This window comes from Myxocyprinus asiaticus, chromosome 10 (genome assembly GCF_019703515.2).
Source record: "Myxocyprinus asiaticus isolate MX2 ecotype Aquarium Trade chromosome 10, UBuf_Myxa_2, whole genome shotgun sequence".
Classification (NCBI taxonomy): domain Eukaryota; kingdom Metazoa; phylum Chordata; class Actinopteri; order Cypriniformes; family Catostomidae; genus Myxocyprinus; species Myxocyprinus asiaticus.
Window position 1 is genome coordinate 33,217,650 of NC_059353.1, and position 60,948 is coordinate 33,278,597.

At 38.4% G+C, this 60,948-nt stretch overlaps 2 protein-coding genes across 6 annotated transcripts; one reads left to right on the forward strand and one right to left on the reverse strand.

The window, feature by feature from the left end:
• Window positions 1–7,350: 7,350 nt before the first annotated feature.
• Window positions 7,351–38,776, reverse strand: hpxa (hemopexin a). The gene is made up of 16 exons (XM_051709385.1): window positions 38,662–38,776; window positions 37,567–37,602; window positions 35,946–36,031; window positions 35,255–35,368; window positions 24,069–24,141; window positions 20,685–20,836; window positions 10,789–10,887; window positions 10,166–10,194; window positions 9,907–10,032; window positions 9,563–9,720; window positions 9,239–9,392; window positions 8,850–9,062; window positions 8,626–8,727; window positions 8,323–8,447; window positions 8,039–8,186; window positions 7,351–7,949 (listed from the first exon to the last, which is right to left on the reverse strand). The coding sequence occupies exons 7-16, from the start codon at window positions 10,851–10,853 to the stop codon at window positions 7,720–7,722; spliced, it is 1,350 nt and encodes a 449-aa protein (XP_051565345.1). The 5' UTR covers window positions 10,854–10,887; window positions 20,685–20,836; window positions 24,069–24,141; window positions 35,255–35,368; window positions 35,946–36,031; window positions 37,567–37,602; window positions 38,662–38,776; the 3' UTR covers window positions 7,351–7,719.
• A 135-nt stretch (window positions 38,777–38,911) lies between these two features.
• On the forward strand, window positions 38,912–59,393 carry LOC127447474 (ankyrin repeat domain-containing protein 50-like). 5 transcript variants are annotated; one of them, XM_051709372.1, is made up of 8 exons: window positions 38,932–39,060; window positions 45,909–46,007; window positions 46,837–47,103; window positions 47,414–47,519; window positions 47,639–48,132; window positions 52,792–53,039; window positions 53,750–57,373; window positions 57,618–59,393. In XM_051709372.1, the coding sequence occupies exons 5-7, from the start codon at window positions 47,663–47,665 to the stop codon at window positions 57,370–57,372; spliced, it is 4,341 nt and encodes a 1,446-aa protein (XP_051565332.1). In that variant the 5' UTR covers window positions 38,932–39,060; window positions 45,909–46,007; window positions 46,837–47,103; window positions 47,414–47,519; window positions 47,639–47,662; the 3' UTR covers window position 57,373; window positions 57,618–59,393. The 5 variants fall into 5 exon arrangements, with proteins under 5 accessions (XP_051565334.1, XP_051565332.1, XP_051565331.1 ...); XM_051709371.1 differs by having other exon boundaries at window positions 47,414–48,132; XM_051709370.1 differs by lacking the exon at window positions 47,414–47,519 and having other exon boundaries at window positions 47,520–48,132.
• Window positions 59,394–60,948: the final 1,555 nt, after the last annotated feature.

The following is a 60,948-nucleotide window of genomic DNA, read 5'->3' on the forward strand; positions in this document are numbered from 1 at the left end:
AATCTCTATGGGAGAGTTATTTTGACTAATGCTGAGGGTATATCACGCTTAGTCTATCCTGCTCTCTTGCTGTATGTTGATAAAAAAAAAAGAAAACATGCAAGTCTATTGATAATTTGTTGATCCGTTTTATCTGGAGAAATAAGATGGAATTTGTTCAAAGCAAAACTTTGATTAGAAGTTATAAGGAGGGTGGTGTTAATGCGTTAGATTTTTCAAACAATCAACCAGATGTTCAAAAGTAATTGGATTAAGAAATGTATTTCTAGTAGTGATTTATCTTGGTTCTGGATTCCCAATCTGATTTTTTAATGATGTGGTGACCTTACGTTTTTATCGTCTTGTAATTTGAAATGCAGTAAACTACCCATCAAACTCTCAAATTTTAATAAACAAGCTTTTAATTCCTCAAAGATGAATTGATGAGCTTGTTACTTTAAAGGGTGCAACAGTTTCTTTAAAAGACTTCAAAATGTTTTTAAAAATTATTCTATCATCTTAAGATCATTAATTAGAGCACACTTCAGTTATGGGACTTTGTCTAACCACATTCCCACACCTTCAAATAATGGCATAACGGTAATATACACAGGGTTGGGAGGGTTACTTTTGAAGTGTATTCCACTACAGATTACAGAATACATGCTGTAAAATGTAATTTGTAACGTATTCTGTTAGATTACTCAAGGTCAGTAATGTATTCTAAATACTTTGGATTACTTCTTCAGCACTGGTAGATTTAGTCACTGGTAGATGTTTTGACTATAAAAACTATGCCAGTACAGTAAGACAAAATACACATGTTAAAAATACATTCTCTAAAAAAACCTAAATATCTTATGCAGTGTTGTTTCTAAAACAAGATAAATCTAACTGATCTTGTTTTAAGGATTTTTAGATATTTTTACAGGAAAACAATACAAAAATTATTATCAAGAATAAGATTTTTGCCCTAATATCAAAGGTCTTACTAGAAAAAAATTAATTATGATCCAACGTGAATTTTCTTGATAAAAAAAATATGATCGTGCCTGGTAACATGCATGTAAAATGGCTAGAAATAGCATCTTAGCTTAGCACAAAGCTGACAATTTACACAAGGTTTATTTCTATTTCTTCTGCTCCAAACTTACTTCAAACTTACTTCTCTGTCTGCTCGTATGAATGTAACACATCATAAGAAAGTGTTTCACCGCTGTTCAAATGCACTTTGGATCGCATCATTTATATGGATAAATGTTTTCCATCTGAAAGGACTAAATATTAAATGAAACAAATGACAATAAAATGCAAAGTAATCTCTTCAGTAATCAAAATACTTTTTGAATGTAACTGTATTCTAATTACCAATTATTTAAATTGTAACTGTAGTGGAATACAGTTACTAATATTTTATATTTTAAATATGTAATCCCGTTACATGTATTCCGTTACTCCCCAACCTTGAATATACATAAGAGGTTTAATAATTATTTTATTAGAAATTGTCTTCTCTCAGATCATACGAATATCTCTAGAGAGTTCTCTAAATGGAGTATTTTGTAAACAAACTCAAACATGAGCAATTTATGGATTTCTCCTCACAAACTACTTATCCTAAATCAAATCAGAGAACTTCACTTCAAAATTACTTACAATCACTACCCTTGTAACAAATTCTTTAATCTGAAGATGAAACTTGTTTTGCTGTATTATTGTTTTTATGTTTTAACAAATTGGTTCAGATTACGGAAACAATGATATTTCTTTCAGATATTCATTCAAACGATAATCATTTTGATTATATTTTAATATTACTTTATCTTCTGGGTAAATTTCATATTCACAAAGCCAGAATTATTCATACTAAAATGCCAAAGCATCCAAAGCATTTAATATTCTTAAGACTGTAATAAAGAAAATGTAATTCTTATTTTTTTGGATTTTCTCCCCAATTTGGCAAGCCCAATTCCTAATGTTCTCTAGGTCCTCGTGGTGGCGTAGTGACACCTCAATCCGGGTGGCGGAGGACGAATCTCTGTTGCCTATGCGTCTGAGACCGTCAATCCGTGCATCTTATTACGTGACTTGTTGAGTGCGTTATCGCAGAGACCTAGTGCATGTGGAGGCTTCACGCTATTCTCCACGGCATCCACGCACAACTCACCATGCACCACACTGAGAGCAAGAACCACATTATAGCGACCCCATGTGACTCTACCCTCCCTAGCAACTGGACCAATTGGTTGCTTAGGAAGCCTGACTGGAGTCACTCAACAGACTACCACACCTGCGACTCCAGTTGTGGTAGTCAGCGAATTCTTATTTTTAACGAAGTTGTAAAATTGGATATAACTTTACACAGAAAATGTTAGTAGTGATTTTATCACACTGAAATAATGTTAACACGTATATTGTTTACGTCTTGTGGCCATACCTTTGTAAAATCATATCATGTCATATCATCACGATGGCACCGCGGATGGCTGCCTCGGTGTGGAGCTCCTCAGTTCTTTTGTTGTTTTTTTTGTTTGTCCTGTGTTTAGTAATCTTTTTCCAGTCAGTTTTCACAGAGACGAACTGCTGAACATTCGACAGCATGTACCAGACAATCTTTTCCCGGTTTTTGAATATTCAGACGTTTTGCTAGACATTTTTGTTGGAGGCGCGGCTTTGTTGTTCAGGAGACGCGGGCGAGGAAGACGAGCCGGTGCGCTGGTCAAACTCCATCGGAGTGGATTTCGAACAGCACTGCCGAGTATTCACTTAGCACATATCCACTCTCTTCCTAACAAAACGGACGAACTACATCTCTTCACCCGCACAAACAAGGACTTTTCAACCTCTGCTGCCTTGTGCTTCACAGAAACCTGGCTGAAGCCATTCCAGACAGCGCGTTACATCTGCTGGGCTTCAGCGGATCAGCTGTTCAGAGCGGATCGCATCGCACTGCGGAGTTAACGGGGAAAATGAGAGTTGGTGGAACATGCTTTTACATCAATGAAAGTTGGTGTACAGATGTAACAACATTAAAGAGGATGTGCTGTCCTAATTTGGAAGCACTCTTTATTAACTGTAAGCCTTTCTACTCGCCGCAGGAGTTTTCCTCATTTATTCTGGTGAATGTGTATATCGCGCCAAATGCGTGTTTGAACACAGCGCTGCAACAGCTGGCAGATCAAATCACAGACACAGAACAACAATACCCAGACTCAGTTATTATTATTCTTGGGGATTTTAACATAGCAAATCTCACATGTGAACTGCCCAAATACAAACAGCACATCACATGCCCCACCAGAGACAGGAACATACTGGATCATTGCTACACAACAATAAAGGATGCATATCGCTCTGTCCCTAGAGCAGCTTTGGGACTCTCTGATCACTGTCTGGTTCATCTTCTTCCAACCTATAGGCAGAAATTAAAATCAACCAAGCCAGTAGTAAGGACTGTAAAGAGATGGACCAATGAAGCAGAGTGGGAACTACAAGCCTGCTTCGATTGCACAAATTGGACTGTTTTTGAGGCTGCAGCCACAGACCTGGACAAGCTCACAGATACTGTTACATCATATATCAGTTTCTGTGAGGATATGTGCATTCCTACAAGGACTTATTTACAGTTTACAGCAGCAGAGCTCAGGCAGCTTCGTCAAGCCAAAGTGGATGCTTACAGGGGTGGGGATAAAGTCTTGTACAATCAGGCCAGGAACACACTGAACAGGGAAATCAGAATGGCTAAAAGGAGATACTCTGAGAAGCTGAAAAACAAGTTTTCAGCTAACGACCCTGCATCAGTGTGGAGTGGCATGAAACAACTTACGAATTACAGGACTCCTGCCCCCAACCCTGTGGTGGACCAACAACTGGCTGACGACCTGAATGTGTTCTACTGTAGATTTGAAAGGCCCAATCTCACACCCAACACCCACTCTGACCTTCACTTCACACAAACACCAACACCTCCTGCAACCCCCTCCTCCCCCCTCCTGCTACTCAACCTGTACTTAAGATCTGTGAAGATGATGTGAGCCGTGTCTTTCGATAGCAAAGGATAAGGAAAGCACAGGGCCCAGATTGTGTTTCACCTGCATGTCTTAGATCCTGTGCTAACCAGCTGGCTCCCATCTTCACACAGATCTTCAATAGATCACTGGAGCTTTGTGAAGTCCCATGCTGCTTCAAACGTTCCACTAACATCCCCATCCCAAAGAAACCAAAAATCACAGGACTTAATGTCTACAGACCTGTCGCCCTGACGTCTGTGGTCATGAAATCATTTGAGAGACTGGTGTTGGCCCACCTGAAGAACATCACTGGACCCTTTCTAGATCCCCTTCAATTTGCTTATCGAGCAAACAGGTCTGTGGATGATGCAGTCAACATGGGATTGCATCTTATCCTGCAACATCTGGACAAACCAGGGACATATGCAAGGATCCTTTTTGTGGACTTCAGTTTGGCTTTCAACAGCATCATCCCAGCTATTCTCTGGACTAAATGACACCAACTCTCTCTTCCCTTGTCTATATGTCAGTGGATTACCAGCTTTCTGACAGACAGGCAGCAGCTTGTGAGACAGGGGAAACTCACTTCCAGCACCTGTACAATCAGCACTGGTGCCCCCCAGGGATGTGTGCTCTCCCCACTACTCTTCTCCCTCTACACCAATGACTGCATCGCCAAGGACCCCTCTGTCAAGCTCCTGAAGTTTGTAGATGACACCACTGTCATTGGCCTCATCCGAGATGACGACGAGTCTGCATACAGAAGGGAGGTTAAACAGCTGGCTGTCTGGTGCAGTCAAAACTACCTTGAGCTGAACACGCTCAAAACGGTGGAGATGATTGTGGACTTTAGGAGGAACACCCCAACACTGACCCCCCTCACCATTCTAAACAGTACTGTGGCAGCAGTCGAGTCATTCAGGTTCCTGGGCACTACCATCTCACCGGACCTGAAGTGGGAGACCCACATTAACTCCATTGTGAAAAAGGCCCAGCAGAGGTTGTACTTCCTTTGTCAGCTGAGGAAATTCAACATGCCACAGGCGCTGCTGATACAGTTCTTCTCAGCAGCCACTGAGTCTGTCCTCTGTACTTCAATAACTGCCTGGTTTGGTTCAGCTACAAAATCAGACTTCAGAAGACTACAAAGGACAGTTCGGACTGCTGAGAGGATTACTGGTTGCCCCCTGCCCCCCCTTCAAGAACTATACACTTCCAGAGTGAGGAAAAAAGGCTGGAAAAATCACTCTGGACCCCACTCACCCTGCCCACTACCTTTCTGAACTGTTGCCTTCTGGCCGACGCTTCAGAGCTCTGAGCACCAGAACCGTCAGGCACAGGAACAGTTTTTTCCCTCAGGCTATCCATCTCATGAACAGTTAAATTGGCCCATTGAGCAATAACTATGTGCAATACACAGTTTAGTCTTTCTTATATTTATCCAACACATCCAACCTCTTCTGCAATTTCATTCCTCTGGAAAAAAAAAAAAAAAAAAAAAAAACAAGTGTCTGTACGTATGTGTATAATTCGTTTTTATTTTTTTATTATTGTCTTGCTGCTGTTTTTGTATTGTTTTTGTATGGTTGTACACTGGAAGCTCCTGTCACCAAGACAAATTCCTTGTATGTGTAAGCATACTTGGCAATAAGGCTCATTCTGATTCTGATTCTGATGTCTTGCTGCTGTTTTTGTATTGTTTTTGTATTATTGTACACTGGAAGTTCCTGTCACCAATACAAATTCCTTGTATGTGTAAGCATACTTGGCAATAAAGCTGATTCTGATTCTGAAAAGTAAGTATTTTAATCTTTATGGTTTGGTCCCATTTATTTCCATTGTAAATGGCTTAGTAAAACCCACATTTTTGCTTATGTTAAAGAAAAGGAGGGACAAGTAGAAATGCATTTTTGTGGTAATGACAGCATTATGCCACAAATGCTGTCGACTGAGCTTAAAATGAAATGAAAATTCTCTCATCATTTACTCATTTACTTAGATGTGTATGACTTTCTTTGTTCAGCAGAACACACATGAAAATTTTTAGAGGAATATCTCAGATCTGTAGATGCCAACATTTTGAAGCTCCAAAAATCACATAGGTCCCCACAAAAGTAATCCATATGACTCCAGTGGTTAAATCCATGTCTTCAGAAGAAATTTGATAGATGTGGGTGAGAAACAGATCAATATTTGAGTCAATTTTTACTATAAATGATCCTCCCTGCTCAGTCAATCTCCACTTTAACTTTCATATTATTCTTGTGTTTTTTGTGATTCACATTCTTCATGCATACTGGGCACAGAGAAGAATTTCTAGCAAAAATGGACTTAAATATTGTTCTATTTCTCACCCACATATATCATATCACTTCTGAAGGTATGGATTTAACCACTGGAGTTTTGTGGATTACTTTTATGTTGCCTGTATGTGCTTTTTTTTTTTTCATTAAATGATGAGCTGTTTCCTCACAAAAGCAGTTTATTCAGTGTAATGAAGCATCTCCTCCATAGACATCCATAAAAAAAAAGACCTCTCGTCTCATCGCAAGTGTACCGCCCATAGAATGTCTATGGGACTGCAGCGTTATGCTATTTCAGAATCAGCTTTATTGTCAGAATCAGCTTTATTAAAATCAGCTTTATGTTAGTCTAAGCTTGTAGGCTCCCCTATATAGAAGTTTTCTGGCCGTAACTACACCATTCTGCAGGCAAAAAGCATCTTTTAATGTTGATGGCCATTCAAAAGTACTTGTGTATTCTGCCTTTTTTTTTTTTTTTTTCAAGCAAATATTGGCAAATAACAAATATTTCATTATATTACAGTGAATGTTTTACCAATGACGTGTGACAGTGGCTCTAAAAAGCATGACATTTGACATTTTACACAATGGACCATGCAAACAAGCCAAATGTTGACCCCCTGCATGCACTTCCAAAATAGTTGCAAGGGGGCTTAGTACTGTTCATATTCTTGTTGTGCCATCAGCCAATCAGCAGTGTCAGGACATCACTTTTCTGCAGTTCCAGAGTATTTAGTTACATGTTTACATAGTAGGCTATTTATGGCTTGGGTGAATGGCTTAAAGTAAATTGAGTCCAAAACTGAGTGCCTATAAAAAAAGATGACCGCAAGTCTCTTGAGTACTTCCTGGGGGTCATGCACCAGCTGAGCAACTGCCATTAAGATGAATGGGAATGCTTATGAATAGTTTTCTCTAGGTATAATAGACCTTGGCTGCATCTGCCCAGCTGCTGGGCAGCAGTCGGTAATCAGATCTATTATAAGCCAAACTCAAATGTGTACAGTACCTTATAGGAAAGTAATGAACAGACGCATTTTAATTATATGATTATTTATTAACCACAAAGTACGTAGACATAGGTGAAATCATCAAGACTTATGCTTCAATGGAACTCTAAATAAAACATAACAGGCTTGGTGGTAATAGACATACTGTACGTGAGACAGCACACAATCCAATGGCAGTAACAGCCAGGGTAGCTTGTATATGTTCACATTAAGGGCTTGCTACATTTTAGGAGAATCTTAGAGGTAGGAAAAACATTTTGATACCACAGTGTCAAAAAAAGTGGATCTGGTTCTGGTTGTAAAATTACTTGTTTAATTTGTGTGTCTATTTTAAGCTGCAGAGAGATTCCCATGCAGCATGCACATTCTAGGCTGTTGGCACAGAAGTTCCTTTTCTCTTTCTCTGTATGCCACCCTCTAGTGGTCACAGCCAAACAGCCCCTGGGACACCCTGTGCTGTTTAGGTAGGGCTCTGGCTGCAATAATCATCATGGGACTTTCAAAATTGTAGTAATGGTTACCGATAATAACCGTCACACCTTTGGGTCCGCACATTGCAGTATCAATCCTTTTGAATAGAGTTATGGTTCCTTCCTTCACAGGGACATGTGGGGTGGCTTTCAAGTCAACATCATAGATTGTTTGACCTTTAGAAGAAAGTGAGCTTTCTGTCACTGTTAAGAAGATTATAAACAATACTTTGAATGTCACAGAACAAGCATGCAAATGGGAATACCTTTGATGACGTGAACCATGTGTTTGTCTGCGCACACAAAGGCAGCATCTACGTGACCGTCAATTCCCAGCACTTCCTTTAGGGGTTTGGGGTAGCCCTCCAAGAGTGTGTGTGGCTCTCCAACTTTGTACACAAACACATTACCATCCTGCACATGATAAAGAATATATGAGAAGATAACTGATGCAAATGCAATGTCAATGTCTACAAAAGTTTAAGAGACACCTAATTTAACATGGCCTGGTAAAGACTGAGTAAAAAAATAAACTGCTGCTCAAATGAACCTTGATCATGTAGAGATGCCCTTCATAAGAAAAGACTGCATCCACTTCACTGTGCAATTCTTTAAAAGCACTCTCAATTGTGCCTGAATGAAACTTATCGCCAGTTATGCTGAGGAAGTGGTGCCCTGGGGAAGAGAAAGAAGGAATGTTTATAGATGGCTGTAATCTTTAATTCAAGGTTGTGTCTGTACCAAATATGTAAAACAACTCCCTCAAATCAGTTGAAATGAAATTCCATGAAGTGACTTCCATGCTTTTATTGGCATATACTGTAAATATACTAAGACAAAATAAAAAATTCACCTCTAAAGGCATATACATTGCCATCATCATCAGAAGTAATAGCATCCAAGTGCACACGGCTGCACTGTTCTCTTTCAGTGTGGTCATCAACATTCTTTTTTCCTAAGGGAAACACTAAAAGTCTTATATGGCTTATATTTTCTTTTCTTTTTTTCTTTGGATGCTACAGTTCATTCTTCAGCCTTGTAACTTCACAACACTTTCTTGTTTGTTAATACACTTACCAAAATGTGAGCATCTCATGAAGTAATCACGAGTCTCCTTGGGGTATTTTCCATGGACTTCTCCTGTCATGGGGTCAAACTTGGAGAACTGAAGTCCATGGAAGCAGTAATAATGTTCCATGTAACGGAAGGCTCCTGTGCAGTTGGGCATGCCTTTGAATTCCTTTTCATCAACCTTCTTGGTCTTCATATTGAAGTGGTAGATATCATTATCTTTGGGTGGTAAAGACAATTTTTGAGAAAGTAGAAAAGAATGCCAAGGTGAAGCATGGATTATAGAGGAATTTAAACACAATTCTCAACATCCTTAATACTTTCTTTGAAAACTATTCTAATATTTTAAAAACCTCTACAGACCTAATGCTCATATGTAATGACCTTTATAATACCTTTAAAAAAGATTATTGTGTCATCGGGACACTCTGGCTTGGGACACTCCACTGCAGCATCCAAGTGGTTAGGGATTCCAGGGAAAACTTCAGAGATATCTTTGGGATAGCCCTTCTCCAACTTGTGCTTGTAGTAGCTGAAGACCTTGTTGTCCTTTCATGGTGTTAAAGAAGAAAAAATTAATTGGTGGACTGTTTACATGTCTGTGTTAGACTCAATGATCAAGCTCATAGACTCAATGATAAAGCTCATCAATGTATATTTGGACTCTCGAATGTATCAAGACCTAAATTAAATTGCACTTAAGGGAAGGTTAAGTGTACCAAGAAGAAGAACTGGTGGTCGTGGTGGTCTGGACTATCCTCAGAGTGCATTCGGAATGCAGCGTCCACATGTCCCAAGTGATGGTGGTCATCCAGCTCAGGGAAGGTTGCATTAGACAGCTCAGCCTTGCCATGGAAACCCTTGAATAGGTGGTCACCTTTGGTCAACAGTCCAAGGAAAAGGTCAATCAGTTAAAGAACCACTAAATATGTGAAAAAGAACCACAACATCAAAATTAATCTAATTCACTCTGAAGTAAGTTCAGGGTTTTTTGTTTTTGTTTTTCTCGCTCTCTCAGACAAGATTTGGAAAGTATTTGATTTGTTTTTGCCAGCACTCTCACCCTTAAAGAAATAAGGAACTCCCTCCTCATTCACAGCGACTGCATCAAACTCCATTCCTTCACAGCGGTCAAGCTGAGCTCCATGATGCGATTCATGGCTATGTCCTTTATCATCATGAGGTTTTTCTGAAACAAGAAACAATTAGATGTCTCTTAGTAAAATCAGGATGTGCAAATGTATTGCTTTCATTTACTGCTCACATAGGGAAAATTTGAATTTTCCTCTAGTTAATCCCATCTACCCACTCACAAGACTCACCTTTTTGAGCATGGCCTTCCTGATGATGCCTGAGCACACAGAAAGCAAGAAGAGGACATTACAATTAAAGACTGTTTCACAATAAACATGTAATGTTCTTCATGTTCCAAATCTGAAAATACTGTGGAATACTGCATTATCACATTTCCGATATTAGACCATTAGAGATTAAGCATTTTGTGTAATTTATTGATCAGAAAATAAAATAATGTAGCATCACAAATCAAACAATTTAATAACTCATTTTTAGCTAAAATTAAATGTTAAAGAACGTCTGAGTCTGAGATGCAAATGTGTTATACTATTAAACTGTAGGTTGGTCCTCATTACTGCAGACACACTGAGTAAAGGTAACCTAAAACAGCCAAACCTGTTTGCATTAAGCAAAATAAAAGACCTGGGAGAGTTTCAGCCACTGGAAATTCTAACTGTGATCATTTAAAATAGCCCATGGAAAATATACCTGAAAATATTTGTAAATGTTTATTAACACATAGAGTAACTTCATGTTATAGTTTGTATGTTAAAGTGAGACACATGATTCTGTGCACAATATTGTATTTAGTATTTTGTTTATATAAATGTCGGACAGACAATGTGTTTACAGGTGTGTATATACTCACGTTGCAACAGCAAAGCTCAGTGAGAGAGCCAGGCACAGAGTGAGAGTTTGAACGAGCAGCCTCATGGTCAGCAGGGTCCTCTGGTGAGACAGAGCTCAGCTGGAGAAAGTGAAGCACAAGCTGATGTCCCCCACAATTTATACCCTCCACCGAGGAGAGGACTGTCTCGCAGGCACGCAGCAGTTGGCACAATCCAGTGTCACACGTACACCCACCGTTTGTATAGAGCGAAGTTAAACATACCTACCTTTACCAACACACGTACAAATGCACGTTTGCACCCCTCCCCTGGCTCCCCCATCCACAAGCTGATCAAAGTGCATATGTTTTATTCAAGGACTTTGTGATAGAGTATTGGGGGTACAATCAGTTGAGCGATGCAAAGATACATCCATGCATCACGAGGTAATAAGACGTGGCATGAATTAGCAGATTCTGAGAGACCCCCTTGCAGGTCAACAGTCATTGGTATGACAGGTCATACATTTATTAGTTCACACCTACGTAGTATATATGAATATACTTAATGTAAACACATTATATACTTTTCACATGCATTTAATTCCTTAAAACTCCTAAATTTGTTGAGAGATATCTCTTATTTGTAAATTATGTCATATGTGTTTGCATAATTGGCCAGGAAAAAAAAGCCAGTACATCAACCCATGCAACCATCAAGTTAACAATTCACTAAGCAGTGTATGTAGGGACCAGCACTGACAAGCATGCTTAAGTTGTTTCTCCTAGCCCATTTACTGATACTAAACATTCCTTGCAACTCAGATAAATGGATAGAGATGCTTTTGATTAATGAACAGAAATATGAAAATGGAGAAAGATTGTGCTGTCAATGCATGTTCTGTCATCGGTTTAAGCATGTACATATCAGAATAAAACATGCTTGAAAATCCAGTGAAAAGAGCTGCTTTACCTCTTTCCCTGTAACCAGGCAAATAACATAACAAATCAATACAGAGTGCTGACCTCTGCAGTTTAGTGTGATATGGTGATCACTGACAGAGACTGTTTTGCATTGTCTTTCTGTGTGAGTCACTAACCCTGTAATACTCATAAAAACACCTAACCTACAATATCCATGCAAGCCGATGCAGTAAGAAATAGGGTCGTGCTTAATTCTGATTAAAGCTGAGATTTTGAGTGGGTCTACCCAAGAGATATTTCAAACTGATTATCAAACTTATATATATGACTACTTTATATTTCAAATAAACTTCCAAATTCACTAGAAAACAGCTCATCACCTCGTCCATGAGTTGACGAAATGTTGTGGTCACATCAAATATTGATTTGAAGTAGCTTTGTAAAGATGATTTATCCCAAATATGTTCCAAGCCACAGTAACGGATTACACACAGAATTATAATTATATTTATTATATGCAGGCTTGGTGCAACATCCTGTCTTAATGGGGCAACACAGACACACTCCATTCTCACTACTGGATGCATACCAGAATCAATTAATTTAAAAGATTTTACACCTAAATCACCCTAATTATCAACCATCTATTAGAACCAATGCACTGTAATTACTTTGACAGGTTAATATGATTTTTTTCATATTTTACAACAGTTCTGGTCCTCAAATCTGATAGGACAAGAAGAGTTCCAAGAGTGCCATTGGTCAAGTCAAATCAAATTTTTATTGACTTATAAGACTGACACAGAAACCAGGGAAAACAAGGGCTTAAATACACAAGGGAAAACAAAGGAATGAGGAACACCTGGGGAAACAATCAGGGGAAAACCAGTCATAAAAGGAAACTACAAAGGACTACAAAACTAACAGGAAACAGGAATGGGGAACTAAGCAAGAATTTCAAAATAAAAGTCTAGACAAAAAACAGGGAATATGTGACAGAGCCCCCCTTTAAGCAGCAGATTCCAGACGCTCCACACAAAAAACTAATTGTCCATGGGGTGTGGGGGGAATGGGGAAACAGGCAGTTCATGGGGGCACAATGTGCAAGGGGAGCAGAGAAACAAGGCAAAGTCAGGGAGGGTTGAGACCAAGGTGGAGCCGGAGGGATGGAGAGCCAGAGCGATGCTGCAGGCTTGGAGGACCAAGCTGGAGCCAGAGGTTCAGAGGGCTGAGGTGGAGCTGGGGGTTCAGAAGACCGAGGCAGAGCCGGTGGGATTGAGGACCAAAGAGACCAGAGCAGATCAGGCAGACGGCCAGGAGACCAAGGAGACCAGAGCAGATCAGGCGGATGGCCAGGAGACCAAGGAGACCAGAGCAGATCAGGCGAATGGCCAGGAGACCAAGGAGACCAGAGCAGATCAGGCAGATGCCCAGGAGACCAAGGAGACTAGAGCAGATCAGGCAGATGCCCAGGAGACCAAGGAGACTAGAGCAGATCAGGCGGATGGCCAGGAGACCAAGGAGATGACCTCAAGGTGGGGACTGGTTCAGGAGTCCTGGTAGGTGGCCGCAGGTCCGAGACAGGGTCAGGAGGTCTGGGAGGCAGCCGCAGGGCCGAGACAGGGTCAGGAGGCCTGGGAGGCGGCTGCAGGGCCGAGACGGGGTCAGGAAGCCTGGGAGGCAGCCGCAGGGCCGACACAGGGTCAGGAGGCCTGGGAGGCGGCCACAGGACAGGGAATGGGTCAGGCGGTGAAGCCGCTGTAAGAGGAGTCTCTGGTTAGTCAGATGGAACTGCTGGAGGAAGTGTCTCTGGACGAGCGGGCAGAGCCGCTGGAGGAATAGTCTCCGGATAAGTGGGCAGAGCCACTGGAGGAATAGTCTCTGGATGAGTGGGCGGAGCTGCTGGAGGAATAGTCTCTGATAGATTAGATGCACAACATAAGTGAATGTTAAAATCACCCAACAGTAAAATGCTATCATACTTTGTCAGTTTTCCCCCAAAAACCAAGCAAATTCAATAATAATATCCTTGTTTGGTTGTGGAGGTTGTTAAACCAATATGAGCAGCACTGGATTAACAAGATATAGAGCAGAAGAACTTCAAAACTGTGATAAATAGCAGTAGGTAAGGAGTGGCAATGGAGCGTATTTTTAAAAACAGTCTCCAAGGGGAATTAAAGAACGAGCAGTCCTGAGGTATTAGCTCCGAAAAAGGACTTAGATCTCCCATTTTAATCCAGGTCTCCGTCACCAAGAGAAGATCCAGGCTATGTGAGGTAAAAAAGTAATTTAATATAAAAGTCTTGTTTACCAAAAGCCACGTGATGGTGAGTGCTATCCGGAGCGGCAATGGCTCGCTAGAGAGCGATGTTACTCGGCTTACCAGGTGAAGGTAGTGGTGGTTCATTCCTCCTCGCCGTGTCCGGGAATGCACCGAGGGGGCCCAACAGGCAAGTCGGGGGATATAGGTCGGATCCACTGATGAAGTATCTCCAGCGAATGCCACAAGATGCATCGTCGGCAATTCAGGTTGGGCGACTGGAGAGACAAGCCGGGCTGGAGAACGAGTCCCAAAGCCAGGCGAGACTTCCACTTGACAGCGGCACCTCCCTGCCTACCACATCTCCTGTGGCGCTTCCTTCGCAGAAGATCAAAGGCTCGCCAACACAGGTAATCTGGGATGTTTGTTGAGGGTGGTTGCGAACAAAAGCGAGGTCCACTCAGATTAAACATGGAAAGCTTAGCAACTGAGTTGCAGATATCGAGCAATTTTTGGCGGTCATTAACAAGTAATGAGTGACTATGCATGAATAAGTGAGACAAAAGTAACAAAGACAACGAGGAGAGCAGACGGCAAGCCACACGCACCGGTGCCATCTTTCCAGTCCTATAAATCCTATGCTCAGTGGCGGTTCTGGCTTACTTGGTGCCCTAAGTGAGATCGGACATGCAACCCCCCTCCCCCTTAACGCCCCTTATATATATATATATAAATAAATGGCACATTCTATTAAATGATATTATACAGTATATACAGTACATAATTTAAATTGCACAACTAAATCATAGAGTCAATAAATAAAGTATATGGCAGAGTTCTTACAAATTGCTGCTACTCTGTGCTATTACACCCAATCCCTAATTTAAAATTTAACCCTCCCCTCCTAGTTTTCATTAATGCAAAATCATCAATGACTTTGTGATATATGCCCAGCAATCACATGGTTGATACTAATTATTGCAAGACCACTAAGAAGACCTTGTGTCATGGTGTAGCCTACCTGTAGGCCTACTATTTATCATGGTAATCTTATGTTTGTTCATAATGTAAGAATACATTATGAACATCCATAATCCTAACCATATAGAGCCTTTAAGGCTGAGTAGCCTGTCGAGGCACCTTTCTCCCATCGTGATCTTGCAAGCTGTGTGAGGGCAGGGTGGCACAATTTGGGGCACCTTTCACTCATCGTGATCTTGCAAGCCAGGGGCAGGGCGGCACAATTCAGGGCACTTTTCTCCCATCGCGATTTTGCGAGTTCTGTGCAGGAGTGGCCTGGCAGGTACCCTGTTGTGCCATCCCAGAGAGCGTTGCCGCACAAGTTGCCTGCCTATGCCAGGATCCACTACTGCCTATGCTATTCTTCAGACACCACTCAGACATCCAGCCATTCAGTGACACTAATCTACTATAAACCTCGTCACCACAATGAGCAGGGAGGGGGCCAGAGCATGTTACAGTGTCTGACATAGCTCAGACCATCAGTCTGGGATGCTTTACTGTTTTAATCACTCTGCTTGTATCAGTGTCATTCCAAACTAACGTGTAAGAGCAGTGCAGGTGTGTAAAAGCAGCTAGATGTGTGAATTTTCATTCATCCCTGTGACATTAAAGATCTGAGCCAGCAGGTGGTGACAAAAGACCATCTTGTGTGTGCTTTGAGCAAGCTGAGCTGACGCTGACAAACTGCAGTCTGTCAGTGAATGAGATTCTTTGAGGTAATCCGGAACTGTCAAAATGGGAAGACAGTGCAAGCAATTAAGCACTTATTTTTTGCAAATATCGTTGCATGTGCAGTTGTTTTCATCATAAGCCATGAGACATGCACTAAATGGCTAAAATCCTATCGCCCAACATAAATGCCTGACCTCACTGATGCTCTTGAGTCTTGTTGAATATTTGATATCAAAGGGATGGGCATTAATCCCTCCCTTTGCATCTATAACAGCTTCCACTTGATGTTGGCTAATGGGCAGGGTTGGGGAGTAACGGAATACATGTAACGGGATTACGTATTTAAAATATAAAATATAAGTAACTGTATTCCATTACAGTTTCAATTTAAATCATTGGTAATTAGAATACAGTTACATTCAAAAAGTATTTTGATTACTGAAGAGATTACTTTGCATTTTATTGACATTTGTTTCATTTAATATTTAGTCCTTTCAGATGGAAAACATTTATACATATAAATTATGCAATCCATGTTGCATTTGAACACTTTCTTATGATGTGTTACATTCATACGAGCAGACAGAGAATTAATGTAACACATCATATTTTGAAGTAAGTTTGAAGTAAGTTTGGAGCAGAAGAAATAGAAATAAACCTTGTGTAAATTGTCAGCTTTACGTTAAGCTAAAATGCTATTTCTAGCCATTTTACATGCACATGTTACCAGGCACGATCATATTTTTTTATCAAGAAAATTCACGTTGGATCATAATTTCTTTTTTTCCAGTAAGACTTTTGATATTAGGGCAAAAATCGTATTCTTGATAATCATTTTTGTATTGTTTTCCTGTAAAAATATCTAAAAATCCTTAAAACAAGATCAGTTTGATTAATCTTGTTTTAGAAACAACACTGAATAAGATATTTAGGTTTTTCAGAGAATGTATTTTTAACATGTGTATTTTGTCTTACTGTACTGGCAGAGTTTTTATAGTCAAAACAAGTGAAAAAATCTGCCAGTGCTGAAAAAGTAATCCAAAGTATTTAGAATACATTATTGACCTTGAGTAATCTAATGGAATACGTTACAAATTACATTTTACAGCATGTATTCTGTAATCTGTAGTGGAATACATTTCAGAAGTAACCCTCCCAACCCTTCCGATGGGGTCTGGCTTGCTGTTGGTGTTCGAATTCATCCCAAAGGTGTTCAGTGGGATTCAGGTCTGAGCTTTGTGCAGGCCAGTCAGGTTCTTTCACACCAGCCTCAGTAAATAATTTCTTTATGGACCTCGATTTGTGCACAGGGGCATTGTGATGCTGGAACAGAAAAGGGCCCTCACCAAATTGTTGGAATAAAATTGCATACATAGAATTCTCTAGGATGTTATTAATATCATAGCATTAAGATTAACCCTCAAAGAAATTACAGCAATAGCCAAACCCGTTAATTAAAAGGTGTCCACATACTTTTGTCCATATAATGTATCTACACAAAAGCTTACAAAAGTCTATTTTTTAGTTGTTCACTTTTTTAATGGCAGTGAATGACATAGTGGTGTGTGCATAACCCCAGATAATGTTCAATGCTATATACACTGCAAACAAAGTCACATCCAAGTTTGGTGTCAACACCATCCTAGAGCATAAAGAATGAAAATGACAAAGGAGTCCTTAAATTAAAAAGATCACCTAAAATTTTTAATCTTTCTAGATATTGTCTAGATATCAGCAATATACTGTGTACTGTCATGCAACTAGAAATACTGTAAAAGTTAAAATGGTTATAGTCAGGGACGTAGATTCCCCCCCCCCCAACATTTATACCATGATCAATGGAAACATGTAAATGCTTCACGCTGCTTTTTCTATACAAACTTGATCTCCCCCCGACTGCAGTAATAATATTAAAAACACAATGTACATCTGGCTAATAGAGATTAGCATCAGCAGTCACCAGCCTGCATCCAGTCTTACATGTGTCACTGACCGTATGGGCTACACCTACCTCCTTTTATGAAGGCCACATTACTGGCATCTCATAGTAAAGGCACACTGCCAAATCTAAAGATCCATAAACCCAGCTCCCCCATCTCACCACAAACTAGCCAAAAGGCCTAAAAGATTGCTTCAAAGATATAGGTGTGCAGTTTACAAAAAACACATAGTTTTTCATTTTGTAATAATAATGTAGTACCAGTGCTATTGGTACTACACAAAATAAAGTCCCTTGAATTAGTTAACACATTGCTAAGTGTGACCTTGAACAATGACATGTGATCATACTGTACGTGATTCCTAAAGAATACAGAGTCCTGCATCTGCTGTGATATACATACTGCTCTACCCCAGAAAAAATGGTACAAAGTAACTGAGATAATGCATTATGTTTTACCAACCACGTATTTCCAGCTGTATGTTCTGCATAATTCTTTATTTGAATATTGGTCTTTGTAATTTCATTCTGCAAGGCCAACAGAAGCTTGAAAAAAATCATTTGGAGGTGTAGTGGCCAACAAAAAGTTTTGGACACTTTAAACACTTTAAATGTATTACTGTTATTGTATTAGATAACAAAAAGTTCACAAAAGTTTTTAAGGTTTAAATAATAAAACAATAGAGGCCAAATGTATTTGGACACTTTATGGTTGTCAAACTTAGTGGAAAATTATATGTCCGCTGTTGTGATTAACTACACTTGTGGTTATTCTGCTATCTAGGAAATCCATCCATCCATCCATCTTCTATAGCCGCTTGTCCTATGTAGGGTTACGGGTACTGCTTTGTTCTCACAACGAAGTCAGGGAAACACCCTGGACAGATGGTCGGTCCATCACAGGGCTAACACACACACACATACACATTCACACTCTCACTTGACCTGCATGTTTTTGGACTGTGGGTGGAACCGTAGCCCTCATAGAAAACCCACGCGAATACAGGGAGAACATGCAACAGAACTCCACAAAGAAATGCCCTGGGTGAGCTGAGACTCAAACTGGGGAGCCTCTTGCTGTGACAGTGCTACCCACTGAGCCACCGTGCCACCCCTATCTATAACAACTGTAGTTAATTACTTTATGTTGGTTTAAAGTAATTACAAAATCGACAAATGAAGTTACTTCTGAGAATAGGTATGGTTGGTTTGTTGGTTTCATATTTTGTTCATTAAAACCCCTGTAATATTGCAGGGGTTTCTTTGTTTTTCCTTTCTCTAATTAAAATGTTTCAAACAAAACTTGTCTTGTTAGAGTGCGTTGCACCACTCTTTGTCTCTTTACACTGGCTGCCGGTTGCTGCATTTATCATGTTCAAGGGCTCTGATGCTGGCATACAGAACAGTCACTGGATCTGCTCCAGCTTACCTAAAATCCTTCCTGCAGGGCTACGTTCCCACCAGAAGTTTGTGGTCAGCTAATGAGCGGCGCCTTGTTGTACCAACAAAAAGAGGCACCAAATCACTTTCTTTTGTCAAATCACTTTCAGTGTACTTTTTTTTAGTTTAGTACATTGATAGTGACAGGGATATTGTAGGATAAAGGAAGATCAAAAATCTTCATTTAGAGTGTTTTTGAATGTTACTATTTGCCATTCAACAACATAACTGGGTCATTCCTGCTATGCAGCTCATTTTCCTGTCCTAATCACTTAAGTCTTAATATATTGATTAAAATATTAAACTCACAAAATTTCAAAGATGAAAATCATATTAGTTTGTTTTCCTTTATCAGAATATCACATTTAAGTAAACATAAATTTGATTAATTTTGTGTTGTTTTGTGGCATTTAGTTTCATCTCAATCTAAAACATTCCATTCTGTTTGATAAAATTATGGAAATCTGTATAAAAAAAAAATAAAAATAAAAATTTCAAAAGATGGTTAAAAATATAATTACCTTTAAGTTGACACTCTTATTTAAGCCAGCAAACAATTCTTCACTGAGCAATGGCTAATTTAGGTCTTTATTTCCATTTATTTTATGTAGCACTCTTTTTCTCTCTTTCTCCCTATTGGTCACATCCCAGTAGCTCAGTAGAAACTTTGTGTGGAAGTGGGTTTATACGGCTGAGTGCAAAAAGCATGGGGGTCTCATAGCGGAAGAACAAACACCTTCACGCCGTCCGGACCACACGTAGCAGCATCGATCTTAGGAAAAGGCACTGATAGCTCTCCCTGCACCTTGCGTGGTGTGGTACTGAGGTCAGTATCATACATTTTCTGACCTATCGTCAGATAAACAAGGGTACAGGGTGAGTTGCAATTGCAGTTGAGCAGAGGAAAAGGTTTCTTTCTTCCGGCTGTAAATGGAATTAGGTGGGCTATATTAGAAGCTACGAAGCCTAGCTAAGATATTCAGCTATAAACACTTTACCTTTGATTACATGGACAATGTCATACTCTCCACAAACAAAGGCTGCATTTATAGGACCATCGATGCCAAGCACCTCCTTCAGTGGCTTGGGTATCCCTCAATCAATGTGTGCTCATATCCGGATTTATAGATATATACCTGCTCATCCTGTCAACCCCACAGACACACCCAGCAGACATAAAATAAGTGGGCTGAATGGCATTGGGTCTCCTTAAAATCCTTAAAAGGACTTCTTGGTGGACAGAGTCGAGACCCTCTCTTACATACTGTACACAATTCAGTATTGCATTTTAACCCTGGCCTATAATTACATGCATATAGTACCATATTAATGTAATTACAGTACTTTATAATGCTTACATCAAAGTCCTTAAAATCATTACTTATGTCATAATTGTACATTATGTATTTAATTTAATACATTTTAATGTGGAAGGGACAATGACAAATTTAGTTATACTTAACATTGTATTTCTGTTAAAAACATTTTTAGATCAAACAATATTTTGCAGACTCCCTGCAGTACCACTGAAGACCTCCTAGGGGTCACAGACCCCCTGTTGAAGACCACTGATCTAAATAACAAATCTATTAACTCTTCATTATTTTCCATCCATAATTCATGTAGTTATAGGCAACAGTTATTAACTAACAATCTCCAGAGTGGCTGTGTGAGTCTCACCTGTCACGGTCCTGTCACCTTGTCAGGTTGGGTTTCTGTCTGATGGGACCGTGGCATTATTGTCCCCTTTTTGTCTCATGTTTCACGTACGTTCTTTGTGTGAGCCCACGGGTCCGGTTGTTGGTTACCGCCGTGCGTGAGTTATCCATGACCTTTGGTCCCAAGAAAGATCAAATATTAGCATTTATTGTCAAATATAATGCACCTTGCATTAACACTATGCTGAGAAGTGAAAAATGTTTAAATAACTTCTGTGGAGATCAGGATGGTTCAGAGCACCAGATTAAAATACTTTGCAAATGTTCAGTCAAGAAAAAAACAAAACAACGGGCTGTTAAATAGCCATACCAACTGTGCCACATACAATTCATCTTTTAAACACATGCTTATGTAGGGCTTTACTGGTTGTTTAGATCAGTGTTACTATCAGAAATAATTAATAATTATTTCTTTAGTTATTAATTAATATTTAAATTAATTAATTGAATCTAACTCATTAAAACCTCATATGGGGCTCCAGTAAATGCAGTGCGCTACGTTTAGGAGTGGGTTTGGTTATTAGCAATAATTAATAATTATCAAAGATAATTATGAATTATTAAAATCAATAGAAAATTGATGAGAATCAATGTTAGCTTTTTTTAATCCTTTAAATCAACAATTATCAAAGATAATCGTTAATTGTTAACATCGATGAAACATTAATTAAAATTAACACTAGCTTATTGATCATTCAAATTCAACAATCATCAAAGATAATTATCAATTATCAAAAATCAATAGAATATTAATAAGGATTAACATTGACGGGGCACCACCCTGGAATCAGGGACTAATAACCAGACAGTAAAACCAGATAATACATAAAAATATAACTTCTTTATAGCATAGCTAGAATGTGCCTCACCTCAAAGCTGATAACGATAATTATGTTTCTTGCTCCCAGAGGCCCGTACCATGAAGGTCGCTGAACAAACTCAGGGCTTCAGGATTGGTTTCAGGTTGACAAATTCAAACCAGTCCAATCAGGCTTAATTGGTACCATGATGCAGCACATAAACTTTCTTTGTCAACTTAGGCTTTGATTCTGACTTTAAGATTAGATTACGCACTCGTGCCAGTGTTGCCAACTCTCGCAAGACAAATAAGCAACCGCAGCTTCAAAAACAAGCCCAATATTATTATAGCCTGTTACGCAGTGGTGGAAAGAGTTTTTTTTTTTTACTTAAGTAAAGGTACTGCTACTGAACAAATAATTCACTTGAGTACAAGTAGAAGTACTCAGAAATATTATGACTCAAGTAAGAGTAAATTAGTAGTTTGCCGAAAAACTACTCAAGTAATTACAAGTTACTTTATGAAAATTATATTATATATACTATATACGCTTCCATTTTTAGAACACAAAGACATTTTTGTTCTTGAAAGAAACTGATGCTTCCTTTCACATAGGATGCATTAAATTGATCACAAATACTGCCAAAATCATTAATTGCAAATTATTATTAGCATTTGAAATAATTGTTTTAAGTGGTATTTATTACAATTTTTCTTTACCTGTGATGGCAAACATATACTGTGTCACCTATTCCTTACAAAAGCATCCTAAAGTGCTAATTTGGTACTCAAGAACATTTTCTTATTATTAGAACAATTGAAAACGGTTGCGCTACCATGTGGAAATCACAATACAGTGGAGGGTTTTCCCCATTTGCTGAGGTATTGAGTTCTTACAAGTTGCTTTATACTTGCAAGTCAAATTTTGGTTTTAAAAATAGGCAAAAAAAATAATAAAAATTTCTCCTGAAATTCTATTTTCTCCTAAAGTCTATTGTTTTAGAGAGATGAAGGCTATTCAACTCCATGCATTACTGTATTGATAAAAGAATCTCTAACCAGGATAGAGAGGGAAGTGGACGGCCAAATGCACAACAAAAAGACAAGTAAATCACAGTCTCTAGTTTGAGAAACAGACTCCTCACAGGTCCTAAACTAGCAGCTTCTAAATGCTAAAGACCTGCATTGCTGCAAGAGGATTCTTGGACAAACAGAAAATGTTAAGAATACAACATTTATTTAAATAGAAATAGCCATTTGTAACATTATAAATGTAAATCTCTAAATGGTCTCTAAACTACATAATGTTCATTGTGACTGAAACACATTCTTATTTCAGGTTTAATCTCATTCACATAAGACAGGTATTTTGGCTATTAAGTTAACATACTGTACAAAATTAATATAATGCAAAATCATAGAGGAGGAAATGTATCCTCTATGATATTGCAGCAATTATCCAGATATGGAATGAGATTATCAAGCTAAATGTTATCAACTCTTACATGCCAACTGAATAAAATAAGGCAAAAATAAACATTCACACAGTGTTTAGTGAGAGATATGATTGATTCAAACACTAAAAGTGGTGGTTCTGTATATGTATTATTGTATTAAAATTGTAATAATAAAGTCTTAATTAACATTATAGTTATTTAACATATTGAGATATTATTATTAAGTAAATTGTAGCATTTGGTTACATTATGTTTTGTGATTTCTCATACCTTTTATTACCTGCTACTCTCCGCTATCCACACACAACTTACCACACGCCCCACTGAGAGTGAGAACCCCTAATCACGACCACGAGGAGGTTACCCCATGCGAATCTACCCACCCTAGCAACCGGGCCAATTTGGTTGCTTAGGAGACCTGGCTGGAGTCACTGCATGTCCTGGATTCGAACTTGCAACTCCAGTGGTGGTAGTCAGCATCAATACTTGCTGAGCTACCCAGGCCCCTGTAATTTCTCATACCTTTTATAACATCCATCCTTTGTGCACTTTTGGCTTCTAGCAGGTGAGGCTTTTCAGACAGATAAACAGCAGCACAGGGCAGGGAAGTACAGTACAGCACCATGAGCAAGAGTGTTACCCACTAGGACAGTTTATTTGGAACAAGAGGGGCGAACGGTTACGGAATTTAACGTGGGAGTACAGTACCGAACTTATGCGGATTGATAGAAGGGAGAGCCTGTCTGTGGAGGAACCAGGCGGCGGGAAAAAATAAATAATGTTCAGTGAAAAGTCAAAAGAAGATCGCAATGTATGTAATTGTAACTATATCAGATATTATTAATAAAACACGGGAACTCAGTGTGTGGGCATTTTTTGTTCCCATATTTTGAATTTCAGGGATATTTTTGTCAATTTCGGTGGCATTTTTGCCCCAAATCCCCATTAATTGCCAACACTATTGGTATTGGATCTTTCTAAAATATATAAAAAGTTTGTTTTAGATATATAGTATCAAGTAAACAAGATATCCCCACATATATGTCAAACTACATTGTGTTAATGTTAGGACAGTTAAATCTTTGCCTACCTTAAAATCAAGTGAAGTTTGATCAGTGGTTAAATGTGCTCAGACGGTTCCCTCATTCCTGAATGAATGGCTCCTTTCCAGAAAAAAAAGAAATATGCAGAAAATCACAGTATTAAAGTTCTTGTATAGTGACAGGGTATAAAGTCTTGTAGAAGCTAGAGAAGAGAAGACACCGGTGGCAGTTTATGCATGCTGCTTGGATATGCATGATTTTTCTCCAATGAGGGGGAGGAGGGAACGGGATAGGTCCACGTGGGGATTTGTGAGAGGGCGCATTACACTACAGCACTGATATTATTGTGAGACTTTGAGCAGACAGTGTCAATCAATGCATTGGAGAAAACAGCGACCCTAAATGTAAAAAAAAAAATGTCAGAGTTTCCTAACAAGCAACTATATTTTTTAAAACAAGCCCAAAAAAACCACAACCTTTCCAGAATAAAATGAAATATGCAGAAAATCAATTAGCGACCCATGAATTTTTTCAAGCGACTTAAAAAAAGAAGCCACGTATTATAAGTGGACTTGGCAACTTTTTATTTATTTTTTATTTTTTATAGAACATAACCAGCAACATTACAATAACAGGCAAAAAGGTCAGTAACTCCAAAGGTTTAAAAAAAAAAAAAAAGGTATTCACATGATGCCAAAAACAGATTCATAGTACTTTAGAATAGATGTAATATTTGCTTTTTTCATAACCTTAAGTAATTGCATTAGAAAGACAAGTCCCTTACAAAAAGCCTTATCTGATGGAGAAGATTTGGACATTCAGAATTATAAAGTTTAAAAATGTGTCTATACTTTTGTCTTCATGTTTGTAGTAACAAACAATGTCTTTTACAGTCAATATTATCTTTAAATTAGTTTTCACAGACAAAGCAGGATAACAGTTTTTCCAAAATGTCTGTACAATTTGACAGTCAGAAAACAAATGGCATAAAGACTCCTCAATATTTTTACAACAAGAGCATTCTTTTCCAATATCCATAAACTTCTAAAGTAAAATGTTTGTGGGATAAATTTTATGTAAGATCTTAAAGGAATTTCTCTCACTTTATTTGAAATGCAAAATTTGTAGTGCAACATCCATGCCTTTCTCCAGTTAGTGTTACTTAGGATGGAAATCCAATAACATTTCCCCCTTGGAATAACTTTCTTTTTATCATGAAAGACTTATCTAATATTTTTGTTAGTGCATCTTTGGTCAAATATATCCTTGCCTTTTACAAAAAAATTACAGTCTTTATTTTCTACTTTATTATAGGCCAGGTGGCTACGCATTAAATGAATAAGCCCTGAAGGAATAGCTTTGATCACTGCTAGAAAATTAAACTTGGACATAAACAACTCATAAGAGTAAATTTAAGATGTTGAATCAAAAAGATCACTCAAGTAAATAATCCCATATTCTAACCATTTCTCAAAAAAAAAAAAAAAAAAAAAAACACACCACACCATTTACCCTTAATAGCAATCAGTTCATTATTCCAAATTTTTATTCTGTGAGGAGAAAAATTTTGCACAAAAGCACACTTTTCAGGCCAAGAGTGCTTGCTCATGAAATCTAGACAATTTTATGGGTAATTTTGGTGGGCAAAAAAATTGCAAGTTAACAGAAAATTAAGACCACCAACTTTCTTAAAAATATTATGGGGGTTAAAACCAAATCGATTCAGGTTCACCAATACAGTGCATCCGGAAAGTATTCACAGCGCTTCACTTTTTCCACATGTTATGTTACAGCCTTATTCCAAAATGGATTAAATTCATTATTTTCCTCAAAATTCTACAAACAATACCCCATAATGACAACGTGAAAGAAGTTTGTTTGAAATCTTTGCAAATTTATTAATGAAATACGAAAAAAAAAATAAAAAAATAAAAAATAAAAAAAAAACACAAGTATTCACAGCCTTTGCTCAGTACTTTCTTGAAGCACCTTTGGCACCAATTACAGCCTCAAGTCTTTGAGTATGATGCTACAAGCTTGGCACACATATTTTGGGCAGTTTCTCCCATTCTTCTTTGCAGGACCTCTCAAGCTCCATCAGGTTGGATGGGGAGCGTCAGTGCACAGCCATTTTCAGATCTCTCCAGAGATGTTCAATCGGGTTCAAGTCTGGGCTCTGGCTGGGCCACTCAAGGACATTCACAGAGTTGTCCAGTAGCCACTCTTTTGTTATCTTGGCTGTGTGCTTAGGGTCATTGTCCTGTTGGAAGATGAACCTTCGCCCCAGTCTGAGGTCCAGAGCGCTCTGGAGCAGGTTTTCATCAAGGATGTCTCTGTACATTGCTGCATTCAGCTTTCCCCTCGATCCTGACTCGTCTCCCAGTTCCTGCTGCTGAAAAACATCCCCACAGCATGATGCAGCCACCACAATGCTTCACTGTAGGGATGGTATTGGCCAGGTGATGAGCGGTGCCTGGTTTCCTCCAGACATGACGCTTGCCATTCAGGCCAAAGAGTTCAGTCTTTGTTTCTCATGGTCTGAGAGTCCTTCAGGTGCCTTTTGGCAAACTCCAGGCGGGCTGTCATGTGCCTTTTACTGAGGAGTGGCTTCCATCTGGCCACTCTACCATACAGGCCTGATTGGTGGAGTGCTGCAGAGTTAGTTGTTCTTCTGGAAGGTTCTCATCTCTCCACAGAGAAATGCTGGAGCTCTGTCAGAGTGACCATCGGGTTCTTGGTCACCTCCCTGACTAAGGCCCTTCTCCCCCGATCACTCAGTTTGGCCAGGCGGCCAGCTCTAGGAAGAGTCCTGGTGGTTCCAAACTTCTTCTATTTACGGATGATGGAAGCCACTGTGCTCATTGGGACCTTCAATGCTGCAGAAATTTTTCTGTACCCTTCCCCAGATCTGTGCCTTGATACAATCCTGTCTCGGAGGTCTACAGACAATTCCTTGGACTTCATGGCTTGGTTTGTGCTCTGACATGCACTGTTAACTGTGGGACCTTATATAGACAGGTGTGTGCCTTTCCAAATCATGTCCAATCAACTGAATTTACCACAGGTGGACTCCAATCAAGTTGTAGAAACATCAAGGATGATCAGTGGAAACAGGATGCACCTGAGCTCAATTTTGAGTGTCATGGCAAAGACTGTGAATACTTATGTACATGTGATTTTTTTTCCGTTTTTTATTTTTAATAAATTTGCAAAGATTTCAAACAAACTTCTTTCACGTTGTCATTATGCGGTATTGTTTGTAGAATTTTGAGGAAAACAATGAATTTAATCCATTTTGGAATAAGGCTGTAACATAACAAAATGTGGAAAAAGTGAAGCGCTGTGAATACTTTCCGGATGCGCTGTAAATTTTTTGACCCAATTGACCTTGAAAGTATTATTAATATTCACATAATCAAGCATCTCATACCCTCCTTCACATTTATTTCCAGCTATAATTGTCTTTTTAAGATGACGATGTTTATTTTTCCAACAAAACTTAACCAACAACTTGTTAATTTCTTTGCAAGTGGAATCCTGAACAAATAATGAAAGGCCAGGTAAAATAAATCTAGATAAACCTTCTGCCTTAGATAATAGGACTCTCCATAAAATTAACAGATCTCCCCGTAACCAATTATCAAAAATTAATATTGTTTTGGTTGAAATTAAGATTTTGTCTAACAGACATGTTTTTTTGATACAGTGAATATAAAAAGTTTACACACACCTGTTAAAACAGCAGGTTTTTGTGATGTAAAAAATTAAACACAGATAAATCATATTAGAATTTTTGCACCTTTAATGTAAAAATTACAACCTATGTAATGCCACTGAAAACCAAAGTGACACATTTCAGAGAAAAAAAAAAAAAACTTAGAATAACCTATCTGCATAAGTGTGCACATCCCTGAACTAATGCTTAGTTGAAGCACCCTTTGATTTTATTACAGCACTCAGTCTGTTTGGATAAGAGTCTGTTAGCTTGGCACATCTTGACTTGGGAATATTTTCCCACTCTTCTTTGCAAAAATGTTTCAGATCTGTCAGATTGCGAGGGCATCTCCTGTGTATGGCCTCTTCAGGTCCCCCTGCAGATTTTCTATAGAATTCAGGTCTGGGCTCTGGCTGGGCCATTCCAAAACATTATTCTTTTTTTGCTGAAGCCATTCTTTTGTTGATTTGGATGTGTGCTTTGGATCATTGTCATGCTGAAAGGTGAAAGACGCCAGAAGGTCCTGTGCCAAAATTGAGCTATTCATGATTCCCTCCACCTTCACTAAAGCCCCAGTTCCAGCGGAAGAAAAGCAGGCCCAAAGCATGATGCTGCCATCACCATGCTTCACCGTGGGTATGGTGTTCTTTTGCTGATGTGCTGTGTTGTTATTGCATCAAACATACCTTTTACAGTTTTCACAAAAGCTCCTTTGGCTAATTCTGTGTACAATTTGTCAATTCCTAAAGTAAGTTTGTGTACTTCAGCCTTTTCATTAAGTTTGTTTTTCTTTAAAACTTTACCTCTTCTCTTTGCCATTTCCCTGACTTTAAATTTAAACAGCTCCCACTGTTGTACATAACTTAAGTGTTTATCTTCAAAAAATTTGCTAGAAGTTTAACTTGTTCCACAAAATAATTATCTAAAAGCAAATTATTATTTAATTTCCAGTTTCCACAAATCATTTTACCCTTAGCCACATTCTCATTAAAAGAAATCAAAATCATTTTGTGATCTGATAGAGGGGCACAGGTAATTTTTGTTTCAGATATATACTAAACTAAATCATGAAGAATCAACCAATAATTTATTCTTGATTTCAAAGAAAGACAGTTGTTGTTCCAAGTATAATCACAGTAATTGGGGTTTAAGTACCTCCATGCATCTATAACTTATTATGTTATGTTATCTAACTATAACTAATTATCAGTTATAAAATAAAATAAGTCTGAGAGTCATGAATTGAACATTTTTGGCAGAAAATGGTCAATTGAATAATCCGGAGCTTCATTAAAGTCACCACCCATAATTATATACCCTTCTTTGTATACAGATTTTCTTTTTGATATTAACATTTTATTGATTAAAAAAAACAAAAACAAAAACAAGATTGATGAAACAGAACATACACACAGAGAATCAATTATATCAAATTATGTACCTCCTCCTGAAAAGGTGCCCCATTTTTTTATTAAATAAACCCAGGTTGCCTAGCCTTCTATATGACATGTCTTCCAATGCCGCTACCCTGCCCATCTCTGTGTACCACTCTTGAAATGAGGGCGCTCCAGCCGACTTCCATCCCCTAAGTGTGATCTGTCTGCCGAACATAACACTGGCTAGGACCCAATTTTTTATGTATTTATCTCCTGTATTAATGACCGCCCCATCACCTAAAATACAGAGTCTGAGGCAAAATGAAATTTGAGCGCCCAATACGTCACACATAAAACTCTGAATCCTCAACCAAAATTCTTGGACCTTAACACACAACCAAAAAACATGGGTTGTGTTCCCATCGTCTGACTGGCATCGCCAGCAGGTGGGTGTGTCTTTAAGACTAAGCCTATACAATCTAGAGGGGGTCCAATAAAATCAATGTAAAATCTTAAATTGCATAAGGCACACCCTTGCATCTCTAGATGTAGACTTGACATTTTTAGAATCCTAGCCCACACTCCTCCATACTAAATTTAAATCTTTCTCCCATAATCTCTTGAGAGAAGTTGAAGCTCCGTCCCCCAGACTCTGAATTAGCAGGGAGTAATACACTGATGCCTCATGACCTTTTCCAAAAGCAGTAATCACTTCTCCCAAAGTATCTGCCGCTTTAGGGGGGTGTATGCTACTCACAGAAATAGTACAGAGCAGGTGGCGCAGTTGTAAATACCTAAAGAATTGAGACCTGGGAATCCCAAAATGTTGAACTATATTTTCAAAAGGACCTCAACACTCCACTCTCATATAGGCCACCGAGTGTATTAACCTCCCTCTCAATCCACTCTGTCCAGCAGAAAGGGGACTTATTAATACATAATTTTGGGTTCAGCCATATGCTCAAAGCAACATTTAAATAAATGTCCGAATTAAACACTCTGGACACTTTTGTCCATACCGATTGCAAATGCAAGATAACGGGGTGTAACTTAACTTCTCCAGATAGTTTGATAGAAAGGCTCTGCAATGGTGAAATAGGGACAAGAACTTCCTGTTCAATACAAAACTAGGGAGGGGCTGTCTCAGGTGGAAGCGACCAGTAAGCCAAATGTCTGAGACCGAATGCATAATAATAAAACAAATTCTTGGATAGGCCTAGCCCACCTTTGCAATCCACTCATATTAACATTTTGACATATAAGAAAAAATAGATTGTGTGTGTCAAAAAGAAGATTATAAAGACCACATTCCAACATTAGTGCACCCATCAAATCTCAAACATCCCCCAGAACAAAACAAACAAAAAAAATAAAAAAAGTGTGCATTAACCCAGTGCACGACAGTGCCAACTGTCGTCCACCCCTCCAACCTCAAACAGTCCATGTATGCTTATGACAACCCCCACGACAACTTTGCCGTCAGATTGCTCAAGTCTGGTGTTTCTATACAAATTTTGTGAGACAGAATTACACAGCAAAAGATAATCTATAAAACAAAAGTCAAACGAATGTTCAGTGACCCGGTCCAGTCAGCTGCAACATAAGTGCGAACAAATAACTTACTCCATTGACTTTGCAAAAAATACTCCACAAAACAAACCCCAGCCAATAGAAGGAACAAGCACAAAGAGCATGTAGATTCATCCACAAAACTGTCCCAAAGGTGTGCCACTCTACAAAATAAACTCCAGCCACTAGGCGGAACCAGCACAAAAAAAAAAAAAAAAAAAAATCATAGCAATCTTGAGCTTTTAATATTTTAAAAATGATTATTTTTTCTGCAGGTATCACATTAATCCATCTTACTTGCTGTTTTAGCCTAATATATTATGTTTATATTTTCAAAGATATGAATAGCAATTCAATTTTAATTAAAATACAACACTATCTGCTGAAAATCTACATTTAGATTCTCAAATACATAATTTATCATGAAGAGTCGATTTTGTGGATTTCTAAGATTTTATTTGTAAAGTGTGCTTTAAGAGATGTCATTTCACTCACAGCTGATTGGTTCAGCATCTGTTAGCGATCTGTAATCCAGAACGAAACCTGCTACGGAGCAGGTTTGGCGTGTAGCATAAGTTGCTATGACGATGAACACTGCTAAAAGCCGACCAACTTTCATGTTACCTAAAACCTGGGGTTGAGGCAAACTAAACTAAAACTTGCCTGGCTAGCCACCGAAACCGCCTGCATGGTACAGGCCACAGGTCCAGTTCTTAAAGGTGCTATATGTAAGATTGACAACAAGCGTTTGAAATGGGTACTGCAGTCCAAACTCAAAATATTGGAGAGTTGTCTGCCTCACCCCAAACTCGAAGGTCATGCCTGTTGCCAGAATGTTGACACGCAAATTAGCCAACTCAGCATCCATTTTAAAGGATTTCTGGGCTTTAAGCTGTCTCCATCTTCCAAAGTCATCTCCAATATTTATCCTTGTTTGACTACGCCTGTGGTCATGGGGGTTTTTAGATGGATGACGAGGCCTTTTAGGTTGGGTGTAATCTGTTATCTCTGATCCAGTTTGTTTGCTGGCTTCCATAGCTGCAGCACGCAGTGTTGTTTGCCTGCAAACTTGTTCAAATCTGGCAACCCAGCGGTGTCGAAATACTATTGGTGAGTGGCAGTGGGCAGAATCACACAGGCCAAAACATAAACAGAAATTCCAGCCCGGAATGGAAACTTTAAAGTAGAATATACTGGCTGTAGCATTGTTATTGGAGAAGCCAGTATTTCAACTTAGCATGTTTCCTAATTTTCTAATGACATATTATGGTCATTTTATGATTTAGTACAGTAAAAATATTACAAATAGCACCTTTAATGGCAAAACTGGCGTGAACAAGTAATCAGTAAAGGATGACAAATGACTTGCAATAGCTAGCAGCCCCCTCTGTTGGTCAAAATAAACAGCACATGATTAGCCTTGTTGCCAGTAGGCCTCAACAACGGCTTTCTTGCCATGTATTTTCACTTTGTGGACTGTTTTGAACGCGCAGGAAAAACGGATACATTTCCGGGGACAGCTCCAGTCCTGACAGACCGTCCAAAACCGTCTTGTCACCCTATTCTATATAGAACCCAAGGGTTCTTTACGCAGATACAAAGAACCCTTTATGCCAAAATAAAAAAAAATAAAAATAAAATAAAATTGATTTACAGAAAAAAGTTCCCTTTTCGCACAAGGATTCTTTGGGTTGACAATTGCTCAATTGAAATTTACTGAAAGTTTTGTTTATAAATAGCTTTTAACACTACACTACATTAATTTTGCATTTGTATTTCATACTGCAGAAAAATAAAACTTTTACAATGTACTTCTACAGCTTTGGGTTTGATTAGAAAAGGATAAATGACGATCAGATCCAATGTTCTTTCTCTTTTTGATGACATGCTTATCTTAGTATTAATCTACAGTCTATGGTATTGTCTATTCTTATCTCATAATTCAACAAAAGCTTGCAGAAGCGCAACTCGTGTGAGTGATCAAAGCACGTGAGCATCCTATTTCAAATTTTAACGGTCACAGAAAGTCGGCTGAGCTGATAGATTGATGGCGATGTTACTCTGGAAAGTAAGAGAAATAAATTAATTTGTTGATTCATTTTATGTTATTTTGACCTTTGAACTCCTTGCCATTTATGACTTACACGTTTATTTCAGCAAGTACAAAGAATAAATGTTGACAAAAGGGTTTCGTCCAGGCCTGCAATACTCTCCGCCAGTCTGAGGTGAGTAATTTCCAACTTGAATCACTAAAATCTCTGTTCTGGATTGACTAGTAATCCTGATACCAGGTTATGTTATAATTTAATTTTCTTTGCATCTAGAAAACATGGGACAAATGAAACAAGTTTCCAGGAACACATTTCACAGCATTGAACTGATATAAAGAGATGCATCAAGCTTTATTCAAGAATGTGAAAATGTCAAATATCCAAAGTCAAAAAGAGGAACAGATAAAAATGTTTCAATTTCTCAACTTGTGAGTATTTGTTTTTTTGTAGTTTTATTGTAATTTACAAAAATATTATAATTATGTATTTTTTTATTGAAGATGCCATATTAATTTAACATGGGTTTTAGCAAAGGCCTTCACCTAACTCAGAGCACTTCTGACATTCTGGACATCAACATCATGAGAAGTGGAAGTCAAAGGGGACATTTGACTTCAAAACAATGACATAAACAATGTCATAAAAGGTACATATTTGTCTAATTTGTCTCATTCTTTTGCATTGCAGCAAGGCTTTTATGACACTAAATAATGGGTAATTTCTGTTTGCAGTGGCTCTGGAGTGCAGCATTACCAGTTTGACCATCTTCATACAGATAAAACACAACACTCCTATTCATGTAAGTTTTAAGATGCAGTTTAGAGAGATACCAATTTCTTTGTTTTTAATTACTCTGCATACTGACAGCAGGTCTATTAAATGTTTCACATACTTACAGGGATCAGCACATTCATCCTCAACCTGATCTTTCATATGGTGTACAGACCCCTCAGTGCAGAGGATCGGCATCAGACTGATGACATGGAGATGGCTGAAGTGAAGTTTTGCTTAATATGTTGTGTCCAAAATACCTTATTCAGCTGTCAGACCAACAAAATTATTCTGTATCTGCCCCGGTGCTAAAATTGTTTAACAGCTTTTCATTGGTCATTTGTTTTTATTTATTTTTACTTTTTGTTGTTTATTAATCTTAATAAATACATTTTGGTTATAATGTAAACTTATAGTTACTGTTAAATGATTTATTGTTTATGATTTTTATATAAATAAAATTACTACTAATTAACTTTTACCATATTATTACAAGCCTGTGAATTTATTAAGTCAATTCTTGCATTATGAATTGTGTTAATTATTGCTTGTGTTGTTGTTAATACTGAACAAACTATTTAAAATGCTTTACTTAATAATACTTAAATGTCTTTTATATGGTTATTTTACTTTCTTAGTGATATAGTATATGAACTATTCAATTAGCATACTCATTAAACACTCTCCTGGTAATAAAACAAAAAATTAATTTATAAACTACACAAAAACCAAATGTTACAGTTGCATCTTGGGAACCCTTAAAAGGTTATATATAGAACCTTTCCACTTGGCTCAAAGAACCCTAAAAAGGGTTCTAAATAGAACCTTGTAGGGTTTCCAAATATGAAACGAGTAATAGAACTCTTTAGGGTTTTTCTTTTCTTCTAAGAGTGTATTTGCAAAAAGAATGTCTGGAAATCTCACACTGATATTTCCTATTGACACACTAAAGCAAAAAAAAAAAAATAACCAACTTAAGACAAATGTTTTTGTGAACCATCTAATGTGCCTAAGACTTTTGCATAGTACTGTATGAGTATGGCTTGTAAGTATCTGAAAGCACCTGGCAACACAGTTGCAACAATAACAGATACCTTTGTACTTCTGATAAGTGAAATTGTTGGTTGCTTATGTGAATGAAGAATGTGGTTATGGTAAGAGGGTTCAGCTGGATAATGCATGTGGAATGCAGCATCTATATTTTTTAGGGCCTCCTTATTCACTTGCATTACAGGTTGTTGGAAGCCTGACCACATGTATTCACCTGATTAAAATATAATACTACATTAGATATAGGGAGAATGTTAAATAATCCAGTGGTTCTCTATTCAAAGCCCCAGAAGCTAGAAGTGTCAATAGATTAAAATACATATCACAATTAATTTTGTGTCCACTGTCAGATTATATGTTATAGGCCTACATCATGATTTTAGTTAATTTCAGCATTTAAATGGAGTTAGCATATTTTGATATTAACAAATTCTTTATAATATGAAGTCATCTTGAGGCCCCCTTGGAAGGTTACTGAGGCCCCCTAGTGGGCTTTCACCTAAGAGTGTATTGATTTTATGGCTTGACATGGTCTTTTTATTTTTATTTTTTTATTATGTTGATAAAATTAAAACTTATTTAAACAGCTTTGATCAGTACATTTATGAACCATGGTTGAAGCAAACTGAATACAGGTAAATCATAACAAATATCTTCAAAGTGGGAGACAGTGCTGTCATTTAAAGATCATATCATCTAACCCTTGATAAAATAGATGACTCCATGTTCATCTGTCACAATGGCATCAAACTCAGCTCTATCACAGCGGTTAATCTTGGCCTCATGGTGATCTTTAGCATGCTCTGCAGGGTGATCTGGCAAAACCAAACACATTAACCCAGCACAATTAAATCAGGACAATTAAATATCTGTTCTGGTAGCTTGGTAACTCTATTCAAGTGAATAGCATTGAACTACAATGCTACACTACACACCAAAATGAAAAACAAGACAGACAAAGAGTGAGACAGCTAGGATTTGACTGTGTATAGAAAGATTTGCAATGGGGAGTAGAAAAAGAAAAATGAGATGTTTTCTGTAAGGGCTTCTGGTGAACATCCAAGGTAAAGAGGGTTCAAGGAGAGATTCAAGAGAATTTTTACATAAGAAATTTACATTTAATAGAACAAAATGTATGTATTAAATGTAAATGATTAAAGTGAAAGGGATCTTGCACATTAAAGTGAAATAGTTCAGACTGAATTAAAATGAAATGTTTAATATACCAATCTATTGACATATAGAGTAACTTCATATTCTTATTTGTATGTTAAAGTGAGACATATGATCGATAGGTATTCTGTGCACAATACTGTGCACAATGTAGTATTTTTGTTTATATAAACTTTGGACATACAATATGTTTATAGGTGTCTGTGTGTATATACTCACGAGGGAGCAGTGGAGCTCAGGGAAAGAGTCAGGCACAGAAGAATAATTCGGATGAACACCTTCCTAGTCTGCAGGTCCTCTGGTTTCTATGGAAAAGACCTCAATTTAAGATGGAACTCTGGATGATTTATATACCCCTGTGTGGTGGGGGGAGATTGGGGGTGTCTAGGGGTTAATGTAGAACATACAGCTATTTACTGCATACACCCACATGTGAACATGGACATATTATCATAAACACACAGATGGCTGAAAATCAATACTGCACTTTTTGTAGTACCTAAAAAGAAAGATTGATCCTGTGCATCAAAACATAATAAGATTGTGTTTTTATGTTACAAAATTTGTGCTACTCAGATTGAAGTTCTCAGCAAAGAGAGTAAAAGGCAGTTAAAATGGAAAGTAAAGAGTGTAATGTATAATGTCCACCCCGGGCAGTTAGGTAACATGCTGGGTCAAGGTTAAAAAAAAAAAAGCAAAGCAGAAATACGAAGTGAAAAGGACAAACAGAGGAGTACAAAAATCATGTATATAGATGCATTATAACTGACCCAAATAATCACACCAGCATTAAACCTATGAGGATGAATTAGATCATACCATGCTGAAAGGTTTACCACTGCTGGTCACTACCATAGTGTATATGTTTTGTTTTGGATACAGGTCCTCATGATGGAATGCTAGTATGCTGGTGTCACCATTCTTCACTAGAAAGACTTCCCTATAGAAGAAGTCTACTTTTGGGATTCATAGATGCAAACAGAAGAGCAGGTAATGGGTGCTCTCATATAAAAGAAAGTTAACATCATTCAAACAGGATACAACAAACACATATGTACACACTGTGCTGTCAGCTTAATACAGGGCCATAGCAAGGAACTCTGGGCCCCCTGACTGTATATCGGTCTGGGCCCCTTTCATATTAAAAAATACAGTAAACAACTGTGTTTACTTGTCTTGTCATTGTATGCAGCCTTGCATTGCCTAAGTATTCAATCACAACAGTCAGATCCAGCCAATTAATGCACAATGACAATCTCATTTCTGGCATGTCTGGACTTTGTTTACTCAATATTTACACAGCCTTGTGTTACACAGATTTGATCCTTGGTGAGGTGAACCATATCTGTTTTATTCTCTTTGGAAAATGTATCTGTTCTAGTTATAATATTGAGCAGTTGCTTGGGGCAACAAACAATATGCAGCGTTATAGTCTTGTGTGGGAGGGAAATTGATTCATGCGTACTCAGACCCAGATTCAACAATTTCAAATATTACATCTAAAATCAAACTCAGTACCAATTTCTGTTTAGCCTACTGTATGCTCTGTTGACTGTATGTGCATAGGAAACTGTCTACATACTGTAGGCAACATATAGCTATATACAGACATTTTGTATGGTTCATTTAAAGCAAAAGTACTATCTTTTGCACAACTGAATGCCTACCTCATTGCAATACTGCATCTTTATCCTTGTATTGCATTATCTATGTCAGTACAAAGCTGCAATTGTCCCTCATTTGTATAAATCACTTGTGTGTAGTAATGTATATAGTAACTGTCTGTTAATTAGTTAGTTCACTCCCCCAAAAAATGAAAATTCTGTAATCATTTACTCACCCTCATGTCATTCAAAACCTGCAAACGTTTCTTTTTCTGTGGAACAGAAAAGGAGATGTTAAAGAAAAATTACAATATATATATATATATATATATATATATATATATATATATATATATATATATATATATATATATATATAGCTATACCTCACAGGCACACATCACACACAGAGACAAATGCAACTCTATGCAAAATTATGATTCTGTACAAAAATACTGTACTAAACCAGCAACACTATTTTGCATTGATTCAAGTCAGAGTACACCCTGCTGAAAGGATTAGTAACAGCAACATGGTAACTGATGCTAGTCTGAGCTGGGCTTTCCAGCAGAGTAGGCTTCCAAGTTCTTTTCAAATCAATTTTCGGAATATCTACAAAACATAACCTAATCATTATTAGTGCATGAACATTTACAAATGCATTTTTGACAGTTTGCCAACTGTGAAATAAATGAGGAGGAAAACTTAAAGAATTGGTGCAGGTGTTTCTATTGTAGTCAGGAAGTTGCCTGTGATTATTTCCCAAAGCATTATTCTCTGAATTCCTGGCCTTGCATTGTAAATGCAAAAATCGCAGCAGAGGATTTCCAGAGCATCTCAGAAACAGGAAAAAGGCTATTGTTGGATCTTAAATGTAAATGAGCCAGAGAGGTCAAAACATCAAGCATTATCAATGGTCTACACTCTACAGAAAGGCAAATGTCATAATTTGTGAAAGTAATAGGCTAGCTAATGAGGTGAAATTTTAACCAACATGATTTCAACAAATCTGAGGTCAGCTATTTATTTTGGTAAATAAATTATTATTACTTCTTTTATTATTATTCATTTAATGCACCCAGATGTTTTACATTAGTTTACTTAGTTTGTATTTCTCATTATTTTTTACAGTGAGGATTCTCATTAGATTCGCATTACTGTCATATACAGTAACGAAAATCATCTTGTCTGGACACATTTTATTTTTATTTTTAATAAAATCAGCTTAAACTAAAGAAAATAAAACAAAAAGGCATGTTGCCACGATGTATTAATACTTTTAAATGTATAAATGTTTCTACTTTTCTTTTGATTTTGAGGTCAAATATGACCTGTACATGTTCTTGACAGCGTTATCGAAAAATGTTGCTGTGATGTTTATCCACTGACAAAACTCACCCCCTCGTGGACTACTACGAAAGCGTTGGAATAAACCAATCAAAATACATGAAAACTTCGAGGAGCAAGAGACTTCCGTGACGTACTGCTGCTGTCCGTGATCTGCTCTATCTTGGAGGGCTGAACACGTTAAGCGATTTGTGTTTGTTCAAAACGTCAGGAATTGTTGACGGAAACGACAAAGAATAACATCCCGCCTCGTGCAACCAAATTCAGCATATCACCACTGCACGAAATCGGAGCATCGGAGAACGAGGATTCGCCCCGAGATGAGCCGTGGCGGAAGACAGTGGACGCGCGTGGATGTGTTGACATGCTAAAGCTTTTACGAGGTTAGTTCAAATGAGCACGTGATTCGAATTGCATCAACGTATTATGATGGATTCAAATGCGTCTGTTTGTGTAGAATGATTATCGTTCCGGTGGGCGTCAGAATGATGAAGATGCGACACCTGTAACCTGCTCAACAGAGTCACGTGACTACTTGGAAGCCGTGTTTAGAGTTGAGAAGCAACGGGTCAAAGCCTTCATTTGGAACGAGTGTGTGTTCTTATTTTGATTTGGTTGGTTTTGGTTAGTTGGACGGCTTGGTGTAGTCTAATGGTTAGACGTCTGGGTGGTAACCGAAAGGTTGTAGGTTCAAATCCCCCAAAAGTCAGATTAAGTATCTCCATTGTGTCCTTGATCAAGATGCATAACCAGAGGTTAATCTAGGAGGATTGGATCTTTAATAAATTACTTTACGTCAACTGAATGATTTGTAATTAGAAGTTTGTAGCTTTTATAATGTGATGTAGACCTAAATTTATTTTATATTAAATTGAAAACGTAATATCTTCTTTATAACAGGCAAAATGTAACTAGCTGTGTATGTGGGTGGATGACAAATAACATATGAAGATTTATATGGCTACAAATATAACGGAGTGTTAGATGTTGAAACTTGTACGTTCTTTTTCTTTGTTTTTAAGTGATAAATTCATTTTTTTTTTCCAAGTACAAATACTTCATGTAGTCTTGCAGTTAATAAGAGGTTGTAAAAATTGTGTAATAACTATAAAAGAATTATAAAAATGCTTTTTGAATTTTTTTAGATATACAATGCATTCAGAAAGTATTCAGGCCCCTTCATTTTTTTCACATTTTGTTATGTTGCAGCCTTATGCAAAAATGCTTTAAATTATTTCTTTTTTTTTTCTTCACATCAACCTACACTCCATACCCCATAATGACACAGCAAAAACCAGATTTTTGATTAAAAAAAAAAATAATTCTTTGCAAATACTTAACTTTGCAAATTTATTAAAAAGAAAAGCTGAAATATCACATTGACATTAGTATTCAGACCCTTTGCAGTGACACTTTAAATTTAGCTCAGATGCATCCCATTTCTCTGGATCATCTTTGAGATGTTTCTACACTTTGATTGGAGTCCACCTTTGGCAAATTCAATTGATTGGACATGATTTGGAAAGGCACACATCTGTCTATTTAAGGTCTCACAGCTGAAAATGAATATCAGAGCAAAAACCAAGCCATGAGGTCAAAGGAACTGCCTGCAGAGCTCAGGGACAGGATTGTGTCGAGGCACAGATCTGGCGAAGGCTACAAAAAAAAAAAATAATAATTAGGCTGCATCGAAGGTTCCCAATAGCAGAGTGGCCTCCATAATTCTTAAATGGAAGAAGTTTGGAACAATCAGGACTCTTCCTAGAGCTGGCTGCCCACCCAAACTGAGCAATCGGGGGAGAACGGCCTTGGTAAGAGAGGTGACCAAGGACCTGATGGTCTCTCTGGTTGAGCTCCAGAGATCATGTGTGGAGATGGGAGAAATTTGCAGAAGGACAACCATCACTGCCACACTCCACCAATCTGGGCTTTATGGCAGAGTGGCCAGACAGAAGCCTCTCCTCAGTGCAAGACACATAAAAGAAACACGATTCTCTGGTCTGATGAAACAAAGATTGAACTGTTTGGCCTGATTTCCAAGCGTCATTTCTGGTGGAAACCAGGCTTCGCTCATCACTTGCACAATACACGTGGTGGTAGTATCATGCTGTGGGGGTGTTTTTCAGCATCAGGGACTGGGGGACTGGGGGACTGGTCAGGGTTGAAGGAAAGCAGAACGCAGCAAAATACAGAGATATCCTGAATGAAAACCTGGTCCAGAGCACTCAGGACCTCAGACTGGGCCGAAGGTTCACCTTCAAACAGGACATTGACCCTAAGCACACAGCCAAGACAATGCAAAAAATGGCTTGGGGACAACTCTGTGAATGTCCTTGAGTGGCCCAGCCAGAGCGCGGACTTGAACCCAAGCGAATATCTCTGGAGAGACCTTAAAAAGGCTGTCCACCGATGGTCCCCATCCAACCTGACAGAGCTTGAGAGGATCTGCAAAGAAGAATGGCAGAAAATCCCCAAAGCTTGTCGCATCATGCCCAAAAAGACTTGAGGCTGTAATCGCTGCCAAAGTTGCTTCAACTAAGTACTGAGTTAAGGGTCTGAATACTTATGTCAATGTGATATTTCCATTTTTTCTTTTTAATACATTTGCAAAGTTGCCAAAAATCTGTTTTTTTCTTTGTCATTATGGGGTATGGTGTGTATACTGATGTGAAAAAAATAAATAATTTAAAGCATTTTAGTATAAGGCTGCAACATAAAATGTGAAAAAAATGAAGGGGTCTGAATACTGTGCACTGTAGTACATAAAACGGCAGAACCGTGCTGTCACTTCTGTGTCATGTGATGTCATCTACCTATTTATTCGAACGCGGTTTAATGCGGTAGAAAAATATTTGAAGCAAAGTATTATTTGTCACAGTTGCAATCATAGACAGGTGAGGGATTAAAAGTAATAGGCATTTTGAGCCTCAGACATTGTAAGTAGTGTCCAGTTTTGCTGTCTTGGCAATATATAATTAAATACTTTATATAAGGTGGTAAACCTGTGACTAAAGCAGGGCTCCAGATTTAAAAAATGACATAGGAGCCATTGGCTCATAAACTGAAACATTAAGGATCCAAATGGCTGTTTTTAGTCGCCAACTCACAGAATTGCTCGATTTAGATAGAAAGCCGAAGAAGAGGAAGACAGCTGATAACCCATTAATCGGAGGTATAATAAACAGTATATATAGTTGAGAAGATCCGTAAGTTTGCATTCCCTTTTGTCTCATAAATGTTCACACCCCTTTCATAACATAACTTATCATAAATATAAGAGATTAAAAACAATTATTTAGTACTGCTCTTCAGAATCTACATACCAGATATTTACATAAAGTATAGTATGCATATAGTAGTGTGTTGTTTTCTTGAGCATCAATGAATGTTTGCACCTTGTGTAATAATTGTGTACAAGTCCCTCAATAGACCTTTTCACGCTCCGGGTTTTGGAACGTGGAAGTAAATGATTGCAGGGTAAACTTCAACAGCAGTGAATGGGAGTGAATGGGAGACCACAGCAAATCATATTTTCACTTATCCATTTGCTCCAAGAGCAAAAGAAAAAAATCCACTATTACTTTTGAATATCTTTCCAGAAGAAATGAAAAATAGAGAGCGGTGGATTAAGACAGTCAGATGGGAGAAGATGCCAAATTTACTGTCACTCTCTCAGCAGCTGTAATAGAAACCCCCTCACGGCTTTTAAACTAATTCCAGGGTAATATAACACAAAGAATAATGTTATAAAGCTCCACTCAATATTTAAAAAAAAAGTTTGCTAGATTTACGCTGCTAAATAAGGCGGAATGTCCTATTTAATTTAGACGCGTAATCACAGTCTGTGAAAAAGGTCTATTGTCCTAAGTGTCAAAAGTTTTATATATATATATATATATATATATATATTATAATTTAAATTGTTTTAAATATTGCCTTAGTCTTTCTTTACAGTTTCCGGATGGCCCAGACACAGTGACTACAAGAGTGCAAATTGAATTAAATCCCAGATGCAGTTTATTGTGCCACTCCAATCCCAATCAATAATTACCAGAAGAAAAAAAAGTGGTACACAATACAGGACTTTTAATTATAAAGAAGCCCAAAATACAAATGGGACTCTTATCTTGAAATGTCTGCGCTCCCAGTTGTGAGCTCACAGCTGATTCGCTGAGAAAGTGAATCTGATTTGGGTGATTCATGAAAAAGATCAGATTCAAAAGAGCAATTTGTTCATGACTCTCTCACGTTGGGTTTGTTGTTGCGTGTGGTGCAGCGAGCTCGTCATCACAACAGAATGGGTGAAAAGCTGTGCGAGACACACTGGTGAGCGCTCTAAAGATGTATTCAGTAACTCACAAGATGATATCTTAAGAAACCATGAACGCACACAACCCGACTGTCGCCAATGGCGACTAGATTTTAAATGATTGTCGCAATCAGTTATTTTTGGACACATTTGCGACCATTTTAGTCGCAGTCTGGTGCCCTGTAAATTTGTATTTATTTAGGGAAAGGGATAGTTCACCCAAAAATGAAAATTCTGTCATTGTTTACTCACCCCTGTGTTGTTATAACCCTATATGACTGTCTTTCTTTTCCTTAACACAAAGGGAGAAATTGTGAAAACATGTTGTGCTTAGTGATGTCATACAATGGCAGTTTATAGTGACTACATCTTTAATACTTAAAAGAACACAAAAGTGTAATTCAGAAGTCTAATAAATTATTCCATGAGACTCATTATTGTTATGAAAGCATACAATGTACATTATTGATGTATTATTTAGTGAAAATGTTCACTGACCATTGATCTCCCGTGCGTGTTCATGATAGGGCATGAGAGCAACAGTTCACGCAGCCCTTTGGGGTGTTCAAGCGAAAACCCATTTATTTATCTAAAAACAGGGCCACCATAGCGATAGTGACAACAGAACAGAACACAGCTGCTCACAAATCAGAGTACAGAACTTACTAAACATGTCTGAAGAGTTTGTATTAAAAGAATTTATGCATTTCTATGCCTAGCCTTATTTTTTGAAAGTTTTTGGACAAAACAAAAAGTTTTTGTGCCAGTTCACAGCGGACAGAGTTACCCACGCAATGCCGAAAATAGAAAACAAACAATCGATAGAATGTACCGTCGCTCATCAATGCTGGTTAGGACAAAAGCTCTGATTATCATAGAAAATAGACAGTTTATCATGTGTTGTTTGCCGTCAGGTTAGAACACGGTGTGACTGTGGCTACTTGTGGAGTCTTTTATGTTTCTGTTTTCCGAGTACTCCGTTCAAAAAAATAAGGCTGGGCATAGAAATGCATCTGTTCTTTGACTACAAACTCTTCAGACATGTTTAGTAAGTTCTGTTTTGTGTGCAGCTGTGTTGTGTTCTGTTGTCGCTATCGCTGTGGAGGACCTGTATTTACACGAAAAAAATTTTTTTGCCGGTTGTTCAATTTACTTAATTAAAATTGACTAAAACAACACAATTCTAGAACATTTTCCTTAACTTAAGTCTTAACATAAATTCATTACGTTAAATTCAATTACATCTGTAAAATTAAAGTTTACTTAATCCATTTGAGTAAGGTCTACATGAATATTATTTGTAGCTTTGATGAAACTGGCCAGGGGATTTCCATTTCCCAGCATGCTTTGCAGGGGACTGAATGTGTGAACAAATGTTGAAACTAAGTGTTATTTTATACATTTAAGCAAAATAAAAGAACAGGATGAGTTTTGTTCATATTTACTGTTCTATTTTATAATTTTTCAAAAGTAGTGTTTGTTTGGCTGGAGTTTGTGGGGTTACCATTGTGGTGAAGACTGGTGCTTGTGCTTTGGTTGAGGATGGACTTTTAATTTGAATGCTGCTTAGTTCTTTAAGTTGCTATCAAACTGACAGTGCAACAGTCTCACTGTCTTAGAGCTGCTCACCTGGCATATACTAACGATTAAAAAAAATTATTAATTTGGACCAACATTAGACAATTAATTAAATAAACCTTAGTGAATTAATAAAATTAAGTTGGACCAACATAAATAAATTAGATGAATCTAATAAAGTTGAGTTAAACTAACTATATTGCATTGATTTGACCTAATACAACTAAATTATGTTGGTTTAATGAAACTGCATTAATTAAAACTTTTTAAATTAAATTAAGTAAAGGTAATGAATTAATTTTTTGAGCGTAGATAAACAAGTTTTCGCTTAAACACCCCAATGTCACAAGGGGGCTGCGTGAGTTGTTGCTCTCATGCCCTGTCATGAACGCACACAGGAGATCAACAGTCAGTGAAAATTTTCACTAATAATGCATTAGATTTCAGTTTGTTTTGCACCAAACCTTATCGTATGCTTTCATAACAATCATGAGTCTCATGTATAATTAAACTTATGAATTATACTTTTTTTTTGTTCTTTTGAAGCTGGAAGAGGCCATAAACTGCCACTTTATGACTTCACTGAGCAGTGAAGATTTTTTCACAATTTCTCTCTTTGTGTTAAGAAAAAGAAAGTCATATAGGGTTATTGTGTGTAAACAGTGTAAACAATGACAGAATTTTCATTTTTGGGTGAACTAATCCTTTAAATGGATAGTTCGGCCAAACAAAATGAAGATTCTAGTATAATTTACTCATCTTCATGTTCTTCCAAACCCATAGAGCTTTCTTTCTTCAGTGGAACTAAAAATTAGAGATGCATTAATGTGCTATAGGAATTATCCTACCTCAGACTTCTGAAGTGGTAATGTTTTGTTTGCTTTGTTGTCGAAAGAACAGGAAACTTGGACGATACCAGGTTAATTCATACATATTTCTTAAGGAATTTTTATTTTAACACCATAATTCACATTACTCAGTTAGCTTGCTGACAATAATGGAATTTTAGTCAAATACAAGCTATTTTCACTGTGTAAAAATGTACAACATGCATAAAATGGTTGCTTATATACATAAATGAATATGACCAAAACAGCTGGCAGTTAGCTATATTTAGAAAATTGAATAAAACTACAGAAACCGTACTTTTCTCTACCATGATGAAAGTTTATGACCTCCCATCTCAGAAACTTGGGTATCGTACCAGTCGTAATTATGACTTGAGGGCTCGTTCATATGCTTCCGAGTGGGAAACTCCTATTTACGATAATTCTGATAGCACGTGAAGGCAGCATTAGTCTGTCACCTTTCACTTACATTGTATCTTTTTTTTTTTTTTTCCAGATAATAAAAGTGAATGATGACAGAAGCTAACATGCTGCCTAACATCTTTTTGTTTTAAACTGAAGAACGAAAGTCATACGGGTTTGGAACGACATAAAGGTGAGTAAATAATGACAGAATTTATTTTTGAGTAAACTATCCCTTTAAATATCTTTTTATTAGAAAGTGGCCCAAGTTAATACTCATCAACCATCAATCCACAGTGAATTTCAGAAATTATGGAAATGAACACGTATATAAAATGTTTAGAAGTCTAGACAACCAGCAGAAATATTCAAAGCAATATTATGTTGTTTAATTTTTACGATTTTGTCCCATATCACTTGCACATCCTCTTGACATACTTTAAAAAGCACACACACTTATATTCTGTATTATTTGGCTATTTTGTTATTTATCTGACTCATTTACCCAAAGGAACACACAATACAGTAATTAGAGAGAGAGTCCCCTCTGGAGCAATCTAGGGTTGGTTGCCTCCCTCAAGGGCGCAATGGTTAGAGGATTCATGGATCTGCCGTAACAGTTTGAGCCTGCGACCTCTGGGCAGGCAGCCTAGATCTTTAACCACAACGCTACCCCACCCCCATCATATGTTGTTCATTAGGTACTTGGTGATTTAGACATTTGGTTTTGTGTAAAAGATACACTCACAGTACTGTATTTGTTGTAACGAGGTTCCTACCTGCTTAGTGGAGGCTATTCTCAATTGTTTTATGACTTCTACATAATTTTGCAGGCATGTGAGGTATATTTAGAGCAATGATCTGGAGCATGTCCATGAGTTCTCACTCTCTTAAGAGAATGTGAACAGACAAAGAAAGAGAAAGAAATGCTACAATAAATGACATCATGCATCTGTGTTTAAACTTTGACCCCAAATCCTAACTCCTCCCTTACTCATGCTCTCTTTCTCTCTCTCTCTCAGTCAGCTATTTCACTTCATGCCATGACATGTTGAGGAGCAGGAGGGGAGGAGATGAAGGACCAGAAAAACCGGTAAGCAGCTGGGACCCAGAGAGAGTATGCGAAAGGAGGAGGAGATTTCAGCCTGGACAGAAAAACCATAAGACCTGTGAGGAGGAAGAAATGAGCAACAAAAAGACATGAAGAGTAAGGTGAAAAAACATTTGAGGTGAAATTCAGATTGTCATGGAGAAAACATAAAGGGAAAAGAAGATACAGTATTTGTCAAGTAAGATTCTGTGGTTTTCTTTCTCTTTCGCTAACTGACTTTCTCAATCGTTCTCTTTCTCAAACTTGCATTTCTTTATTACTCAGGACAATTTAAGTTTAGGGATGGGTCAGCACTGTGACTCACCTGCATAAACGAGCTACATTTTCACTTACATGGGAGTTTGACAGATATGTTCTGACACTCTCTCATTCTTCTCTCTCTTTCAAGTTTTCCTTCTCACATGGAATAGACAGACTTTAACAAGCCTCAAGACAGACTGTTGTGCTGAGCTGTTTAACTCTTGCTTTGTGTTTGTTTTGTTTTACAGGGCTTCTAACTAGTAGCATGACTTTACCTTTGACATTGCAAAATACAAACACACCTGCAGTCAACAGTCATCTAAGGACACTCTCTGACTCTCAATTTCGTTTCAGGTAACCTTTCAATACCAAACATTTGCATGCAGCACAACACAGCCATCTGCTTTTTCTGTGCTGACTGCAGTGCAGGCATTGGAGATCCCAAGAGTATCTGCTTCACTTGTTCTATGTAGGACTATGGAAGAAGGTGCATCCTCATGGTTCGTCCCTGTTCGTCTCCAGAGTGCCAGATGAGGGGCATGCTACCCAGCTTGTTACGGGGCCGGCGGTTCTACTGCCGTGAATGGGCCCTCGAAAAACTACAAAAATGGCTAGAGGCACGAGACGCCACCAAGGGAGTGGAAGGAACGGTCCGTGCCTCTCCAGGGGTGCTAGTGACAGGGGGCCCAGGCAGTGGTAAGACGGCCCTCTGCACAGAGCTGGTTTGGCCCCAGTCAGAAGCATGCAGGGTGGCAGACTTGGCATCACGGTGTCTGGCCTGGCACTTTTGCCAGCGGGAAGATGCAAGCAGTATTGAAGTGTGGAGATTTGTACTGGGGCTAGTTGAACAGCTGAAGGAGAGCCCACTTCTCGGACCAAACTATGTGAAAATGATAAGCAATCCTGCCATTGCTGCTGTCCTGGAGCCCCTTCACTGCCAAAGAGCACCTGATGACACTTTTAAAAGGTTGGTGTATTAATGTAATACAATGTATGGTCTGTATGTAACATGGCTTGCTCTACTAAGTAAGGTGAACTATCCCTTTTACAGTTAACAGCCTCCCTTTCTTTTTGTAATAAAAATTTAAGTCTTTTGTTTGATTGTTTGTTTTTTACATTTTTGTTAATGTTGTTGTTATGTTGTTGCCTCTGCTCTGCAACAACTCACTCTCTATTCTAGGTCCCTTTGGACTGTTTTCTGTCTGCCTTTAGTTCTCTAAGCATTTCATGTTTGCTCTGTACTCTTGTGAGGAATCCCAGATGTTTCACAGAGCTCTGCATTTTGTGTTCCATCACACACTTCCTCTGTATTTCACATTGTTTGTGCAAGGAAAATGACACTTCGGCTGGGCCTTTTAATGACTTAAACATTACGTTGTGATTCTAATCTAACAGAGTCTACTTAAGTTATCTCCAACATGTAAAAGTCTCAGGCCCCAGAAAAGTTCTTAAAGGGATTGTTCACCCAAAAGGAACATTTTCATGATGCTCCAAACCCATATGACTTGCTTTCTTCCATGTAACACCAAAGGAGATATTAGGCTGAATGTTTCGCTTCAATCACCATTCATATTCATTGTATGGAGAAAAAAAAAAAGATGTAGTGAAAGTGAATGGAGACTGAGGCTAACTTTCTTCCTTACATTTCCTTTTGTTTTCCACAGATAACATGAGGGTGAGGAAATTATGATACAATTTTCATTTCTAGGTGAACTATCCCTTTAAATTAACAAGGAGTTAAAGATCAATTAAACCTTTAACTCATGTTTTGTGTGACTGATAAATCTTTATTGCAACACTTTCTCCTGGTCTACTCCCCCCCCCCCCCGCTCATCTTTGTCTGGTACCCCTCAAACCCGTCAGAATTTACGTTCTCTATGTTACAGGCAGAAGAGAGACCATTGTTCTGCTTTTCTGCCACATATATGTATTTATTTACTCCTCTCAACACAATAATGACGCCTATTCAGGAGTTTTCACTGTAGTCCAGCATTCAGTGCAGATGGATGATGTTATTTACAGCCTTCAGGAAAAAAACAGCAAAGGCAGATAAATTTGCCCCTAGTTTGTGGAGTTGGGTCCCTTGGTGAAGTCGCCATGCTGACAACTCTTTCTTTTCATTCTCTTTTTCTTTCTTCTGTTAGTGTTTGCTCTTTGCTTACACTAGTGCTTCAGTTTTTCCCTTTACAGTGATGAGGTACAGGCCCACATTCCACATTTCCCTTACACATGCTGACAAACTGCTGTTATGTTTTTTTCTGGTCCATGCGAGAGAATGTGAGATGGGTTAGTTTAGAGGTGAAATGGGAGAGTCAGTCCCTTCTGTATTTACTAACATGCTGTCTTATGTACATAAGATAACATTACCACAAGTAAAGTGTTCATTTAACACAAACAACCAAGGATTTCCACTTTGAGGACAATATTATGAGGACATGTATTTGTGTCATTTAGATCTGTACACAAAAAGGATTATTCCGGGTTAAATACACCTTAAGTCTGTTCCATGCTGTCGATTAACACAGAAAATAATTTTGACTTTTTGTTCAACAATTCTATAAACTCTGCAGATAGTGCTTTTATTGTTTACCCTGGTAAGTTTCTTGAAGATTATTGTGAAAAATAGATTAAATCACTAAATGTTCTGGCAAGCATAATTAAATTGTAATTAAATCAATTTAGCACATTCTTAGTGTAAGTTATGACTCCTTGTGATGTGTTTTGGCAGTGAGGTCTTGCAAATGATTCTATCTAAACTCGTGCTGGACTGCAGTTCCTGTAATATTCAGCTGCCTGACCATGACCAAATCATAAAACCTCCCTTTTTGTTCACAACTGAAGTATAACAAAGTCACACCAAGCATTCCCTCAGGCTCCTGCATGATCTAACATAGGCTAACACTTCACTGTTGAATAGTAACACAAAAGCTTGACCATTTTAACTAGCGTGACTAATCCTGGGGTCAAAGTTTACTCATAGCCTGTCTTTGTGGACATAATGAGACAGGAAGTACATTAATTGGGTTGTTCGCTGCAAGCTGTGATCTGTGTTAAAAGGGCGTTACCATATCAAATTATGAGAGTCCACGTGGTGGAGATAAGGTAATGGCATGCTGTTTGATTAAAAAAAACAGCACATTTATTATTTTACATTTTATGGCGAGAGTGTGGGAGAGGAACAGTTTGAATCGTTTAACAAAAATAGACAAAATTAGACCTGTTGTTTACATTTTACTATTAAAGAATTAAAGTGTGTATCTTCATTATCAATGGAATGTGATTATTCTAAATTGTAATTGTAAAGAAATACTGGTGAGAAATTCTAAATGACAGATTACAATAATCTGTATTAACAGGACAGCATCTACGTATTTGAATGTATTGGCAGTTGATAGTTTACCTGTAGTTTTAACTAAGTATGATCAAGAGGTATTATATGGTTTAGAAGCAAGCACTCATATCTGTATGTCCGGTCCAGCAATCTGTTATTTTGTTTAATGAGATCTGATTAAGTGTTTGATAAAAAGTCAATCATACAATGTCAGGTCAGTGATAAGAGTACTCATAGTAACACACACAAATGAATATGAGACTGATAAGGAAGTAGCACCTTCTCACTGTCTGCCGGTATGCCCTGGAAGCAACAGGAAATCACTGAGCTTCCATAGCACTGAGTCACTATGCCTCTACAGCCACACCTCAAGTCAGAAGACATTTAATGAAGCAAAAGAAGAATGAATGAGAATAATAGAGCTTAATGGTGTTCACTGGATGGATGTGAAAGAAAATTTCGTTTTTGTTCCAAATACATTACCCACCTATTTATGAATTTAAGGGATAGTTCACCTAAAAATGAAAATTCTATCATCAGTTACTTACCCTCATCATGTTGTTCCAAACCTGTATGACTTGGTGGAACACACAAGATTGTAAACAGAATGTTAGGAACTGACAGACTCAGTCACCATTTGCTTTCATTGCATCTGTTTCCCATACGATTAAAGTGAATGGTGACTGAAGCTGTCAAGCCCAAACTTTTTGCCTTTTGTGTTTTACAGAAGAAAAAAGTCACAAAGGTTTGGAATTGTGAGTAAATTTATATTTACTCTTATTTATAACTCTCTCTCTGATTCAATTAAGACTTTGTATCAAGGCCATGGTTCAGATAAGGTCAGGGTTGTTAACTTAGAGCACCTATTATGGTTTTTCAAATATTACCTTTCATGTAATATGTTATATAGCTGTTTGTAAATGTAAAAAATTCTGCAAAGTTTCAAAAATCAAAGTGCATGACAAATGGAGTTATAGACTCCCAAAAGAAAGAACCGATTCTGAACACCTGAAACGATTCGTTAGTTATTCCAGACTTATTTCCTGTACTAACCTACGTAATTTGGTAACAAAAAACCCGCCTCTGGTCTTCATTGGCTGCTCGCAAACAGCTTTGACCCACCCTCAAACACTACACTAAGCGGTAGACTAATCACAACAGACTGGGACATCTGACCAATCAGAGCAGAGTAGGCTCTCTGAAAGGAGGAGTTTAGAATGAATCTTTTAGAACGGATCATTGAACGAGTCGTTTTTGACACTGGGGAAAAAAAAGGTAATGCTGCAATTTAAATTATGAGCAAATTAAAGTGTTTTTTGACATTGGATGCATGTAAATCTATTGTATGAGACCTTTAAAACAAAATTAGGCATGTTTAAAAACCATAATATGTGCTCTTTAATATCTAAAAGCTTGATGTCGGTGTGGTTTACGATGACCACGTTACATGCACTTGTGAAAGTGGGTTATTTCAGAGTTTTTGCAGAAACCAGTGTTCTGAAACGTCATGTAAATGAGGACGCCGATTTCCTTGCACCATTTAAGGGATTAAGATAAAGCAGTTTAGCACACATAGGTTTCTCCAGGAAAAAGATGTTTATGTGGCCATGTAAACACATACGCAACGTTCTAACAGGTTTTTGAAGAGTATAACAAACATCATAGGATGGAGCCCAACAACAAGTCAACAAAACATTTCTGGGAGTACAGTGGGAAAAGCACATTCACTATAAACTATACCCATTTATAAACACCACTGTAAAATATTGACAGTCCCTCATATTCATGTATATGCAAACATTGAGGGAATCCTAGAGTTTTGCATAAAGGGAAACCCCACTATTGAAGCAATTCCGCTGCAGGTCGCAATAGAAAGTAAAGGAAACAAACACAGCAACAACTCTGGAATATCTGGAAATAAAGCGAAGCAAATAAAAATAGTGAAGTCTTCCTCAGATACCATGGTTTTATTTACACAAGCGTCGTGGGGTAATTACATTGCTCTGGAGAAAGCTGTTTACTGACCGAGCCGCATGTATATGGGAGTAAAGAGTACGGCGCTTATACAGTGCATGTAAACAAGAACTCTTTCTCGCAATACGCCGCTTTTTCGCAATAACCCGCTTTCTCGCAATAACCCATTTTCTGGTATCCATGTAAACATAGTCACTGGCAGCAGCCACTTGCTATCAAAGCTCTGGCTAACGAGTATGAAATTATTGTGGCACTGGTTTCAGTTATGCATAATATGTTTGTATAATACATTTTAACCTCTTTCTCTTTTTTTTCTTTTAGGGCAGTATTAGAGCCCCTCTTGTCCTTGAAAACACCACTTCACAGTGTGTTTATAGTGGTGGATTCACTGGACTTGGGGTGTTGTGGAGGTGATGGGGATGGAGAGGGGTTGACATCAGGCGCTGCGGCCACTCAGAGTTCCTCTATTGTCGAGCTTCTGCTGAAACACATACAGCTTCTGCCCCACTGGATCTTCCTGGTCTGCTCTGCACGCCGTCAGAGCAAAACAATTTGCAAGATGTTCTCAGGTAAAAACATTGGGAATGCCTGATTCACAAACTACTTGGCATAAATTTAGGACTAAGCACTCATTAATATTAAAATGCATTTAACTTAACTATTAGCATAATGTAGCCTCTTTTGTGAGATTACTAGCGTTATTACTAATTTCTTCGGAGTGTTGTGCATTGCTTATCTTATTTTTTTAGTTGCTAATTTTAGTTTAGATTGTATACAGGGACATTATGTTCTGTTTACAGATCCATGTAGTAATGGCCGAGTCATGTTCCCCAAATCTAGTGTGCCCACCCAAACATTTGGTTAAAGCTTATGACTTAATTTTTCTGTCTTGCATTCTGTCCATTTATCAAAATATCCTCCAGATTTCTTGAATAATTTGTTTTTGTTTATTACTTGGCTTTGTAGTGTTTTGTTTTTCTCTAGATTAAATGACCGGGTCCCACACGCTCATTAGCTCTTAGTGGATGACATTTGAAGTACAGAGTTGAGAGATTCACAAGAGTGTGTGAATATTTCTTCATTTTTAAACAAATATGAATGCAAGGTCATTAACATTTTGACTTAAAAGCCTTAAAGACCATCATATTTTACCTCTGCTCACGAGATGAAAAGAATGGGTTTAGATTATGCTTTAGCCATTGATTTTCTTCTGTCTTTCTGTTTAATTTTTTTTATTACACTACTGCCATATCTCAACTTTTTCCTCTCTACGCTATAGGTTTTCGGAAGTTGTGTCTGGATGACTTAAGGAAACCTGCGACTGTACGAGATGTACAGCAATATATCCTATGGAGACTTGACCAGAATGGGGCTCTAAGAAGACAGCTTACACCAGAGACTGCTGAAATGCTTAATCTTTTGCACATCAAAAGTGGTGGTTGCTTCTTGTTTCTTGAACGGGTACTAGATGGTGTTGCTCAAGGTCTAGTAGGACTTAGAGAAATTCGGGACATTCCGGGCACACTGAATGGCCTTTACCTTTGGCTCTGTCAACGACTCTTTCCTCGAAGACTGTTTGGTTATATCAGGCCTTTAATGAATATCCTTTTGGCATCTCCAAATCTTTTAACAGCTGATGAGCTCTACACTATTGCCAAAAGCCGTGATTTCTACCTTTGGCTCGGAGACTTTAAGTCACAGATGGCAGCTCTGGCTCCTCTGTTTGTAGATGGCCCTGGGGGCACTAAACTCCTCTTTCACAGTAGCTTTGCAGAATGGTTAACTGATGTTAAATACTGTACACAGAAGTTTCTGTGTTGTGTGAAGGACGGACACCTTTCTTTGGCCATGTCCCTCTCTTTTCGAGCCAGTAGTTTAGGTACAGAGGAGACTTGCCAGCTGGCTCACCACCTCGTCAACAGCGGAGTCCATATAGGGGAACCAGCACTTCTGGCATTGTGGTTGCTATGGACTGGGGTTCCAAATCTAAGTAGTGCCACAAATTACTGTTCTGCTAATGTGCCACCACCACCTCATACTTCTCAAACACCTGTATTGGTTCAGCAAGATGTACTACAACTCTTAATGAAAAGTGGAATTTACTCTGCAACCTGTTCTCCAAACAAGAGCTCTAGTGTGGATGTTCACTGTGTCGGGGGAGGAGGCAGGATTGTTCGGCAGGTATTGCAAAGGGAGGACTCTGTGAAAGCACTTCTTGACAGTGGTGTTAGTGTGAACCGTACAGATCCATCAGATGGACGGACTTTATTAGCAGCTGCAGCTCATGCTGGACTTGCAGATGTAGCTGCATTACTGTTAGGCCGTGGGGCAGACCCTTTGCTGAAAGACACCCAGGGACAGACAGCTCTAACACTGGCTGCCAGACAAGGTCATGTGGATGTACTACAGGTGTTGCTGGAGTGGGTCCAGGAGCAAGGGAGCAAAAGTCCTGTTGCACTAGCCCTGCTGGAGCATTCAGACAATGAAGGATGGACTGCGTTGCGCTCTGCTTCATGGGGTGGACACAAGGAAGCTGTAAGGCTGCTTCTGGAAGCAGGGGCAGAGGTAGATGGCTGTGATTCAGATTGCCGGACAGCCTTGCGAGCAGCGGCTTGGGGTGGGCATGAGGAAATCCTATTAACCCTTCTTCATCATGGAGCTGAGGTAGACCGTTCAGACCGCGAAGGCCGTACTCCACTAATAGCTGCAGCCTACATGGGTCACAAAGAGGCAGTGGAGATCCTGCTGGATGCTGGTGCTGATGTTAATCTTGCAGATGGGGATGGCAGGACTGCACTTTCTGTTGCTGCCTTATGTGTGCCATCAGCAACTGGAGGACAAGGGCATGGAGAGGTTGTTAGCCTTCTGCTGGAGAGAGATGCTAATCCAGAACATAAGGACAGAGATGGAATGACCCCTTTACTACTGGCTGCGTACGAAGGGCATGAGGAAGTGGTGGAACTTCTCTTGGAAGCTGGTGCTGATGTGGATGAAAGCTCTGGAGCTCATCCCTCTGCTATCACCCCTCTTCTTGCAGCTGCAGCTATGGGGCATGCTTGCACAGTCAACCGTTTGCTGTTCTGGGGGGCAGCAGTGGATGGCATTGATGGAGAAGGCCGCACTGCTCTCTGCTTGGCTGCCGCAAGGGGTAGTGCTGAAGTTGTAAGAGCACTGCTGGACCGGGGTTTGGATGAGAATCACAAAGATGACCTGGGCTGGACACCATTACATGCTGCAGCTTGTGAGGGCCACAAAAGTGTGTGTGCAATATTGACAGAGCAAAGTAGCATGGCACGTGTAGGTGAGCTTGATGTAGAAGGTCGGAGCCCTCTAATTCTGGCAGCACAAGAAGGGCATTGCAGCACAGTCAGGCTCCTTCTGGACCGCAAGTCGCACATCGATCATCGTGCATATGATGGGCACTCTGCGATCAGTGCAGCTGCTTTGCAGGGGCATAGGGAGATTGTAGAGCTACTGATGCGTAGAGGGGCTAACACTGATATCCGAGATGCTGAAGGAAGACCTCTTCTTTATTTGCTAGTTCTGGAGGGCCATTTAGATATGGCAACCCTGCTCGTAGAAAAAGGTGGTGTGCCTTTGGGGTCGAGAGATGTAGAAGGACGAACTGCCCTCCATGTAGCAGCTTGGCAAGGAGACCTGGATGGTATTGAGCTGTTGCTGAAATATGGAGCTGATGCAAATGCACAAGATCTTGATGGTCGTACACCTTTGCACTCTGTGGCATGGAGGGGTCATGCTGCTGCTGGCAGGCTGCTCCTTAGGGCTAAGGGTCTCGATGTCAACCTGGCTTGCAAACAACAGGGTGCCACAGCACTTAGCATTGCTGCTCAGGAGGGGCATGCTGAAATTGTAGCCATGCTTTTAGAGAGAGGTGCAGAACCAGACCATGTGGACTGTTATGGTCGCAGCCCAGTAAAAGTAGCAGGAAAACAAGGTCATTTTACTATTGTGCAACTTCTGGAGAGCTATGGAGCAAAGCCCTTTACAGGCCTCATACCATTCTCACCCAGTGGTGCTCCCAACACTTTTTACCCTTCATCAACAGTAAAAACCCAGGTGTCACTCAGTTCAAGAGAGATGGGTGTCGATGGAGTTCCACCCACTTCTTCGTCCTCGACCTCTGTTTCTGCCTCCTGTTCCCCTGCTTCCACAGCAGAGCGTTTCCACTCCATGCCTGCCTCACAGACCTCGTCCTCCACCTGTCACTCCCTTGCCACAGCACAGACTGTACCTGCTGACAGCCTAAATTTCATCCAGCAGATACAGCAACATTCACTTCCTCGTTCCCGTAGTCGGCCTTCCACCTTGCCTCACCCTGGCTCCAATCCTGCCAGTCTTCAGGGCAGAGGTTCAAGGCACAAGCAAAAGGCTGCACCCAAGGGCAGTCCCACACTCAAACAGTGCATCTTTAATGAACTGCTGGTCACGGACAAACCCTTAAAAGGACTTGGATCATCAGGGGATGGTGACTACCTCTTAGAACCTAAAACTCATTACATCATAGAGAATGTGATGGAAAAGAGCCTCAAACACGCTGGAGGAGTAGACCTAAAATGGAACTCGGTTATGGCTTCCTTAGGAGTAATGCCGAACCAAGAGGGCCCAATTAGACAGACAAAAAATAGGGAAAGCCCCCCTTTAGGGTATCCACCTCTTCAACTTCAATCCCATGCACAAAGAGATAATTGGGGGAGCATTCAAAAGATATCCACATCTCCAACCACTGACCTTTCAGCTATTTCCTCAGATAGAGCCTTACCTGATAAATCTGTGTTTAACATGACAACTACTGACCCCCAGCTGAATCTCAAACAGGCAATTAAGCTGCAGTTTGAAGGGCCAACCAGTGCAGCACTTTACAAGCGAGAAACACCTCTCTGAGGTGAGACATTAACTGAAGTTTCTGATATAGAAGAACATTACATTTGTTATTTTTCATGTACATTTAAAGTATTTTAATTATTTTATAATTTACATATTTGGATGTATAGTATGCATATATGTTGCCTGTCAGGGAGTTGTCAGATATGCCAGATGGAAGTGAAGTACAATGTGCTTTGAGCTGCAGTCTTTATGATCTGCTCTTGGAATGTCAGGAATGCTAATGACAACTCTGTCTGTTGTAGGAAAATCTGGACATTTAGGACTTCAAGGAGATGAGGGTTGTATGGGCAATCACTGCACTGTGTGTGGGAATTGTTGAGAGTAGAGTTGGATGGCAAATGAGAGTCATAACACACTGACTTCCACCTCTCTCTAACCCATTGACCCCAAAGCACAAAAGGAGAGGAGAGACAGAGAGAGCCTGGAGGACTTGAATTCAAAGGATCAAGCTGTGTACATTCCAGAGCTTTCCCTCTTTATCCCATCATAAGAGAGAGCAGCTGTCACTCTCTCATACTCACACATACAATAACAGGAAAATATATTTACTTTCAGGTGGACACTTATAAATATGTCCTCTGTTGTTACTGTGCATTTGCAAAAGTCACCATACTTGTACCCCAGGGATTTTCAATGAAAGACATTACTAAATTGTTATAGACAGCACAGCTATTCATTTTTTCAGTGTCATACACACAATGTGGTTCAAAAGTGCCAGGTAATGGAAAGAAATTGCACCTTCATTTTATATTGACGAAAAGTAAGAGCTAATAAGAATGCGGCCAAACTGTAAACACCTCTATGGTAAAATAAGTACAGAAGTACCCAGGATCAGACTTGCTGGTCAAAAAGGGCTTCTTCAAAAGCACACCCATGGATACCACTACAAAGTCGAACTGCCACTGTTGCTTTGTGGCTTTGTATGCCAGATGTTTTTTGATGACTTGAAGTCGTCAGTAAAGTTTGTGTCTTTTAAAGATGTGCAAAATTTGATGGACTATTTGTTTTTTGGATCTGCATATATCTTACTACTCTTTTACATCTGTTCCATCATCTGTTGCTGAATTGTGCTGTTCTGTATGTTGACATGGTAATGGTTTATTTTTCCATTGTGGTGCTGCAAAATTAGGATAAGACTGAAAATAAGTGACCAATCGTGTGTCGCTATGTCACTAAAGCTGTTTGATCCAGCATGGTTCTTCTGAGTACTGTTAGCTAACCGTGTTTATCAAACTGTACCAAACCGCGTTCTGATGGAAATGCTACTGATGCCTTTACCATGGTCAGCATAATTTGCCCTGATGATGGAAATGCATCTTAAATTTACCAGGAGCTTGAGTTTTTCATTCACACATTCTGTTTTGTCAACAGTGAATCATTTACCTATCAGCCAGGCAGATTTAAGATTTTAAATTGCCAGTTTGGGACGATGGGACGAAGAGAGTAAGAAGTTACTGTTTGAGAAGCAAAACACAAAAAGGTATTGAGAAAGGAAGGTATGTGTGAAGTAGAGTTGAGTAGAAGGATTAAAAACCGTGGTCACAAAAACCTTCTAGGAAACGAGATGGGAGAGAGTGATGTGAATTTAACACTTCACCATAGGTAATTTATCATGTTTATACTATTTTGTATGTTACATTTTATTGAGATGCACTAATTAAAACAATGTTTATGATTAAACTTTCCTGGTTAATTATATGAATATGTGCTTTTTAGTTTGCTTGCAGCAGATCATATAGCATCACTCAGACATATAAGAGCTAGTTTGTATGTACTATAAGTTTACTTTACTCACATTTGTGCTTTATTAACATTTCAGGTATGTGTTTTGCTATGTTATTATTAAAACACAGTTTCATTAAAATCATGGGAACAGCTTAAAGGTATACTTTAAATGTCTGTCAATTATTCACTTTACATATTGTTGGATACATGCATCCATTTCTTGCATGAAAACGCAAAAGAAAATATTTAGCCACATTTTTTGTGCATTGTTCTGCAGTGTATAGGAATGATAAACTTTTTTTTTTTTTTTTTTTTTTTTTTGTATTATCAGAATGTCCATGCTGCTCTTCTCCATACAACGAAAGTGGCTGGCAGTTCAGATTGTCAAGACTTTAGAGACTTCACAGAATTTAGCACACTAGTCGTATGGACTACTTTTTTGGTACTTTTTGTTATTTTTGGAGCTTGAGAGTCTGAATGGTCAACCACTTTTCATTGAAGGAAAAGAGCAGCTGAAACATTCAGCAAAATACCTCATATGGTCCACAGAAGGAATTTTTTTTATTATTTAGCTTTCAAAAGGACAAGAAGGTGAGTAAATGGCAGACACTTTTGGGCTGAACTATACCTAATCCAGAACTTTAAGTAGATCTTGGGTCTTTAGAGAATTTAGATGTTTTCTGTCCCTGTTCGTTTGTTGGGGTGTATATTTCTTTCATGCTCAAAGTGTAAAAAATGTCACATCCTTAAATTAGCTTTTTCCTAGTTTGTACATCCTCTGCTGTTTAAGACTTGTTTTTCTTTTCTTTTTTGTCTCTCTATAATGTACACACTCATCATTCCCTGTGTGTTTTTTTTAATTGCCCCTCTAAAATGTTCTTGCTACTTCCATATTCTAAATGCCCTCAAAGCAAACAGCTGGAAAAATGACAGTGTTGTTGCACACAAAGCCACAGATTCACACACCATTCATACTTATAACAATGGTAAATTTCATCAGACATTCAAAACACACAGATATACTCTGTTTTCCAGACCTGTGTCATTAAAAGAAAAGCTCAGTTTTAATGCTTACTAATCTATAACCACATTATCATAGTTTGCACAAGGAGCACAACCCAAAAATGCAGCTACATACAGATGCTTGAAAATGTGGCAAAACTGTTACTGTTACAACAGGCTAGGCCTCATAAATTCTAATATCAAGAGTTTCATCATGTCATTAAGATCAATTTTGAACTCCCTTTCTGAGACATGTTAATTTCTCAAAATGCCGAGACATTTAGAGGCATGTTATTTCTACTTTGGAAGTTTGTTATCTTTGTTCTTTCATTTTTATTTTTTAATTCCAAGACATAACTAGTCTTTACCCTGTTTGTGCTGATGTGGTTTGGGGTTTGTAGACAAACTGCAAACTCAGGAATTCCTCTATAATGAAGGACAACTTGCACACAGTTCTTTTATAGGTGGGATTTTTTTTTTCCTTATGCTGTAGACACTGCAGTATTCATTTTTATTTTAACGTTTTAGGGGCCATCACATTCCTTCCTAAATAACAGTCTTTACAAGATAACTTATTTATTGCAACCACTGATAATAGGACCTCTCAGACTAGTCACATCAATAAAAACTAGAATACATTTAGAAGACATTTACCATATCTCTACAAAATGAAATTAATGCAAACTGGATTATTTAATGCTCATTAAAATGTAGATTGGTAGAATAGCACCTGGCAGAAAGATCCAATGTAAAAGGCTAATACAGTATATTTAACTTCCTAAAACAACTCCAGAATGGAACAAGTTGAACAGGTTCCCCTTTCTGGGAATTGCATTTGCCCATATT

Coding starts and splice junctions, on each gene's coding strand:
- hpxa (XM_051709385.1), bottom strand. CDS start 10,853: ATGAGGCTGCTCGTTCAAACTCTCACTCTGTGCCTGGCTCTCTCACTG. Junction 10,195..10,788: donor CTGAGCTTTGCTGTTGCAAC/GTGAGTATATAC, acceptor CTGTGTGCTCAG/GCATCATCAGGAAGGCCATG. Junction 9,063..9,238: donor CACAATAATCTTTTTTAAAG/GTATTATAAAGG, acceptor TACCACCCAAAG/ATAATGATATCTACCACTTC.
- LOC127447474 (XM_051709374.1), top strand. CDS start 47,663: ATGGTTCGTCCCTGTTCGTCTCCAGAGTGCCAGATGAGGGGCATGCTA. Junction 48,133..52,791: donor CCTGATGACACTTTTAAAAG/GTTGGTGTATTA, acceptor TTTTTCTTTTAG/GGCAGTATTAGAGCCCCTCT. Junction 53,040..53,749: donor AATTTGCAAGATGTTCTCAG/GTAAAAACATTG, acceptor TCTACGCTATAG/GTTTTCGGAAGTTGTGTCTG.